General features: G+C 48.9%; 1 protein-coding gene and 1 non-coding gene across 2 annotated transcripts; one reads left to right on the top strand and one right to left on the bottom strand.

Moving 5' to 3' along the window:
- Window positions 1-6,086: 6,086 nt before the first annotated feature.
- On the bottom strand, window positions 6,087-6,194 carry LOC142430010 (U6 spliceosomal RNA). The gene has a single exon (XR_012780503.1). It is a non-coding gene; the product is annotated as a U6 spliceosomal RNA (small nuclear RNA).
- Window positions 6,195-21,513: 15,319 nt separating this feature from the next.
- On the top strand, window positions 21,514-60,650 carry LOC142429645 (solute carrier family 5 member 4-like). Its single transcript, XM_075534671.1, has 15 exons — window positions 21,514-21,663; window positions 25,814-25,885; window positions 27,547-27,651; window positions 29,746-29,805; window positions 35,092-35,196; window positions 36,995-37,100; window positions 41,081-41,161; window positions 44,486-44,706; window positions 46,780-46,915; window positions 48,139-48,246; window positions 49,509-49,659; window positions 53,177-53,345; window positions 56,378-56,593; window positions 58,870-58,972; window positions 60,358-60,650. The coding sequence occupies exons 1-15, from the start codon at window positions 21,514-21,516 to the stop codon at window positions 60,648-60,650; spliced, it is 2,076 nt and encodes a 691-aa protein (XP_075390786.1).
- Window positions 60,651-60,948: the final 298 nt, after the last annotated feature.

A 60,948-nucleotide genomic window follows, 5' to 3' on the forward strand; every position in this document is an offset into this window, starting at 1 on the left:
GTCTAACCCACCATTCTACCTGGACCTCTGAGAGCCCAGGATAAAGAGGAGGCAGAAGGGAAGCCCCTGGAAGCTCCTGATTTTCTGTTCATCAAGTCCAGGGGTGCCAAGCAGACTGCCTTGCCCCTTATCATTAGACCTTTCAGAATCTTCTTATATCTTCCTTGCATAGTTGATCCGTTTCAGACGACTGAAGAAGTTGGAAAAATTCTTTGCTTTCTTCATCGCTGGCATTAGTGGCTGATGCATAAATTTGAACGATATTGGTATTAACTGGTCTTCCGGGTGGACAAATGGATATTATCCAATCACCGACAGGGCTGTACCTCAGGGTAGATTTGGAAATGTTCTTTTTTGTCGTCCCCGGCATAGTAAACCGTAAGATTATCCTTTTCAAAATGGCCGGCACCAGGTCATTTCAGCTCACTTCCTGCTTGGGATATCAATCTTCACGTGCTCCATTTCATTCCTGTTTCATTTCATTTTGGATGAGTTCCATTCTTCCCAGGTTCAGATGTGGTGCATTCCACCTTCTGATCACTGACCAACACACACACGTTGGTGCCTCAAATGCTAGACGTGTTCCTGGGTATATTTGACCCGTGGAGTCCAAAAATGGCATCTGTTTCCCACCCCACCCCCCAGCAAGAATTTTTGAGATACAGAACATATCCCATTCTTCACTCTGCTCGGCCATAAAAAAAAAAAATCAGGACATTTTGATGTAGTGTTAGCTAGCCTGTGATCGAGGAGGCGCACACTGGATTGATTTAGAGTTGGTTGCGCTGTACTAAGTATTTTGGGCAAGTTATATTTCATACGGAATCCTTGGATCCAAAGATAGATTTGAACAGTGAAAATCACACGATGGGAGTCCTGGTGGCGTAGTGGTTTGTGTTGGGCTGCTCACCTCAAGGTCAGCAGTTCAAAATCACCACAGGAGAAAGATGAGGCTCTCTACTCCCAAAAGATTCACAGTCACAGGCACCCACGGGGATGGGTCTACCCTGCTCTCTAGGGTCTTGATACATTGGAATTGGCTCTGTGACAGTGAGGTGGTTTTGATTTTTGGAAGGTGGTGGCTGGACCGGCTTCTCTTGGGTGAGGCATGTGACGTTAGGAGGTATTAATGAGTTCTTGGGCCTTATACAGCGCACGGGCCAGACATTCCCCACCCTGGTCTATCTAGTGTGGGATGATGAGCCCCCTAGGGTAGGCAGCACTCTAAATCCACAGTGATTGCGATGATGGAGGTGAACACATGGATGACGCTCTAGATGCCTGCCCAGGCAATGGCCCTGGCTTTACGTTACACTGTGCGTGGAATGCCATGAGCCCAAGCAGGCTTCTGGGGAAATTAACAACCGCAAGGAACCACAGGCTCTCCTTTCGGTAAAAAATACTTTCAGTGAGTGCGGACGGAGGATGGCTTCTGCCACCTGCTTCATCCAATGGCTGCGAAACTGGGCATCCAGGGACCCAGCCGCCTCCCCGGCTCCCTGTGGGCCCCAGACACAAGCTCTCTAACAATTATTACTGCACTCGCGATGGCCGCTTGGAAGCTGGGTCCCACTCCATCGTCATGCCCTCCCAGAAGGCGCTGGTGGCAGGCAAGCCAGCAGAGAGTGCGGTGGCAGCCACTGAGAAGCTGGTGGTGACACCAGCTCCTCCCATAAAGCTCTGGGAGTTGTCCCAGGACCAGCCCTACCTGTGACCTTGCACCCGGAGGTCAGGGTCGCCGGAGCCCCTGCTGTGCTGTTTCCTTTCCTGGGGGACCACAACCTCTTGGATGGTGAACATGCCGAGCTTCCTGGTTAAAAAACAAAAACCTTCAGCTTTCTATACAATGAAAGGTGACCCAAGAATAGGTGGAGATTATTGAACAATATCATTAATGAATAGCAGTTGTGGATCTGACCATCCCGACCGGTAGGATATTCATTGGATGATTTTCAGCAGCGGATCATCAAACCTTTCTTCCCCACCAATATTCATTGTCAATTTTTTTTCAATCACCATAAATAGGAACGCATGACGCCTCTTGTTCCCATCACTCCCGACCCTGAACACTGGGCTGCCCACCAAAAACAAACGCACTGCCATTGAGCCCATCTGACTCATGGCGACACTACAGGACAGGGTAGAATTGCCCCCGTGAGTTTCCAAGATGCTTCATGGGAGTACAAAGCCTTGTCTTTCTCCCATGGAGCGGTTGGTGGTTTCAAACTGCTGACCTTGCCCATTAGAGCATGCTCCTTAGCACTTATGGCTATAAGGACGGGCTCACACACAGGAGCGATTGTGCAGCTGGCGCTTGTTCTGTTGTCCATTGGGTGGCTATGGGTCAGAACCGACTCGATGGCACCTGACAGCGACAACAGGATCGTACGGTATTTGTGCTTTTAGGAATTAAAAATTCGCTTTTAACCTCCCTTTTTGACAAGTCAGAGATGGGTAAAATAGTTACATTTGATTGATTTTTAACGTTCTTGGCTGAACCTCCCCACTGTCCCCAAATCCCCAAAAGCCAAACTCACTGCCTTTGATTCAGCACCGACTCATAGTGATAGATCACTACAGACTCACAGGATAGATCTTCCTTGTGAAATTCTGTGACTGTCACTGCTTATGGGAGTAGAAAGCCCCATCTTTCTCCCTCCAAGTGGTGGATGGTTTTGAACTGCTAACCTTTCAGATTGCAACCCAATGTGTAACCACTATGCTACCTGGGCTCTTTACAACGTTCTGGAAGGGTGTGTTGTTGTTGTTTTTCCTTGGTGTGATCAACTAATACCTTTCTGGAATCACCCATTGCCCTTTGGTTATTGTTGTTGTTATTTTGTTGTTGTTTATAAGTGCCATGGAGTTGATTCTGACCCGTAGCGACCCTGGGCACAACACAGTGGAACACTGCCAGCCCTGCTTCTTGAGCCCATTGTTGCAGCCACTGGATCAATCCATACTGTCAAGGGCCTGGCCTTCCTCTTTTTGCTGCCCTTCCACCATGATGTCCTCCTCCAGGGACTGGTCTCTCCCGACGACATCTCATTGCCCTTTGATTATAGCGATCAAAAATGGGCCAGACAAGAATATCATCCGTGGGTCTAGAAGACGGTGGGGATGTCCTCCAGGTGTGGAGCTGTCCTGTGCTTTTGTGCCCCCTCTGGAGTGAAGGTGCATTGCCAGCAGGAGCCCAGAGACTCCTGGCCTGCAGCTGAGGACAGGACGGACCTGGACTCTGAGCCAGTGTCCAGCTGCAGACAGATCCCTTCGCCAGGAGCCTTAGGGCTATTTGTCATTTTAACTTTAAAACATGCCCGCATAGACTGCATCGGAAAGTGGATTGTTGCAGATGCCGTGAGGTTAAAAATTAGCACCCTGTCATTTGAACTCCCTTATGATCCACTTAAATTTTTCTAGTTTTAAATATTTTCTGCTTTCTTTTCAATTGGGGTTTTTTATTAATTTTAAAAATCAGTTTTGCTTTGTTATTGTTCTTAGATTTTATATTTTTTAATGTATATGAAACCCAGGGTAGGTAAACCAATAGAAACAGTTAATGGTTTCTTGAGGGTGTGGCCTGGGGAAATTGGGGGGAAGTGGAAAGTTAATAACAATGAGGACATGCTCTAAGACTGATTGTAAACCTTTTTTTGATGTGATTGAACTACTGAATTGTACGATAAGTGAATTATACACCAATAGAATTGCTTTTAAAGAATAAATTAAATGAAATATGTTTGCATATGCATAGATGCAATCTAGCATATATTTCATATAATACTAAGATAAATAATAATTTAATGCAAACAAAGCAAACCTCAGAAAACTGGATATATTAATATTTAACATGAAAAGTTCTAATTTATGTATCAAGCAAGGTTTGTTTTTTATTGTCTATTGTGCAGGACATGGTGCACAAATTATCTCACAAATGAGTATTAGCTCACAAATAATACTCATTTGTTCATTTATAATTATAGCACTTATTCAGAAACAAACATTATAATTGAAGTCTGCACAGTTTAAAGCAAAATTAGTGAAAGTTTTCCATTGTGGGAGATCAACAGAATTTCGCATTGATTGCTGAAGCAACTAAGTGTACTGACTCTTCTGTTGTTGCTATTGCTGTAGAATGTATGAGATGATCTTTGTGTAGAAAACGTGATACAGAGTAAGATTCTCATCATCCTGCACTTAAAAAAATTCACGATCTATTCATTCAATCTTGGATGCCTCTTCATTGATAGGAAAGAGCTGTGGTGGTGGAGGGGTAATGAATTGGGCTGCGAGATCGGTAGGTTAAAGCCACCAGCAGCTATGGGGGAGGAAGGCGAGGTTTCGACACAAGTACAGAGTGACAGTCTCGAAACCCACAGGGGGAGTTCCACCCTGTCCTACAGCCTTGCCTGTGGCACTGCAATGGGACATGAGTCAGTATTGACCAGAAGGCAGTGAGTTTTGTTCGGGTCATATGTAAGGAGCCCTGGAGACGTAGTGGTTACGTATTGGGCTGCTTGCTGCAAGGTTAGCAGTTTGGAACCACCAGCTGCCCTGCGGGAGAAAAAACGAGGCTTTCTACTCTCATAAAGAGTTACAGTCTCAGAAACCCATCCAGGCACTTCTGCCCATCCCATAGGGCCACTCTCAGAATTGACTCAAGGGCAGTGAGTTTGATTTTTGGGGTTGTGTGCATGAATAGCTATCTCACATATTCAATTTGGATGTCTGAGTAAGAAGAGGGGCGGAGGGGACACAACAGATTGTCTGAATTTAGGTTCTAAACATACCTTCATCCAGCATTGACAGTTGTAGGAAACAACTTAAATGCCCAATGACACTCACTCACACTCACTGTCATCGAGGCAATGCCAACTCATAGCGACCCTCCAGGACAGGGTAGAATTAAACCCGTAGCGTTTCCGAGGCTGTAACTCTTCATGGGAGTACCTCTTCTCCCTCGGAGCCACGGGTGGTTTCAAACTGCTGACCTTGAGGTTAGCAGTCCAACACACAGCCACTACGGCACCAGGACTGAGACGTTCAATTCAAATATAATCTCTGAAAGCACAGTATTCAATCTCAAACAAGTCAATTCAAATAATCCAGACGAGAGAGACCATCAGGACAAGGGCGCAATGGGGTCCAAGGAGGCTCTGTCCCTGAGCCACTTCAGAGGGACGTGCAGTAGGGAGTGTGGCATTTCATGGCCACGGAGCCTTTAGATTACCAGTGGCCATCTTTGATGAACATTTTCAGCCATTTTAAAATGGCTTACCTTAGATGAAACTACTTGAAAATCATGTTAACATGGCAAGCATTGCATGTTTGTTCTGTGTTGAAAATGAGGTCCAGTTGTTGAGCTTCATCACATAAAAGATAAAGCAGGCAACCTTGTTGTGGTTAGGTGCCACCCAGTTGGTTCAGACCCATAGAGACCATGTGCACAACAGAACGAACCCCCCCGCATCACCCCACCCCCGGATCTAGGGTCAGCCTCACAATTGAGCCTGTGCATGGCTTGTAGCCAGGGTGAGAATCCATCCTAATCAAGGGCCTTCTCCTTCGATGCCCCTCTGCTTTACCAAGCATGATGTCCTTCTCCAGGGACGGGTCTCTCTGACCACATGCTTAAAGTATACAAGACATACAAGCAACACATGACCTTGTACCCTGTTTGAAAGTGTTTGACCTTCACCCCAAATAGTGCCCACTTGGAGGAGCTGAAAAATGGTGGACGAAGGCCCATCGGGGACTTCTCTTTCAATCTTTTATATATATATATTAGTTTATGGGGTGGGGGCTCTTACAGCTCATACAACAATCCATACATCAACTGTATCAGGCACCTTTGTACATATGTTGCCATCATCATTTTCAAGTCATTTTCTTTCTACTTGGATTTCTCTTTCAATCTTAGTACTGTATGTTGATTTTCATTCCCCTCCCTTCTATTAATAAACTGTCTCTTTGGTGCTCTTTAGACAGTCCTTTTTTAAAAAAAAATAATTTTATTGGGAGTTCTTGCAACTTTTGTTACAATCCATACATCAATTGTATCTGGCATATTCATACACAGATTCCAACATTTTTTTTAACGCTTCACGAAGTTTGTGCGTCATCCTTGCGCAGGGGCCGTGCTAATCTTCTCTGCATCGTTCCAATCTTAGTCTATGTGCTGCCGAAGCGCGCACCCATCATTCTTTTCTAGACATTTACTTTCCATTGAGTCCTTGGGATCAGCTCTTTTTTTCCCTCTCTCCTCCCTGCCCCCACCCCTCGTGGTCCCTGGATAGATTGTAGATTGTTAATTATTTTCAAATCTCCCATCTACCGCTGTCTCCTTTCCCCTCTGGTTTCTGTTGTTCTTCCCCCTGGATGGGGGGTGGGGGTGGCTGTGTGCAATAACCACATATTGCGATTGGTGCCCCCCTCCCTCCCCACCTCTCCCCTTCTTCCCCCTACCCTTTTGGTATCTCTATTCCCATTCCTGTTCCTGGGTTCCATGTGTTGTGAGTTTTATCACGTGCCTATACCTATGAACATGCTCCCAGCTAGTCTAGATCGGGAGGTGGCACTGGGGTCGTGATAGCAGTGGGGGTAGGGCTCAAGGGATCAGAGGTATATTGCGTGACCTATTAGTGCTCTACTGCACCCTGATTGACTCACCCCTCCCTGCGACCCCTCTGTGGGGGGATGTCCCATTGTCCACAGGTGGGCTTTGGGTTTCTGCTCCAACAACCCTCCATTCTCACCAGTGCATTTCTGTTTGTTTGTTTACTGTTTGTTGTGAATTTCTGATGCCTGTTGACCAGTCTCGATGACGACACCTCATGATTGCACCGGCTGGTGTGCTTCTTCCATGTGGGCTTGTTGCTTCACTGTTGGATGGCCACTTGTTTAACTTTAAGCCTCTAAGACCCCAGACACTATATCTTTTAATAGCTGGGCACCATCCTCTGTCATCACCGCATCTGCTTATGCTCCCATTTTGTCTTCAGTGAGCATGTGGGGTTGGGGGTGGGGGGTGAGCATCACAGAATGCCAATATGTTAGAACAAAGTATTGAGACAAGGTATGAACCGAGGTCCAAGGCCTGTCTGCAGCTTCAGTGTATTGCCTTATATATGTACATAAGCAATACCACCATTGTTATGGATTAATGTATTTTCATAAGTGCACACCTCTCTTAATCTCCCTAACTATGCCTTTGCTTCCTAGAACTTGCCTCTGTTTCCTTTGCCTCCTCCTGGCCCGCCATCACTTTCCCCCTTCTTCCACCTCTTAGTGCTTCCTCTCCACTAGCTTGGTGTTGCTCTGATACTCACAGGATCGCTACCCTCTCCTAGATGCTGGTTCTGCTTCCCTGGTTGTTCCCCTGTCCACCCTTCTCCCAACTCCTTCCTCCTCTACCTTCAGAGGTCATTCATTGGCCCCATTGCCTTCTCCCTGAGCTTCTCTCCCATGTCCAACCCATATAATTAGGCAAACCAGTCTAGTCTGAACAATACAAAAACATACGGTTGAAGAAACAAAAGGAAAGAGAAAAAGAAAAATTAAAAAAGAAAAAATTTAAAAACCCTACATAGGTTCAGGTCTGTTTGCTGGTCCCCATGAGACCCTCACTCCTGGTCTTGCGGGAGATCTGAGGGCTGCCCCACCTAGCCTGAAGTCCATTCTTGGGGCTCCTCAGGGGCTCTGTGGCTCGACTTTACTCCAATTGTTGATCTGTTATGCTCCATTCCCACACTGTATCCGCGCTTATTGTCCCATTATTGTCATCTGTATCCGTAGGCTCCAGTTAGGGGACATGTCTTGAGTTGTTGGTAGGCCCACAGTCCTCTCTGTGTCCCAGCAGCTCCACGCAGGGACCTCATCCTCTAGGCTTGGTGTGCCCAGGCTGACTGCCCCTTTCTCTTTGTCCTTCGTGGTTTGCTTCTGTCTGGCTATGGTAGGTCAATTCCTTCCCCCCAACAGAAGGTCTAGTATCATTCTCTGCGGCAACACTTCCAGGGTGGGGGTCAGGCTGGTTCTGGTTGGAGCCGGCCCTGTAGTCCAGTCTTTTAATGAATTCCTCCACGTGTTACATTGCCCTCCTGGTTTGGCACGCCATGGTGGGGTCTGTATGCACGCTCCAGTTCTGTGTAGACACAACCAATACTCTCCCCCTGGGTGGGTTAGTGCCCTGTTCCCCCCATGTCATCATCATCTCAGTCTCTCCCCACCCCCGTTCTCCTTCCTCCTTACCCCTTTTCCCGTCTTTATGTTGGATTCACATGTACCTCCCTGGGTTTGGTCTGACGTCCCTCAACTGCCTATATACCCATATATTGTGAGATAACTGATTAGACAGTCCTTTTGAAAAAGTACATTATAGTACCTGACCTGATCCCACCACACCGAGGCAAAGCACTGGGGGAGTGCAGCGGAACAGCAAGGGAATGGAGTGGCAAGGTCCCCAGGGAACGCTTAAAGTGGACTTTGGGGCCAGGGCGTGGTGCCCCAACAGACTGGACTGGAAAACGCTCCTAAGGGCCAGCAAACGATCCCTGAACTAACTACAAGCTTTTCTCTTGTGAACTGTTTTGTTCTGTTCTTTGTCAGTGGTTTGTTTTTGTTGTTTTGTTGCCTGGTTGTATACTGTTGCTTTGTTTTCCTCTGTCTTGTTTTCGGGCATGTTAGTGTCTCCACAGGTCTGTCTGAATAGGACAGGCTGGATGAACTATCTGGAGGAAAAACAACGGGACCGACAGTTCCAGGGGGACTTGGGGTGGGGGGGTAGGGGGGGTAAGGAAGTGGTGTTAACAAACCCAGGGACAAGGGAAAAACATGGGACCCCAAATGGTAGAGAAGGGGGAGTGGCAGGCCTGATGGGAAACAATCAAGGGTAAGGTTGCTTAGAGAAGAGGTATACTCTAGCCCAGGTGGCGACGAAGCATGGTAGTAGGGCAGGAGGAAAGTCAAGGGAGATGGAGGAAAGAGCTAGGAGTCAAAGGGCATTCATGGAGGTCTAGATAAAGACATGTACATGCAAATATATATAGGAGGATGGGGAAATAGATCTATGTGTCTATATTTATAGGTCAAGTATTAAGGTGGCGGAAGGACCTTGGGCCTCTTCTCAAACACTCCCTCAATGCATGAATACCTTCTTTTATTAAATTGGAACTCTATGATGCTCACTCTCCCGACACAACGGCTGGAGCCAAAGTGGGTGAACAAGTAAATGTGGTGAAGAAAGCTAGCTGATGGTGCCAGGCTATCAAAAGAGATAGTGACTAGGGTCTTAAAGGCTTGAAGGTGAACAAGCGGCCATCTAGCTCAGAAGCAAAAAAGCCCACATGGAAGAAGCACACCGGCCAGTGTGATCACGAGGTGCCAAGGGACCAGGTATAAGGCATCATGCAAAAAAAAAGATATAAGTGTATGTATGTGTATATGTATATGTATATATATACCATATTAACTGAAGGGGGAAGTGCAGAGTGGAGACCCAAGGCCCAAGTGTCAGCCAATGGAGATCCCCTCTTAGAGGGGTTTAGGCGAGGAGATGGGTTAATTAGGGTGTGAGGTAGTACCGATGAACAACACAGCTTTCCCCCAGATCCTGGATGCTTCCTCCCCCCAACTACCATGATCCGAATTCTACCTTGCAGGGCTGGATAGGACAGAGGCTGTACACTGGTACATATGAGGGCTGGAGGTACAGGGAATCCAGGGTGGACGATACCTTCAGGACCAAGGATGTGAGGGACGATGCTGGGAGAGTGGAGGGTGAGTGGGTTGGAAAGGGGGAACTGATTACAAGGATCCACAGGTGACCTCTTCCCTGGGAGAGGGACAGCAGAGAAGTGGGGAAGGGAGACTCCGGATAGGGCAAGATATGACAAAATAACGATGTATAAATTACCAAGGGCACATGAGGGAGGGGGGAAAGGGGAGGGAGGGGGAAAAAAGAGGACCTGATGCAAGGGGCTTAAGTGGAGAGCAAATGCCTTGAGAATGATTGGGGCAGGGAATGTATGGATGTGCTTTATACAATTGATGTATGTATATGTATGGATGGTGATAAGAGTTGTATGAGTCCCTAATAAAATGTAAAAAAAGAAAAGAGGAGAAAAAAATGATTAGGGCAAAGACTGTACAGATGTGCTTTATACAATTGATGTATGTATATGTATGAACTGTGATAAGAATTGTATGAGCCCCAATAAATTGTTTAAAAAAAAGGAAGAATAGGAGCTGATATCAAGGGCTCAATTAGAAAGCAAATGTTTTGAGAACAATGAGGACAATGAATGTACAAATGTGCTTTACACAATTGATGTATGTATGGATTGTGATAAGAGTTGTATGAGCCCCTAATAACACAATTTATTTAAAAAAAAGTACATTATAAAAAGTGGATTGGTATAACAAGGGCTTTCTAAAGCAAACCATTTATTAAAAATGTAATTTTTACCTCCAGATGGTATGACTAATTTGATAAAATATATGAATATATTTTCTTTCTCAAATATATCAGTTTTCATTTATCACGGGTTATGCTTATGAATTAAACTGTTTTTAAAACTATGAAGAATTAATGAAATGATTCATTTTGACAGATATATATATACATCAACCTGAGAAACTAGACCATTACAAATAATTAGAGTGAAATCTTACAAAATGGGTTTCAAAATGAAAGACGTGGTGGGTTTAAAGGTAAAAACGGGATTTTCCAGTTTTTGTTTTATTTTTCTGTTTTTCCAGGTAGAACCAGGTTTAAAGCTAGCAGCCCCGGGGAAAAGAGGCACAGTCTGAGTTTCATATGGCCCTCGCAGAAGCTTTTTGGAAGGAAAACCCAAAACCCAAATGTCCTGCTGCTGAACCAGTGTTGACTCATCACGACCCTGTAGGCCATGGTGGAACTGGCTCTGTTAGACTGTAACTGCTTACGAGGACAGACACGCTCGTCTTTCTCGTGAGGAGCGGCTGGTGGCCATGCAGCCCCACATGTGATGCTAGGCCACCGGGAAAAAGGACCCTGCCAAATTCAACGTCGAAAAAGCCTGAGAGGCTGGATGGCCCAGTGGCTGCTCACTGTGTATGAGACGTACAAGCAACAAGTGACTTTATAACCCATCAGAAAGCTTGAGCCAAACGGCCACTGGCGAGAGTATCAACCAGACTGCCCCCATTGCCTTGGACAAGCTCAGAGACTCTGAAACCAGCTCCTACGCTGGGTGAGGTTGCTAGGAGTCAGAATTGAGTCCGTGACCTGTGTGTGTGTGTGTGTGTGTGTGTGTGTTTTAATCAAAATGAATGCATTTTTAAAGAATCTACAAAAAATCTCACTGCCATTGAGTCAATGTTGACTCACAGTGACCCTAGATGACAGGGTAGAACTGTCCCTGTGAGTTGTCTAGACTGTTACTCTTTATGGGAGTAGAAAGCCCTGTTTTTCTCCCACAGAGCGGCTGGTGGTTTTGAACCACTCACCTTGTAGTAGCAGGTGTGTCAGTCTGGGTACTTTACAGAAACAAATCCACAGAAACCCATGTATAAGAGACAATTTTACATAAAGGGTAAGTGCACATCAAGAAAACATCCCAACCCAGTGCTGCCCAAGTCCACAAGTCCAATATTAACCCATATGTCTGTCACCAATCCACAAAGTCCTCCTGCATCTCAAAAAACACAGACTATGATGCCGACTTCAGGAGGAAAGCCGAATCAGTGAGCATGTAAACATCTCAGCGCTGGCAGGGGTCTCCACGCGGCTGCTCCAGCACCCAGGGCTGTATCCGGATAGGTCCATGTTGCTTCTCCTCAGGGATGTCTTGTCTTGCAGGAAGTGAGCCTTGCCAGCTGAAGCAGGAAACTGCCTAAGGCAGCTACACGCTGGTCCTACCATCACAAAGCAAGAGACCTGAGAACTCGAAAGGCGAGTCCACCAAGCCATTTATCTCTCTGCCCTTCAATTAACCCCACATGTGTTTATCCGCCAGGTTTGCACAATAAACTAACTACCTCAGCAGGTCAACACATAACCACTGCACCACCAGGGCACCCTTTGTAAAGAATGTAGGAGAGTTATATTTAGATAAGTAGAGGAAAAACAAAAAAAAACCTTAAAAATAATTAAACTCTATTCTAACAGTGTGGTGTGGCACATAATTTTTTTCTTTTCTTTTCCTCCCCCCACACACTTCACACATAAATAATTTTAAGATCATTAAATCATTTGATGATATTAAATTGAGTTAAGAAATATTTGCTATAATTTGCAGCTCATGTGCTCTTTAAAAGAGAAATATCTATAATCCTCTTTGCTAAATAGTGTGATGATTTTTTTTCTTTATTTTAAAGGACTAGATTAAGAAATATGCAACAAGAACTATCTTTAAAGGGATAATTGATCATCAATTGATTTAGTATAGTCAAAACCTTACTCATCTGACTATCAGGGTGTTTCTATCTATCTATCTATCTATCTATCTATCTATCTATCTATCTATCTATTTATCTGTGTTGGACAGGGTTCTCTAGAGAGACAAACCAGATTGCTAGTAATTATAAATAAATATATTTATAAAGATAGATATATAATACAAGAAATGAACCATTAAATTATGTACAGATAGATAATATAAGAAATTAACAGTTAAATTATAAAGCAGTGAGACACTAGCAGTCCTTTAAGGCTTGAGAGCTGCCAGTTGCCAGTTCCCTTCTGTTGAGAGAGCTGGGCTATATATCTGCAGGCAGCAAACAGTAAGGCAGGTCCCCAACTGTCATCAACTGTCGGTCCCCAGCTCCAGAGATGAACATTCCAATTGCGTGGGCTTAAAGGGACCTCAACTTATAGCGACACAGTCCACAGGCTAGGTACCCCTTTAAACTGAGGCACAGAACAAGCAAGGCGAGGCTCACTGAGCCATTTATCCCTCTGTCCGTCAGTTAATCCTACTTGTGTTAATCGGCCAGGCTGGCACAATAAACTATCGCTCTATCTATCTATCTATCTATCTATCTATCTATCTATCTATCTATCTACCTATCTATCTATCTAGCGAGAGCAAATACAATCTCCAATTATCACAAATTTTACAGTCCAGTTACCCATGTTAGAAAAATCAGTCGAGTTTGATGAGGTGCCACATTCTGTTTTCAAAGTCTATTTTTGGTATTCCCCAGGAATTTCATCACTCTGCTCCCCCTGCTGCTCTGCTATGGCCCTTCGGTCCTCCATGTGTGGTTTGCTCTGAGCAGGAACATCATTCTCAGGGTTTGGTGGGCCAGGATGTCCTCTCCTCTCTCTCCATCCCTTTTTGTTTCTCCAGTATGCTCTAATCTGACTTGCCCCTCTACCCAAGCTATAGCCCGAGTGCTGTCCTCTGACACGATCACTGAAGACAAAAAGGGTGCATAAGCAAATGTGGTGAAGAAAGCTGATGGTGCATGGCTATCAAAAGATATAACATCTTGGTTCTTAAAGGCTTAAAGATAAACAAGCGGCCATCTAGCTGAGAAGCAACAAAACCCACATGGAAGAAGCACACCAGCCTGTGTGATCATGAAGTGTTGACGGGATCAGATATCAGGCATCTAAGACCCAGAACAAAATCATACCCAATGTGAAATGGTGGCAGGGGGACATGAAGTGGAAACCCAATGCCCATCTCTAGACAATTGGGCATCTCCTCACAGAGGGGTCACAGGGAAGAGATGCGCCAGTCAGGGTGCAGTATAACGCCAATGAAACACACAACTCTTCTCTAGTTCTTGGTGCTTCCTTCACCCCACTATCATGACCTCAGTTCTACCTTACAAATCAGATTAGACCTGAGTATGCACACTGCTACAGTTAAGAGCCCAAAACACAGGGAATCCAGGATAGATAAACCCCTCAGGGCCAACAATGAGAGTAGAGATTCCAGGAGGATTAGGGGAGGGTGGGGGAAAAAGGAGGAATGAATCACAAGGATCAACCTATAGCCCCCTCCCAGGGAGACGAATAATGGAAAAGTGGGTGAGGGTGCTGGAAGACAATGTAAGATATGAAATAATAATCTATAACTTATCAAGGGTTTGTGAGGGAGGGTGGATGGGGGATGGAAAGAGAAGAAATGGAGAGTTGATATCAGGGGCTCAAGTTGGAAGAGAATGTTTTGAAAATGATGATGACAGCATATGTGCAAAGGTGCTTGACACACTGGATCGATGTATGGATTGTGATAAGAGATGTAAGAGCCCCCAATGCAAGTATTTTTTTAAAAATTAAAAAGAAAAATCAAAAGAGCTCAACTCATCTAGACGCATGGTATCTGCCCTGTCAGATAAGTAAAGAGATCTCAAATTCCAATAAAATTGATTGAGACACATTTATTAAATCGTAAACAGGACAAAGAAAAGACAAAACCAAATCATCCAGATAAGGGAGCCCACCACTACAAGGCCATTACAGGGTACAAGGATTCTCAGCCCTTTGGCCACTTAAAGGGGACATGGAGCACAAAGGAAGTTGTCACAAAATCATGAACGAGAAAGGGAAGGTGGCTGAGAGACATCCACTCTTACAGACAGAAACGCTTCCAAGATTGCTTCAGGGCCCTCTGACCAAGGCAGTCAGATTAGGACTCATGAGGTACCCATGTACCTCAATTTCCTTCCACCCATGAGGTACCCATGTCCCTCAATTTCCTTCCACCCATGAGGTACCCATATATCTCAATTTCCTACCCTGAGGCTGAGGCTGGCCCACCTGGGCTGGCTAGGGGTGTAGTAGTGATCTGATCCATGTTCAAATATAATTCAAGGAGACCATTTATTCAGTCATAAAAGGGAGTGGACAAGACAAAGACAGGTCGTCCAGACAAGGGAGTCAAATAGCACAAAGTCATAATGGCACCCAAGGGTTCGAAAGTAAATGGGAGGACAAAGGAAACTGTCACAAGCATGATTGGTGGCAGCTCAGTATATCATAGTTGCAGATGAGACTACAGAAATGGTAATGGGACAATGATTGGAAAAAGTCCATTATGGTAGACAGAGAGCTTACATGATTGATGCAAGGCAGGGGTCCTCAAACTTTTCAAACAGGGGGCCAGTTCACTGTCCCTCAGACCCATTGGAGGGCCGGACTATAGTTAAAAAAAAACTATGAACAAATTCCTATGCACACTGCACATATCTTATTTTGAAGTAAAAAACAAACGGGACAAAAACACCCGGCGGGCCAGATAAATGTCCTTGGCGGGCCACATGTGGCCCGCAGGACGTAGTTTGAGATGCCTGCTCCAAGGCCTTTCAACCAGGGGAGGGGAGCATGCCTCATAACCATGTCACCCCAGTATTGTTAGGTTCCTTGGGTGGGAAATACCTCAATTCTTGTCTTCACATGAGAAGGAATTGACACCAAAGCCTGGTTGGTGATCCAAGTGGAGTTTTATAAAGGACAGGAGAAGTTTCAGGTTTTACAGTCACTGGACACTGGCAACCTCATAGGACCGCACTCTCTACAATTGGTGGCCTGAGGCCAGAGAGAAAGATATCACAGCACTGCCGAACTGAAGGACGAAAAAGGACAGTAGTCTACAGGTTCTGGCCTTTAGGGTCTTCAGCTGGGAGGTGTGGTTGACGGTAGTGGTTGACCCCATGGGATGAATTATGCCCACCTGGCCCAGTTTGGGCCAACCCAGGTGTACTGCCAACCTAGGTGTACCACCTACCTGGCTCAGGGGCCTGAATTTGGACCGTGCCCCTTTGACATCCCTGCTTCTCGCTACCTAAGAGTATGTCAGTCTGCAACAATGACAAAGCCCTAAGGGAGACTGCCTTTCCCTGGACTGGTTAGGGGAATAGGGGGTCCTCCACTTTCCAATGTACTCTCCCAAGAGTAAGACCATTCACATTCCTGGTTCATGTTCAGAGGAATTCACTGGAGACTTAATCCACATGGGGACCCTGCAAAGGGATTTTGGACTTATCTGTAGCCTCTTGCAAACCTAGAGTTCAGAATTTAAGCTCTACTATGGTCAGAAAAAGTAAAAAAATAAATAAAAAGAAAACCATAACTGAGCTTCACAGGAGCACATAGTCTCATTTCTCTCTTGTGAATCAACTAGTATGTTTGAATTGAACCACTAGTCTTTTTGTTTTAAATCATTTTATTGGAGGCCCATCCATCGTGTCAAGCACATTTGTACATATGTTGCCATCATCATTTCCCAAACATTTTCTTTCTACTTGAGCCCTTGGTATCAGCGTCTCATCTTTCCCCTCCTTCTCCCACCCTCCCCCATGAACTCTTTATAAGTTATAAATTATTGTTATTTTTTCATCTCTTACATCGACTGATATCTTCATTCACCCACTTTTCTGTTGCCCATGTTTCTGGGAGGGGGTTACATGCATATCATTGTGATTGACCCGCTAGTCTAGCACCTCATCCACAGCACTATTAGGGCTCTCTCTCTCTCTCTCTCTCTCTCTCTCTCTGACACACACACACACACACACACACACACACACACACACACACAGTCTCTCTTTATATAGATAGATGATGAGGTCGTTAGTTTATTGTGGCAACCTGGCGGATAAACACATGTGGGGTTAATTGAAAGGCAGAGGGATAAATGGATCGGTGGACTTGCCTTTCAAGCTCTTAGGTCTCTTGCTTTGTGATGGTCGGACCAGGGTGCAGCTGTCTTAGCCAGTTCCCTGCTTCAGCTGTCAAGGCTCACTTCCTGCATGACATCCCTGAGGAGAAGCCTCATGGACCTACCCCGTTGCAGCCCTGGGGGCTGGAGCAGCTGTGCGGAGACCCCTGCCAGCGCTGAGAAGCTGACACATTCATGGATTCGGCTTTCCTCCTGCAGCCGGCATCATAGTGTGTGTTTTGTGAGATGGAGGGGGACTTTGTGGACTGGTGTTGGACATATGGGTTGATGTTGGACTTGTGGGTTTGGGCAGCACTGAGTTGGGATGTTTTCTTGATGTGCACTTACCCTTTGTATAAAACTCTCTCTTATACATAAGTTTCTGTGGATTTGTTTCTCTAAAGTACACAGACTAGCACAGACAGTGTGCACAAACCAGAAACTTTTAATCCAGTTTGTTCCTTTTAACCGTAGATTTTATGAAATCTAAATGAAGATCAAAGATGTATGATGAAAATTTAGCATGTGAATTGAGATGACAGGAGAAAGATGAGGCTTTCTGCTCCTGTAAAGATTTATAGCTTCAGAAATTCAAAATTCAAAGAAATTCAAAGCCTCTGTCCTTTATGGTCATTATAAGTTGTACTTGACTAAATGGCAGTGAGTTGTGTGTGAGTTAAGTATAAGAGATAAACTGAATTTTAGTGACTTGGTATGAATATATATATATATATCACATTAGCAATATATCGTCTTTTAAACTATTTTTTAATCAACTCTTTGTAGTCCCTTCATATATTATATTAATTACATGTTAAAACTGTATTAGAACCTCTTGACTCAACCTGAATTTCTTCTACGCTTAAATATTTCTCACTTGTTCCATGACAGATATTTTTCTCTGGCTTTCTAATTATTGCTGGTGGTCTTTTCTTTCTTTCTTGTTATTTTTCAGTTTTAGCTTTATATTATTATTATTTCTTCTATTTAATTTTTTACATTGTTTCTGTTAGGTTTCCTGGTTTATGAAGTGTAGATACATAGAGACAATACCTGATGCGATGGTTTTATTTGGGGTGGGGGCAGGGTTTGGGGAGGGTGAGGGAGATTGGGGAGCAAATAATGACTGTGGGAGGGGTAAGGAAGCACTAGAACTGATTGTGATATTGTGTACACAATTCTTTTTTTTTTAATCATTTTATTGGGGGAATCGTACAATTCTTATCACAATCCATCCATCCATCCATCCATTGTGTCAAGAACAGATGTGCATTTGTTGCCATCATCATTCTCAACACATTTGCCTTCTACTTGAGCCCTTAATATCTTCTGCTCCACAATTCTTTTTAAAGGTCACTTAACCATAGAAGTGTATGATGTGTGAATTTTAAATCAAGAAAGCTACTAAAAATAAGATAAAGAAAGAAACCAAAGTTGACCGATGGCTATCGTGGGAGGGGGAGGAAGAGTTTGGGCTTAGGAGGCACTAAATAAATGGTGGCAAAATGATTTGGAAAAGGTTATCAATCATGGTTGCACCACACGAAGAGTATAATCAATGGCATGGAATTGTACATGTCGAAGTTGTTGAATTTGAAAGTTTTGTTGTGTAGATTTTTGCCATAATTTTAAAAAGTAATCACACTAATAACAATGAGTGCAAAGAAGAAAAGGTTCTAAAATTGATTGTGATCATGATTTTACCACTCTTCTTGATATGCTTGAACTACGGAATTATGTGATATGTGGATGAAGTGCCAATAAGATCGTTAAAAAACTATAGTAGATATATTGGGTTAAATATACAAGGGGTATATATTGGGCATTTTATTTTTATTTTTTTATATGGGGTATGTTAGATAGATTAAATAAAATATACAAGGGGGCTTCAAAAGTTCAAGGATAATTCCATTTTCTATTAACTCAATTTTTCATGAACTATTTGAAGCCCCCCTTGTATTATTTAAATCAATTTGACTTGTTTCTTTCTTTCTTTTTTTTTTTTTTCACAAGAGAAAAGCTTGTAGTTAGTTCAGGGATCCTTTGCTGGCCCTTAGGTGCGTTTTCCAGTTCAGTCTGTTGGGGCACCACGCCCTGGCCCCAAAGTCCACTTTCAGCATTCCCTAGGGACCTTGCCACTCCATTCCCTGGCTGTTCCGCTGCACTCCCCCAGTGATTTGCCTCGGTGTGGTGGGATCAGGTCAGGTGCAATTCCCACACTGTGTCTCCGGTGCAGTCCCCTGTATCGCCCTCAGTCACTGATTGGCATCATTTCTCATAGTGGGGCCAGCCATGTTGTTCTCTCTGTGGACTGGCTGCTCTACTCAGCAACATCATCCTCATGGCCTGGTGGGCCAGGCTGTGCTCCACTCTCTTCTCCTGCCCCTTCATCTGCTCCCGTGTGCTCTGATCAGATATGTTCATCTCCTGGAGCTGCAGAGTCAATGTCGTCCTTTGGAACAAATTCTTTTCTGGGGACTTGTTTCTTTTCACTGTTTAAATGCAAACACTGAATTTTTAAAATTACATAAGTTGTCCACATTATATTTCTCCTGGACAGGTCTGAAGCAAACTAAATAGAATTCTGCTCAGGACAATGAAACCATCGGTTCTCAGCCCTGTGGTCATGAACCCTTGGTGGCATAATGGTTACCTGCTGGGCTGTTCATCGCAAGCTAGGAACTACCAGCTGCTTCCTGGGAGAAAAATGGGGTTTTCTACTCCAGTCTCTGAAACTGACAGGGGAAGTTCTACCCTATCCTAAAGGGTCACTATGAATTGGAATGGACTTGAGGGCATTGGGTTTGTTTTTTTGGTTATTGTGAAGATTATATCAGTTAATATGTGGAGCACACATAGAAACACAGGAATCAGCAAGAGCTATGTAAGAATGACTTGTTGTGGCTTGAGACTGTGACTTTATTTGAAATTAGGGTCCCTGCAGACTTCACTATCTCTCAATGCCATTTTTCCACAAACTTTTTGAAGCTTTCTCACATAATAGTTGAGTTCATAAGGTATCAAAAATGCAAAACAAAACAAAACATCCAAATCCACAGCCATCAGGTATATTCCATTCACACCAGGATTATAGGAGAGAATAAAACTTGCTAATAGTTTCCCAAATATTTACAGGAACAGACTGCTTGTCAATTTGACAAAATAAATTATGTACCAGCCTGTGTGACCATGAGGTGTGGAAGGGATCAGGTATCAGGCATCATCGGAACCAAAAATCTTACCATAGTGAATTAGGGGGTAGTGCGGGGTGGAGACCCAAAGCCCATTTGTAGGCCACAGGATATCCCCTTACAGAAGGGTCTCAGGGAGAAGACGAGTCAATCAGGGTGCAAAGTAGCAAAGATGAAAAATACAACTTTCCTCTAGTTCCTAAATGCTTCCTCCTCCATTCCCCCTCCCCCCCACTATCATGATCCCAATTCTACCTTGCAAGTCTGGCTAGACCAGAGGATGTACACTAGTACAGACAGAAACTAGAAACACAGGGAATCCAGGGCGGATGATCCCTTCAGGACCAGTAGTGTGAGTGCGATACCGGAAGCATAGAGGGAGGGTGGGTTGGAAAGGGGGGACCGATTACAAGGATCTACATGTGACCTCCTCCCTGGGGGACGGACAACAGAAGAGGGGGTGAAGGGAGATGTCGGACAGGGCAAGATATGACAAAATAATAATTTATAAATTATCAAGGGCTCTTGAGGGAGTGGGGAACAGGGAGGGAAGGGGAAAATGAGGACCTGATGCCAGGGGCTAAGTGGAGAGCAAATGTTTGAGAATGATGAGTGCAATGAATGTACAAATGTGCTTTACACGATGGATGTATGGATTGTGATGAGTTGTATGAACCCCTAATAAAACGATTTTTAAAAAGAAAGAAAAGAAAGAACAGCACACACAGCAGGGAAGGGCTGTGTGAGAATGTAGGGAGGGGCTAGAGTTCTGCAGATGGCCATTCACATGGTTTAGAAAGACGTTCCTTTTGAGCTGTGTCAGTGACTACATGAGCCTGGCACTGCGTGCAGTTCTTACCGTGTCAGGTGCCACTGAGTTGGTTCCACACCACAGCAACCGTAGGCAAAACAGTGGGTTACACTGACCGATGCTGCCATCCTTGCCATTGTTCTTCTGTCTGAGCCCACTGTGGCAACCAGTGTGTCAATCCATCTCGCCGGGGCCTTATTCTCTGCTGCCCCTCTGCTTTAGCAAGCATGATGCCCTTCTTCAGGGACTGGTCTCCCCTGATCACAAGTCCTGATTTCGTAAGATGGAAGTCTCATAAATCCTTGCCTGTGAGGTGCACTCTGGCCGTATGTCTTCCAAGATTTTTCAGCCTTTTGGCAGTCCATGGTACTTTTCAGTATTTCTCTCCGGCACCACAATTCAAATACATGGGATTTTCTTCCATCTTCTTAATTCAACGTCCACCTTCCACATGCCGATGAGGCTGTTGAAAATACCAGGGCTTGGGTCAGGCGCCCTTTCCTCCGCAAAGTAACACGTTTTATTTTTCAACACTTGAAAGAGATCTAGATTACACGGTACATCATTAGATTACCGAATGCAATGTATCTGCTTCTTGGTTTAGGATAAAGGGATTGTAGTCAACAAAGGAAGAACATTATGTCTGGACGAGCGGACAAGACTTGATTTTACTTCATTGCTCAATCAGTGAATCACGAAGAAATGGCTGGTAACCAACAGCGGACAGATCCTGCCAGGAAAGCCCAGAAGGCACTGCGTCCCTACCCATAATTCTCCGTGGCGGCTGCGCAGTCCTCAGGTGCTCCCCCACTTCCGGCCTCGCACCAGCAAAGCGGAAGCCGTTCTCTCCCGCAGGGCCGCCATGCTGCTTGTACCTTCTGGGCGCGTTGCTTTGGACAGCCCCTGGCATGGCATCATCGGCAACTGGAGCTTGGAGGGATACCACCCAAAGGCCTTCGACCTCGTGCTCTTGATTTTCTACTTTCTGGGCGTCCTGGTCTTGGGGCTGTGGGTGAGTCCCAGCCCACAGGGGTGGGTGGGCCAGGTCACCCACCTGGACAACCAGCCCTTTTCTTCCCAACTTTCAGCACCTTGGATACCTTTCCACTGCCTAGACCCAGCTGCGTTTTACGTCCTCCTTCTATACAAGGGCATATACAGTGGGGACATGAGGACTGGTGTCACCTTGTCCCCCAACGAACCCCCCCCAGCCCACTTGGTTCCTATTCATAGCAAAATATGGTGCCGTTTGAGCCCATTGTTATGACCACTGCATCATTCCATCTTCTCTTGTTCCTTGACCTCCCACTTCTCCCAGCATGATGCCTTTCTCCAGGGACTGGTCTCACATGGCAACATGCCTAAAGTGGGTGAGAAGAAGCCTCACGCTCCTCCTTTATAAAGAGCATTCTGGCACGCATCCAAGACATTTGTTCTTCTGGTAGTCCACAGTACTTTCAATATTTGCCAACACTGTAATTCAAATGCATCAGGTCTTCTCCAGTCTTCCGTGTTCCTTGTGCCATTGTCACCTGCATAGGAGGTGATTGAAAATACCATGGCTTAGTCACTCGGGCACGCCTTAGTTCTCAAAGTGCTCTTGCTCTTCAACACTTTGATGAGGAGTTGTGTGACAAGTTTGTCCACTGCGATATGTCTTTGGTTTCTTGACTACTGGTTTTGTATATATGCTTTTAATTGTGTGGAGGAATGTCCTTCCTATTTCCATGTTGTTGAGTGTTTTTATGTTTTCACAGTCACCTTTTCTGCATCAGTCGTTATGGTCGTTTGATTCTTTTCCTTTGTTTTATTTATGTGGTGGATTATCTAGATTGTTTTCCTACGTTGAACTTTCCTGTATGAATCCCAGCTCGTCATGATGTACTATTTTATTTACTTATTTTTGATAGTTTGTTGTATTCTGTTGGCTAGCATTTTGTTGGGAATTTTTGTGTCTATGTTCATGAAGGATATTGGCCTATTTTCTTTTTTAGTAGTATCTCTACCTGGTGTTGGTATCAGGGCCGGGTTTGTTCCTTAGGGTGAATTTGAAAGTAATCATTTTCGATGTTCTTGAATAGTTTGAGTAGAACGGATGTCAGCTTTTCTCTGAATGTTTGGTAGAAATCACTGGTGATGTCATTTGGGCCAGAACTTTTTCTTCTTGTTGGGAATTTTTCAATGACTTGTTCAATTTCTTCTTTGATGCTCAAAACCGAAAGCAAACTCACTTCCACTGAGTTGATTCCAACTCATATCGACCCTACAGGACTGAGTAGAATGCCCCCCCCCTTGGATTTCAAGGTTTAAAATCTTTACAAGAGTAGACAACCTCATCTTTCTCCCATAGAGCAGCTAGTGGCTTTGAATCACTTGCCTGGTCGCTAGCAGCTCACTTTCTTTTTGTGATGGGGCTGTTCAAAATCTCAACTCCAGTCTGTATTAGTATAGGTACGTAGTGTGTTTACAGACATTTGCCCATTTCATCCAGGTTCTCAAATTAGTTGGAGTATAGTTCTTCATGCTATTGTTATTATCCTTATTTCCTTGGTTTTCTGCTGTTATGTCATTCATTTCATTTCTTATTTTTTCTGTTTGCATCATCATCTTTATTTGATTTCCCAGCGGCCTGTTGATTTTATTAATCTTTTAAAAGAACCAATTACTAGTCTTGTGGCTTCTTTCTATTAGTTTTCTCTCCCCCTTCCTGTTTCATTTATTTCCACTGGTTCTGGAAGAAGCCCTTGCCTTTCTAGGTGTGGCTGGGGAAGGCACCCATCTGTTCTGGTTTTGAGACAGTGAAAAGCATGTGCCTGCAGACTCGGGGGTGGTGTGCACCAATCCAGAAAGACCTACTCTGGCTCTAGGTGAAGTGGGGACTGTGAAATGGAGGTGTCAAAAATGACTGAGTGGGTGAGGGTGAGAGCTGCTTATGCCTCTGTTCACTCAGAGGTTGTAGTGACCAAGGAGAGGCTCAAAGAGGATTGTATCATTCTGGTCGCCTGCCACTGGTCTTTACACTTGTGCTGGTTCTCCTGGGTGAGCGGAGCTGACCGTCAGTCCATGAACCCACCAGGATACTGCCTGCCAAAGTTCAGAATAGCTGGGCTGTGTCGGGGACAGCTAACAATTCACCCATCTGCCTCCCCTGTTCTGTCTTCTCTCCCGTCACTTTTGCCCAGCTTATGCTCCTAGTCAGTATTCAATCTAGTTCTTGATCCTTACCTCTGATGCTCAGGGTTCCAGGATTTCTATCCATATTTGTTTTATTTGGTTTCTTGTGTCATTGCAGTGGAGGAGGGTCTGGGTAGCACGTGTGCCTAATTTGTCCTGTTGCTGGTTCTTTCTTAAGAGAAAGTGGGTTACTCTGAGTGAATTGTTCTTAGACTGTTTTGTAAATTTTTTTAAATGTTTGTCTTCAGAGCAATGAAACTATTCTGTATGATACTAGAATGATGGGCACATGACATGAAGCATGTGTCGAAATCCACAGGATTGCCCAACCCAAAGAGTGACCCCAATGTAAACAATGGACTTAAGTTAGTAATAGCCTGTTGGTACTACAGGCTCATCAGCTATAACCAACATACTCCAGGGAGGCAAGGAATTAATCATTGGAAACACAATATGCAGGGCAGATGGGATGCGTGGGAAGTCTCTGTATTTTGTGCACATTTCCCCCCCATAAACCTAAAAATTCTTTTTTTTTAATTAAGTCTACTGAAAAACTCATTCCCACACTCACCCTCCAATATTGTTGATGTCTTCCATAGGAAAGGTCGGCTGTGCACATAGTATGCCCTCAAGATATATTTCCTCAACTGGATTTGGAAAGTTACTTCTTTGGTTTAAGACTTTATGATGTAAACAGCCCCACCGTAAAAATGCTGATAGCCGAGGCAGTGGTAGTAAGTTAGCTCTTATCTGGGAAATCATTTCTGTCAAGCTGTGCTCATCCTGGGGTCCTGTCGCAGGTGGTGGTGTTGGTTGGCTCTGACTCATGGCCACTTGACACATAGCAGAGGGACACTGCCTGCTCAGCACCATCTTCTAGCACTGAAGTGGTCCATGCTCTGTTGTGACCCATGGGTTTCCACTGGCTGGTTCTCAGGAATCGATTTTCCAGGCTTTCTATCCTAATCTGGAAGTTTCATTGGAAGTGGCCCTGCTGCTATATGAAACACCATTAGCATAGCTTCTAGCATTGAAGTACCTCACACACAAGTCCCTGCAGTATGACCAACTAATCCATGGGTGGCGGCAGTGGGTGGGTGTGTTGTCAGGTGCCGTTGAGCCCGCTTCAACTCACGATGACTTTACTTAAAACAGAACAAAACAACACCCAGCCCTGCTCCATCCTCACAATTGTTGCTGTGTTTGAGCCCACTACTGCAGCCATGGTGTCAATGCATCTCAGTAAGAGTCTTCCTCTTCTTCGCTGACCCTCTACTTTGCCAAGCTTGATGTCCTTCTACATGGATGAGGTCATGCTAATCTGACACAATCCAGAAAAATCCCCAAGGTCTTGACTTTGGCCACTGGAGGGTCTGGGAATCAGAGTTAGGAACTTGGAGTCAAGGGGACATGAATGCATTGGCGGGCGCCATCATAATGGACTGTGACTGCTTTCCTGGAAGAAGAGATTGAGCCATCCCTGACTGATCCGTCCCTGACCCACTTCTCCCCCAGACTTTCCCAGAGAGCAGGTCACTGGTTAACTCTCTGGGAAAATAAAATAACATTATTTAACAAGAATACATTGACCTCATGAGTTCTTCTAACTGGAAGAGGTACCGTCTCGAGCCATGCAGGCTTGGAGCTTGTAACTCAGGATGTACGGACTTTTCTTACTACAAAGAAGGGAGGAGCGTTGGCTTGGGGTATCTGATAAGGAGTCCTCGTGGTGTTCAGCATTGAACAGCTAATGAGAAGATTGGCGACTTGAATCCACCAGCCTCCACCGGACCAAGATGAAGGGGTCTGCTTCTGTAAAGATTTACAGCATGGAAACCCTCTTGAGACAGTTGTGTTCTGTGCTAGAGTGTCACTAGGCGTCAGAATCACCCCCACGGTGGAGGATTTGTGTGGCTTATGATGACGTCCCCACAAATGACAGCCTGGTGTCTCTGGAGCACTTGGTGGTATCTTCTCTTCTCTTTCAGATACTGCTGAAAAGCAATCGTTCGACAGTCCAAGACTTCTTCCTGGCCGGCCGGAAGCTCTCATGGTGGTCGGTGAGTGTTATGCTCTGCATGTTCATGAACTTAGCTGTCTGAGATGCAAAAGGACCCAGAGTTACGAAGTTGGCAATGTTGCATCATGAGAGTTCTCTCTTAACTCTTAAGTCGTGTCTTATCATAGAAAGTCTCTATTGAACACATTTTAATTTACTACTTGCCAGGTACCCAGTGTGTACAAGCCACTGCTCTAGGGTCCAGGGTGAGAGGTGAAATTGGTCGCCCTGCCCTCCGGAAGTGCACGTTTAGCATGGTAGTCAGACATAAGTTGTGTTAAATAGTGCCCTGGCCGGTCAGCAGGGAACACAGGGTTGCTTCAAGGTGGGCGTAGTGCAAGGCCGGGAAGAGCTTACAGAGGTGGACTGCTTGAGCAGGGGTCGAGAGACTGAGGGTTTGACAGGTAGGTGAGGTGAGAGAGTCTTTCAACATGGATATTCGGCCCAGCATCGTGGAGGATTGTGGGCAGCAAGGGCATTTGAATACCGATTTGGCCTCTTCACTTGTTATGTCTGTTAAGACTATCTTGGGCCAGTTTCGGTACATTTGTGTCCATTTAAGAAACTGTCCAGTTCATCTAGTTATCCCGTTTGTTGCCTTAAGAGTTGTTTATAATAGTCTGTCATCATTATGTTTATTTCTACTCGGCCAACTATAATTTCCTCTTGTTTTGTAATTTGTAGTTATTTGCATAGCTTCTCTCTTTTTGGTCAGTCTCACTAAAGCTTTGTCTATTTTCTAAGTGATCTTTTCAAAGAACTACCTTCTGGTTTGTTTTTTTTTTCTCTCTATTTTTCTGTTTCTGGTTTGGATCTATTTCGGCTCTTCCCTTTCTGCTGGTACGTGTAGGCTGACGTAACACTTCTAGTATTACCAAGTTAGCTTGTGGATCTGAGAACTACCTTCTTTTTTCACTGAGGCATTGGTGGCTGTAAGCTTCCCTCTGGCTACCACCTCGGCTGTTTTCCAGAAGTTTTGATGTGGCCTGCTTTTGTTTCCATTTGACTCTAGGAATTTTGTGAATCTCTTCATTTTTTTCCGGACCCATTCTTCGTTTTCAATAGCATTGTTTAATTTCCACAGGTTGATGTGTCTTACGGTTATTTTTGTTGTTCTTGTTTCTAGTTTCGCTCTATTGTGGTCAATTCTATCTTTTGTGATTTCAAGTTTTTAGAACCTAAAGAGGCCTGTTTTGTAACAGTAACCTATCCTGGAGAATGACCCACAGGCACTAGGTTGGAATGTATTTTGTGCTGTGTTGGTCTGTTTTTGTCTGGTGGGTCTATAGGTCTGGTTTTCAGTGTCATTTAGTTTCTTTGTCTTCTTGTTTATCTTCTAGCTGTTTTGTCTAATGAATGTGGCATCTCAACGGGACAGATGAGAAACACACACAAACATGGATGGGTAGGAACACATGAGACAAATACATTAAAAACCCCAAGAATGCCAAGGATTTCCAGCAGCTTCTAGAAAACTAAAAAGGATGAAGGAGGACTCCACCCGAAATTAACTGTGAGAAAATAAATTTCTGTTCCTCACAGTCACCCCCATGTTGGTATCTTCTTATACCAGCACTAGCAAACTAAGACACTTAGTATGAATGTGCATTAAAAAGAAAAAAAACAGATAAGAACTCAGATATGTATTCTTTGATTTTTCAGATGGGTGCTTCTCTTTATGCTTCAAATGTTAGCAGCAACTACATTTTGGGCCTGGCTGGGGTGGGAGCATCGTCAGGGATTGCTGTTGTGTCCTTTGAGTGGAATGTAAGTAATATCTTTTCGCAGAAACTAACCTCAAGTTTAGGAGCCCTGGTGGGGTAGTGGGCTGCTAACCATAAGATCAGTAGTTCGAAACTACCAACTCTCCAATAAAGAAAGATGGGGATTTTTATTCCCATAAAGAGTGACCGGCTCTGAAACACACAGGGGCAGTTCTCCCTGTCCTATGGGTCGCTCCGAGTCAGTGTTGACTTAAAGGCAGTGAGTTTGGATTTTGCTTTTAACCTCCAGCTTTAATATGGTCTAAATAAAACTCACAAGCATAAAACTTTGTTTTGGCTTTGGGTAAATAGTAAAGATTTCTTGAGAAATGATTGGAGAAAGGGGAAAATCGTTGATTTCTCAGCATTGTGCTGGTCTTATCTCCTTAGTAAATTGATGAGGAGACGAGGCCATTTTCATTCCAAGGGTCAAGGGAAGAGAGTGTACAAAGAACTTGTCAGCAAGGGAAGAGATGGTGTTGACCTTAAATTACATGTATGTGCATATACAGTTGGCCTCTTGCAATAGATGAGGGGGCACGCAAATAGGGCATTTGGAGTTCGTTCCACCAGGTCAAGTTTTCTATTTAGAGCAGTGGTTCTCAACCTTCCTCAAGCCGCGGCCCTTTAATACAGTTCCTCATGTGGTGGTGACCCCCCCAACCATAAAATTATTTTTGTTGCTACTTCAACACTGTCCTTTTCCTACTGCTATGAATCGGACGACCCTGTGAAAGGGTCACTCAGCCCCAAAGGGGTTGTGACCCACAGGTTGAGAACCACTGATTTAGAGGTTCTGAAAAAATTGCCTAACAAAAAAAGCCCTGCCCTGATTTGTGGCTGACAGGGGACTGGTTTTGCCACCACGACAATACACCTGCTCACGCAGCCATCTCAGTGCGCTATTTTGGGGTAAAAAACAGCGTGCCTCCCACACACCTTACTCACCTGACCTTGCTCTGTGCAACTTCTTTTTGCTTCTGTGAATGAAAAAGAATGAGAAAGGACAGCGATTTGATGTGTAGAAAAGGTAAAGAAAAAATTAGGGAGGTGATTTCAGTCATCCAAACATGAGTTTGAAAAATATTTCCAAGAATGGAATAGCAGGTTTGACCAATGTATTAAGTATCATGGAACATACTTTGAAGGTGATAAGGTTGTCTTATTTAAGAAAGAGCAAGAGAAAAAAATTAAAATTAAATACATAGCTTTGAAAACAAAAACAACCTTTTTGGGGGTACTCCCTCTTATACACCTGACACATCTTAAGAATGTTTATAAAAAATGGAGTTAGAAGATAATGGAATTCTTCCACAGTTTTTGAAATTCCTTCATCTGTGTGGTCTTGTATGAGAAGACTCCATGCTTATTGAGTTTCATCTTTCTTCTTGCCTTCACAAAGTGAAGAATACTTAGAACAGAGACAATTCCAGACTTCCTACACTGCCCGCCCCAATATTTCATTCCCTTGCATCTTTTCTTCTTCACGTATACAACCCCCACCCCATTTCTTTGTAAGCAAGACCCGCACTATCTTTAGTTATTTATTGAATACGGTAAAGTTATTGAATTTTAGTTACGGTGAAATTTTGATATTATTTATTCTCCCTTTTCCCTGAAAGACTTTTGATCCCTCCTCCCCTTTTTTAAGTGTTTGATCTGTCTTTTAAGTTTTATTATAAATCACCTTCATTTATATCTAAAAACAAGCAAACAATAGATACAAAAATGAATGGTGTCATGAGATGCCATTGAGTTGATGTCAACCTTGGTGTAACAGGTGAAACCTTGCCTGGTCCTATGTCACTGGCAGAGTTGTTGCTGTATTTGAGTTCATTGTTGAAGCCATGGTGCTAATCCATTGTGTTCAATATCTTGGTTTTAAAAAATGACTCAAGTAACCCCCTCAAATGAAGAATGCCTCCTCTTTTAGATAAGGTTCGTGTGCCCATTATGGCTAAGTTTGTTAAAATGCTTGGGACTTTTATTTGTAGTGATGTTTATTGAGCTCAAAACGGAAGGTACCTTAGTTTATATCTCATGTAATGTATTGACCTAGACGAGACACTGATTTCATTGTTGTTGTTCTTGGTTTCAGGCTGTACTTCTGCTCTTTGTTGTCGGTTGGGTATTTGTTCCCATTTACGTTAAGGCTGGGGTGAGTATTCTCTAGTCTCTGCACTATATTGTCTTACAGACCCAACACGTGTCCTAAAAACCAGCCTGCATGACAAGTTAAACTTCTCAGACTTTGGGCCCTTTAGACCCTTTCTGAATCCTGAGAAATTCCTGAAGTACATTTGCTTGCCTTGACTAAGCACATGTAGTAATTATGTATTTGGTTTTTTTCTGTCCCTTCCTCAACATTCTACCTCTTAAGCCTGTTAGGGAAAAGAGTTAAAATTTGTATTGAAAAATAAGTTGCAATTGACTCCATGGTAGTAAATTTGGTTTGGAAATAAATGTTAACGATGAGAAAATTCAATATCCTGACGATGTTAATTCTTCAACAATTGGTGCGTACGTGGGACTCAATGCCAAACAAAATCCAAGCAGGGCCTTTGAGAAACATGCCAAGCCATTTCTAAGATGTGCATAGGGGAGCAAAAAGCTGACTTTTTTGAGAGAGTCCGGAATGTCTTTGTGTTCTTGAGGTAGGGAGGATTTTAAAACAAGATATGTAAAATCCAAATATGTGCATGATCCCTCATGTACACATATGTGCATGAGACTTCAGGGAGTCTGGGCGAAAGCGAGCCCAAACCAGAGGTTTCTGCACTGGAAAGAAAGAACTGCCCCTGGTGAGATTTGTGAAGTTACCATACCCTTCACTGAGTGCATTGACAGCCCATGCTAAGTGGTGGAAACCAGAAGCCTTGCCTTTGTGAGGTTCCTGTGTTCAAAACTGAGGTTTGGGAGAACTACTGGCAATTTAGTTGGGGAATCCTAGACACAAGAGAGCCAACAGAGAGCTATTCACCAACTCTGCGCTCAAAGTGTGGGCATGTCTTTGGTTGATTGCCAAACTACACAGGTGCAGAGAAACCACCAGAGGGCCATGTTAAACAGCAGCACCTGGAAGCTGAAACTACAAACAGAAACACTAGCTGATGTACATATGCCTTTGGGTAGGAGAGGGACAGAAGGAGAAAAAAATGTGTGTTTATATATGTATATACACACACACACATATTTTAATACAATATTTTCCCTTGCTGACAAGTTCTTTGTACGCACTCTTCCCATGGCCCTTGGAATGAAAGGGTTCATTTTCATTCTGTTGTACATAGGCTCACTGTGAGTTGGAACTTAGTCAATGGCATCTAATGCCAACAACAGATAGACAGACCATGCTTAAGTAGAAGTCACATCAAGGAAGCTGGTGGGAGATAGGGAGCTAACCCCAAATACAAGGAAAAAGAAATGTCTTGGAACTGATTGTGGGGATGGTCCCACAACTCTTATGAGTGTTGTTGGACTATTGAAACATATGACACGTGGATTGTAGGTCAGTGAGATTGTTAAAAATAACCAGGCTAATTAAAAAAAACAACAACTATCAGATGAATGCAACAAATTTGCCAAATACAAGATGGCACAAGGATTGTGAATAACAAAATCCAAATCCAGAGGCGGGAACGGTATTAAAGCTTAAATTCTGAATAGCCCAGTTTATAGACTGCTCTGGATGACGGTGAAAGCCCACAACCCATTTGCAGGGTCTTCGATGTGGAGTAAGCCTCCAGGGAATCCTCTCTGAATATGGACCAGGCTTTGGAGTGACCTTGTTACCAGACAGAGTGCACTGTGGGGTGGGTTACTGCAGTTGTGATTAGGCTAAAATGTGACACCTTATCATTTGAGCTCGCTTTTGATACCATGTATATTTGTTCCAGTTTTTAATATTCTCTGCTTTACTTTCAGTTGAGGTTTTTTCCCCTTTGTTTTATGCTGTCGTTGTTAGGGTGTTTATTAATTTATTTATTTTGGCTATAATTTTGTATATTTTCCTGTATATGAATTCCAGGATTGGTAAATCAAATAGAGACAGCAACTGGATCGATAGTTTCCCAGGGGCATGGTGAGGGAGATTGGTGGGATATCGGGAGCTAACTAACAGCAACAAGTACAAGGAAAATGAAACATCCTAAAGTTGACGGTAGTGACTCTTTCCAATAGGTTGGAATTATGTGTCAATAAAACTGTTTTTGCAAAATCAGTGGTATCTCAGGATACTAGCTGTGAACCATGAAAGCAAATTAAGAAATCGTTTGATCTACAATGGCATCAGAAATTGTAAAATAAGTTTAGCCAAGTGGGTTTGAGACTTGTACATGGAAAATTACAAAACAGTGCTGAAAGAAATTTTAAATGGTTCAGATAAATGGAAAAACATCCGACACTCTTGGGCTTAAAGCTTTAATATTAAGATGACAGTACTCACCATGAAAATGATCTGCAGATGCAATGAAATCCCTGTTGAAATCCCAACTGCCTTTTTAGCAGTGGTGGGAAAACTGAGCCTAGTATGGAATTTCAAGAGAACTCCCCCACCAAATAGCTAAAACAATCTTGAAAATGAAGATATACCAACAACCACCTGAAAAGATGTTCAGTTATTCACTAGATATGTTAGGCAGGGTTGACTAGAGAAACAAATTTAGTGACACTCATATGTGTGGAAGAGAGAACTGTATATCAAGAAGTAATTCTATATCAAGCAAATCTCCCAGCCTAGTCCGGATCAAGTCTATAAGTCTGATACTACTCCATAAATCCCTCTTCAGACTCACAGAGACGCATGCAAGGATGCATTCAGGATGTAGGAAGATCACAGGTTGGTGGGTTCAAAGTCCTGTGAATCCAGTGGCAGTGGAAACATCACAGGGCTCTGGCAGGTCTCTCAGCATGGCTCATCAGCAGGAAGGTGAAGTCGGGGAGTGGGTGTGTGTGGTTTCCCAGGACTCTTGTTACAAGAAAGCCATGCCCACAAGGAGGCACCCTCAGGTTGTGACATGATTGACAGATTGAACACCACCCCTACACTATTATATATCTTCAAGTTGACATGAAATTATGTAACTACCACATGAGGTAATTGAAAGTCAGAAGCACTGGAGGAAAGTTGTCTTTTCATCAGTGCTACGTCGCTTTCTTCCAGTTCCTAAATGCTTCCTTCCCCCCCCCACCCACTACCATGATCCGAATTCTACCTTGCAAGTCTGGATAGAGCAGAGGATGTACACTGGTGCAGATAGGAGCTGGAGGCACAGGGAATCCAGGGTGGATGATACCTTCAGGACCAGGGTTGTGAGGGGCAATACTGGGAGGGTAGAGGGTGAGTGGGTTGGAAAGAGGGAACAGATTACAAGGATCTACATGTGACCTCCTCCCTGGGGGGTGGACAACAGAAAAGGGGGTGAAGGGAGGTGCTGGATAGGACAAGATATAACAAAATAATAATTTATAAATTATCAAGGGCTCATGAGGGAGGGGGAGGAGGGGGGAAGGGAAAAAGTAGGACTTGATACAAAGGGCTTAAGTGGAGAGCAAATGCTTTGAAAATGATGAGGGCAAAGAATGTACAGATGTGCTTTATACAATTGATATATGTATATGTATGGATTGTGATAAGAGTTGTATGAGTCCCTAATAAAATGCTAAAAAAATGAAAGAAGCACAATGAGAAACCACCTCATACCCATTAGGATGGGGAGAAAGCAATCTGAGAATGTGGGGTTGGCAAGAATATGCAGAAGTTGGAACCTTCATGCATTGCTGGTGGCAATGTAAAGTGGAGCCACTTTAGTGGACAGTTAGCAACTCCTCAGCAATTGCAACATGACCTAGCAGTTCCATTCCTAGGTATATATATATATACCTGAAAGTAAATGTTGATGTAAAATGTGTATACAGGGGTTCACAGCAGCACTACTCCCAATGGCTAAGATGGAAACAAATCCAAATATCCATCAGCCAATGAATGGATCAAAGTAAGTGGTGTCCAACCAACCCACTACCTGGGAATCTGTTCTGACTCATATTGACCCTGTGGGGACAGAGTAGCACCTGTCCTTGGAATTTCTGGCACTACAAATTTCTATGAAAGGAGAGAGCCCCTTCTATCTCCTGTGGAGCTGCAGATGGGTTGGAACCACCAACCTTGTGTTAGCAGCTCTGTGCTTAATTCACTATACCATCAGGGCCATAAAAAAGGACCATGGTACTGAGATATACTGCAACATAGATAAATCTTGGAAACCTAGCCCAAAACAAAGGGCTACACAATGTAGGATTCTGATGAAATGAATTCGCCAGAATAGTTGAACCTAGATTATTGAGTTCAATGGCCTCTACAGGAAAGAAGCCCAAACCATAAAGGAAGCAATTGGATTTCATCAACTGGTGTGTGTGTGTGTGTGTGTGTGTGTGTGTGTGTGTGTCCCTGCTCAGTCTCAGGATACCTTGGAGAAATGCATTGCCCGGTGTTTGAGCACTCATGTCTCCTTAGCACCTGCTCGGACACTGGTCTGGCAGGGTTGGTTGTGCAGGAGGGGGTGACCGCATGTGCCTACCTTGCTCTCACTACTTTCCAGGTCCTCGCCAGGGCACATTTTACTCATTATTTAAATTAATTAGTAAGTGTAAGGCAGCCTGTGAAGCTGAGAACCTAACTGAGAAAGTGAACCCTACACGGTCTTCTGGAATTAAGAACGACACTAAAAGATATGTGGGGGGGAGGAGGGTTAGAAGACAGAAGAGGGCTTCTAGGCAGCCCCCCACGCCAGGTGAGTCTTCATGGAGCAGATAGAGTTTGAGTTAGAAGTGAAAATTGGGCAAGTGAGCAAGAGCAAACGAGCATATTCAGGTCAGAAGGCCACACACTATCCATTCAACCACTAAGCATTCACCAGCTGTGGGCCACTGTACTGTACTGGGGCCAGGACTGTAGTGACCCAAGAGGGCTTGTTCCCTGTGCAGCCTGACATGACAGTAACAGAAATGAACAGCAGTGGGGTACTAGGACCCCCTGGGGGGACTGTGAAGTCAAGTCTTATCTATCTTGAGCATTTCCTGTGTTTGTAGAAAGTGATTTTGCCCTGTTTCACGAAAGTGATTTGTCATCATTAAGCTTGATTTTCGAAGAGCTTGGGGGGGGGGGGGTTGTCCCAAAGATTGCACAAGAAGCTAGACTCCATACTTCCTGGAGCCAGTGGTATTCTTTCTGCTTTTTGATATCTCCCACCTTAGCACATGCCATGCAGTTAGGATCGGTGGCCCTGTCCCTGGTATTCCTGGGCCTTGCCTGCTCACCTTCAAGGGACTGTTGACCCCAACAACTGAGTCTGTGACAATCAGCACTTTGTCAGCCTGGCTTATCCCTGTGGGCCTGCCCCTCCTGGTGGTCATTGAGTGACAGTTACTTCTCTCGTTGCTTCTACAGGTAGTGACGGTGTCAGAATATTTGAAGAAGAGGTTTGGTAGCTGCAGGATCCAGATTTTCTTCTCGATTCTAACTCTATGCCTCTATGCTTTCAATAGGATCTCAGTGAGTTATGTCAAACCCAGCCCAAGTAGGGGGTGGGGGTTGGGGGGAAAGAGAAAGAAAGAAAACACTCAGTAGATAGAACTAGGCTAAATTTACACCAGCCGTTCAACCCTGGGACCCAGGAGTGACTAGTTGGCCTCTGCTATCTATGCAGAAGAGAAAACAATTAGCTGAAGCATCCTTTTCAAAGAATGAAAGACAGTTTCTTCTCTCCTTCTTGAGGCTAGATGGCAGGTACCTTCCTTGACCCCTGAGGTCATCCACATCGTATCACCCTCACTTCCAGGCTTAAAACAAGCCAAGAGTTCCCACCACCTTTACATGAAAACCCAAACTTCCTCTCTATGACTTTAAAGGTTAGCCTGCTCTAATTGGCCACCTCTCTGGCTTTATCACTTCATTCCCTGCCCATCAATCCCTAGCACCTAGCTGCACTGCCTTTCCTACTGCCTCTCAAACACAGCATACTCAGCCCTGTACATTAGCTTTGTCCTCTCCGTCCATTATTCTCTCACGTGGGCCTGCCTGACTCAAATACCACCTCTCAGGGAAGCCATTGCCAACTGGTCCTATCAGTCTCTATACCATTAATCCATTCTGTTGTCTTTGTAGTTTATCCGTTATGTGCTTACTGCCTGAGAATTTGCTATCTCCATTTCACTGTGAACTTGACATGTAGAGCCTATCCTGGCCTATTCACTGCAGTACCCTGTGCAAAAATCACACTTGTCAGTAGGTGTCAGCTTAGATGCTTAGTCGTCCATGTCCTTTGATGGCTGATTCAGTGTCACCTATCACACTGCGTGGAAATTGCCTGTGTAGTGGTCTCTTTCTTTAAATGGAAGAGTCTGGAGGACAGCGACTGGGGTTTGGTAGCTATCTTCTGGCCCTGTCCAGTTTCGACTAAATGGTTGGTCCTCCATATAGAGCCAAAAGGTGGATGGATGATGTTGAGACAACTTTTCGTCAGCTTTGGAGGCCAGAAAAGCAATTACTAGACGAGTCAATTAGCTGCTGCAAAACCTGTGTCTGCTAAGTCTGGAGGTCATGCAAGCTTCGTGTGGCCAATGGCCTGCTTGGTACACAGCCTCTGAGCTCAAAGTGGGCTGTAGAGTTTTGCTAGCAACTGCAACAGCCAGAAAAGAGAGAAAAATCTGCAACAGAAATGATATGTAATCCACAAACCCCTCTACTGTGAATTTGATTCCCGTGTACAGTAACCCTGTAGTAGAGAGTAGAAATGTCCCACAGGGCTTCTGAGGCTGTGGATTTTTAGGGAAGCAGATAGACTCCTCTTTCCCAAGGAGCAGCCGGCCAACCTTTTGTTGGGCAGCCCAAAGCCTAACCCTCTGTGCCACTAGAGTGCTCGTAACCCACAAAGCGTACCCTAACTCCCTTGAGTCTTCTTCAGTAAAAGCTTGCTGATCTCTGATTCATAAGCCTCTGCCTCTTACCACTGGCAAGAACGCAGGGGGGCAGTTCCTTGAGCATGCTCCCCACTTGAGCTCCCTGCCTCTCCCGCCCCTAGGGGAGGAAGAGGCTGAAGTGAGTTAACAAGGTTCATTGCATCAACTCACATCCTACTGGTTTCGACCTTGACTGAACTCTGGCCGTGGGTTACAAGCCTCATTGCCCAACACAAAATAGACCTAACCTTGGGTCCTCTAGTGCTGGGATTGTCTTGCTGACCCCAGAGTGCCTCTTGCAGATGGCTTCTGGGGTCAGTTTCTTCATGGGGTTGTTGCTGATGCTGTTGGAAATTGACAGGCAGCATGGTGACTTGATATCATCATTGTAGGTGAATATCGTTTCTTGTGCTTTGTTCATGAGACTGATTATGGGGTTGGATGTCTACTTCGCTACTCTCATCTTGCTGACAGTCTCTGGCATTTATACCATCACAGGTGAGGTGCCTCTGACCACACAGGTATGTCTGTTGACACCAAAGCCTTGCCACTAGCTATTGCAGGATCTACAGTATTGACATTTCTGGTTGCCAAGGCCTGAGGGGGCTGAACCAACAGTGAGAGTAAAGGAGGCAAGGGGGGGGGGGCTGCTAAGTGGTATCTCACCAGTGTGTACATGGAGCAGGGCCTGTAGTTGTGAGCTGACATAGTGTGTTAGTCCAGGTTGACTAGAGAAACAAATCCAGAGACACACATGTGTGTAAGAGAGAACTTTAAATCAAAGAGCAACTGTATATTAAGAAGACATCCCAGCGCAGTTCAGATCAAGTCCATAAATTCAGCCCATATGTCCAATAAATTCCTCTTCAGACTAAGGCAGCATATGCCATGACGCTGAGTGCAGGAAGGTCACAGGCCAGTGGGTGGAGAGTCTGTGGCTCATCAGTGCAGCTCCATGTGTCTTCTCAGGAGAACGACAAAGTAGGGAGGGAGTGTGTCTGGCCTCCACGGAGCTATTTATCTTCATTGCACCTCCCAATGAGGTCATCAAGCAGCAACCTGATTGACAGGCTAACCTCCACCCCTTCACTTATAATATTCTCAAGTTGACACCAGATTTTGGAGCTACCACACACAGAAAGGAAATGGGGTGGAAGCAAGACCCTTAGGTCAGTTGCTCAGACCAGCAAGTGGGCTCTCTCTTGGGGGCTATTTTGCCTTAGCTGTCCTTGCCTGGGTTTTGAGAGGAGGAGTCCACGTTGCTCCCTTCCACAGCCACACAGCCACTCTTGGAGGCTGGCACAGGCTTCTGGCCGCTCATCTGCATGGGAAGGACCTAATATAAACCTTTCTTCACACGCAAAACTCCCCCCAGCAGACCTGCCCTGACCCCTTCAGTTCACCACCACAGTGCATTGAGGGGGATATTCAGCCAGGTCTGGAGACTTTGGGGTTGTCACAGGTGGGGGGTTGCTACTGGCATCTTTTTGGGAGAAGGTCAGGGGTGCTGCTTAACATCCACAGCGCCCAGGACAACCCCTGCCCCCCCCCAGCAGAATTACTCAGTCCACCATGACCTAATAGTGTCGAGGTTGGGAATTCTTATATCAGGAGAACAAATCAGAGGACAGCCACGATGGGCTGTAAAGAGCCAGGTGGGAGGTTGCCCTGTCTTTGCGACTCAGCCCCGCCACTGTCGTCTGGAGCAGCCACGGTTGGTAGGTAAATGGTGTGGCTGTGTCCCAATAAAACTTGACCTTCAGAACAGTCAGCGGGCCCTTCTCTGGCTACTCCCGAGCTACGTCTTTGTAGCACGAAAACCTGTAAAGGTCAGCTTTACCCAGAAGACAAACTTGAGAAGGCAGTGCAAGGGTGTTTATCTTGAAGTGAGTGGAGAGGGCGAACCCAGATCCAGCCATCGGAGCCACAGGGACACGCCGAGGAGCATCCTTGTCTGCCATCTGCAGGGGGCACATTGTGGAGGCACAGAGAGGGATTACCCAGCTAAGCCGGTGACTGACTAGATTTATAGGGCTTAGAACTATTCGGGGGAGGCACCTGTAATGAGTCATGGGGAAAATGGGATTTCCTACCAATTGCCAGATGGCCACTTTAATTGGTGACAAACTCCTGGACTTTGTGAACCAGGAGCTGGATTAGTTGGGGCCTTTTGGCACTGGGAGGATAAGTGACCATCCTCCTGGAATTAAAGGGATCAAGCTTCCATCGTGGCAAAGAGTTTCCATCTGAAAAAGTGGTACACAGAGGGGAAGAACAAAATCCCCCGGCAGCCTGCTGACACCCACAAACCCAAGAGGGCTTCAGAAAGCTCATGGAAAAATCCCATTTTCTGTTCATTCATTTTTTCCCATGAACTTTTTGGAGCCACCCCCCCCCCCCCCGGCGCCAGTCTGTGAGTTCTTTCCAGGTGGGGTCTGGAGCTCCTGCCCTGGCTGCAGTTAGAGGACATGTGCACCCTTTGGTTGGCAAAAGAGTTGCAGGAGCCTCTCTCAGAATAGCGGAGGTGGGTGCCAGGAAGGCTGTCCTCAAGGCTTTGCAAGGTGGTCCTAGAGACGAGGAGTCCGCCAGCTGGATTCTGACTGAAGCCTGAGGGCCCATCGGCCTGAGGGCGTCTTAGGGTGGTTGGGAGGACCTTCCCAGCCCAAGAGCCCTTCCCAAAGACACCTGCTACGGTGCTGGGGGCTGGGGGGTCTTCTCTCTTAAGAACACAGAGAGCCGGTGTAGGGATTTTGCCTGAAAAGAAAGTGAGGTAGGGGTGGGAAAGCGGAACTCAATGGACTCTACAGACACTTCCAAGCTGGGCTTTTGTGATTTAATATGTCAGTCTTTGCTGAGGGAAACTTGCAGACTGGCATGTCATCCAAGACAGAGGGGGCGGGCATTGAGATAGGGCCCTAGGAAGATAGCATGTTGCCAGGTCCTGTCGAGTCAGTGCCAACTCATAACAACCGTACAAACACAGAAGAAGAGACTGCCCGGTCCCGAGCTGTCTTCACCATCGTTAGGTTTGAGCCCATTGGGCTGAGAGTCTTCCACCTTCTGCTGATCTGCTGCTTTACCAAGCATGATGGTGTTGGCAAAGGCTATTAAGTATACTTTGGATGCTGCCCAAGAGCTCCATAAAGTGTTGACAAGCAAGGATGTCACTTTGAGGAAGGAGATGCACCTGACCCAAGCCATGGTCTTTGCCATCGCCTCCTATGCATATAAAAATTGGACATTGAATAAAGGGAAACCAAAGGAAAACAGCGATGCTTTTGAACCATGGCACTGGCAAAGAATTTTGAAAGTACCGGGGACTGCAAATGGAACAAACAGAGGTGTCTTGGAAGACGTGCAGCCAGCATGCTCCTTGAAGACAAGGAGGGGGAGACTTGGTCTCACGTACTTTGGACGTGTTGTCAGGAGAGACCGGTCCCTGGAGAAGGGCATCCTGCTCAGTCCAGTGGAGGGGCCGCAAAAAAAAAAAAAAAAAAGAGGCAGGTCCTCGATGAGATGGAGTACACGGTGGTTCAGCAATGGGCTCAGACGTAAAAACCACTGTGGGGACGGTGTGGTATTTGGTTCTGGTGTGCATGGGGCTCATGAGTCAGCACCGACTACAAGGCACCTACGAACCACCACCACAACAACGACCACAATAGCAACGGGTGGCAGAAGAATGACAAATATCTGTCTTGGAAGAAGTCCAACCAGAGTGCTCCTTAGAAGCAAGATTTCATGTACTTTGGACATGTTATCAGAAGAGGCTGGTCTCTGGAAATGGGCATCCTGCTGGGTCAAGTAAAAGATCATAGAGAAGGTTAAAGAGAGAAAACAGGCTGTATCAAGCCCTTTTTGTTTTTGTTTGTTTCTTTTTGTTTCAACTCACTGCCATTGAGTCAGTTCCAACTCATGGCAACCCTATAGGATAGGGTAGAACCACCCCAATGGGTTTCTGAGGCTAGCTCTTTACGGGAGTACAGAAAGCTTCATCTTTCCCCCTCGGGGTGGCTGGTGGTTTCAAACTGCTGACCTCATGGTTAGCAGCCCAACATGTAACCACTAAACCATTAGGGCTCCCAGAGGCTAGGCATGAGCAGTTGCAACACCTGTAACTGGACGCCTTGGAGCTAGCTGTGGTTCACTGTGTGATCAGAAGAGAATCACGTTTCTCAAGAATTCCCAGTGGCTGATTTCTCAAAAGTAGCTCAATCACCAGACCTTTTACCCAAGGTGCCTCTGGGCAGAGTCTAACCTTTAAGTTAGCAGCTCAGCATGCTGACCTTCCTCACTCTCCACAGGGCCTCCCAAATGAAAGTTACTCATCTCACTGTAGAGATCTGGGATTTAGGAAAAAAAGAAAAGAAAAGGTGGTACTAGAGTGACTTTCAACAGAGAGGGCCAAAGATGCTTTTTCTTTCTTTTTTTTTTTTTTCAAAGATGCTTTTTCTTCCTCTCTGTTCTTCCCCATTCAGGTGGTTTCATAACTATGATTTATACCAATATCTTACATGGGCTTGTTATGTTTGGGGGATCCATCCTGTTAATGATATTTGGTAAGTAGAACTTGAGAATCCTGGAAACATGGGTGAAACTTTTGAATCTGGGAGCTGCCTGAGGCCACTCTGGCCTCCCTGTCTCACAGCTGACGAGAATAAGGTCCCCAGGTCCCTGAGTGCCCTCCAAGGCTGCATGGGACGGGGAGGGGCAAAGCCCCACTCCTTTGAGAAGGGGGAGCTGGGTGATAGGAAGAGAGAAGCGAACGCTGTGCTCTGGAGTCACCAAGCACTGGGGTGCTTCACACGCAGGCCCACCTCTGTGCCTTTTCACGTAGACCCCCTGCCCCCACATCTCCTTTGATCCACTCCATGAAACTTACCGTCCAAGGTCAGAGTCACCCCATGTGTTAGTCTGGGTAGACTAGAGGAACAAATTCATAGACACTCATGAGTATAAGAAAGAACTTTCCATATAAGAGCAGTTGAATATTGAAAAGACCGCCCAGTCTAGATCAAGCCCATACGTCCAATATTAATTAGCCCATATGGTCCAATATTAGCCCATATGTCTGATACCAATCTATAAAGTCCTCTTCAGACTCACAGCACACATGCAATGATTCCCGAGTGCAGGACGATCACAGGCCAGTGGTAGAAAGTCCTTGGTTCCAGTGGCATTGTAAGCATCTCAGCTCTGGCAGGGGTCTCCACGTGGCTCCTCCATTTCCCAGGGCATGGGATCTATCAGCGAAGGGCCATGTGTCTTGTCAGTAGAGTGTCTCCAAGGGAGTGAGCAGAGAGAGAAAGTGTCTCCTGTGTCCAAGGAAGGAAATACAGGAGCTCCCAGAATCCTCAGGAGGAGGCCACGCCCACACAGAGGCCTCATGGGCTGACCCGATTGACAGACCAGACCCCCCCCTTCCCTCTTAATCCTCTCAAGTCCCAAATTGACACCAGACGATGTAACTAAGGGATGCACAGCGGTTCCCTCAGCAGATGTTCATCTCAGCTCCTGTCACTGCCACACAGCTTAACATTTTGTGGGCACATCCCTTGACCCTTCGACTGTCACATAAGCAAATCTTGTCACCCCAAGTCTCAGACTTTTAAAGAGCCAGAACCATTGTTTCCCCGACACAGAGTTCACAGGAAGATACGTAGTAAGTTCTTTCAACACCACAAGGGCGAACACAGTCGCTTGTCAGGATTGTGTGGCTGTTATCTTGTGTGTGTCACACCCTCCCTGTGTGTCAGATACCTGTGTATACCTGCGTGTTCTCATCACAGTCACCCTAGGGACAGTTACGGTCCCCTCTGTTGGACGGAGGAGGAGATTGAGTCTCAAGTGCACTGCCCATGGGACTGACCCAGAGCAGGACTCAGAGCTGCCTCTGAGAAACAGCCAAGCCCATGATGTGACCTGGCTCAGACCTCAGTGCGGCTCGGGGCAGGTTGGTGGTGGACACCAACTCACTGTGGCCCCACGCGCTGCTGCATGCAATTGTTCCACAGCGTTTTCTTGCCCGTGAGCATCACTGGAGCCGATTCCCAGGTCTCGGATTCCTGGTACATCTGGTTGTCTTGGAACCCCCAACCTTTAGGTTAGCAGTTGAGCTCGAGCCATTTGTCTCCCCGAGATCGTGAGTGGGCAGGCAGCCTGGTTCACAATGGGCATCCCCATGCAACCTTAAAGAGGCTGGTGCCCCGGCTGCTTCAAAGGTGAAACCCTAGTCATGCAGAAAGCTATCAGAAAAAGCCCACGGCTTGGAAGTGCAGGACCTCCTGGGTCGGTAGGAGAATACCATCCACGGGCCTAGTTCCATAGCGGGATGTGCTATGGAGCTCCCATGGGAAGAGAATGGAGAGAGTCGGAGGCCCACGGCCTGCAGGCCTTCTTCCTCCAGGACACATACCCAGTGCGGTGTTGCGTGACATCACGTCCACGTCCCGCAGGGTCCAGGGAGCTTCCAAAAGGCCTGAGAACTAACACGATCAGACAGGACAGGTTTCCTTGCCAGTGGAAGTGTTAAACGGCGCCATTTAAAGCCTGGCAGGTATACCTCGGCATGGGGGGGGGGGGGGTGGCGGTGGAGGTGGAGGTGTGTTTGTGAAATCCAAATAGAAGACCTTTGAGAAGCAGGTGCAGTGTTCCATTTCATGCAAACTATGTAGCTCCTAAATCATGGCATGTCAATCATTTTTCCTTGAGACATTCGACGGGGGCTCTTTCTTGAGGGGGGGGTGTTCATTCTTTTGATAAGGAAGGAGGCGGTTGTCTTATTTTCAGAACAGACCAGAGCTTGTCGATCCAGACACCGGTTGTCCTGAGAGACCCGTCCTGCGGGACGCCACGCTTGCATTTGGTTTCCGGCGAGGCATGACAAAGGCCAGCCGCAGCGCCACGCTCTTCTCCCCTAGAGTCTTCATTTTGGACACAGGAAGCTGTGTTCCTTTAAAATAGACTTGATGGTTGAAATGGGCCCAAAGTCCTTTGAAGGATAGCCTAGTCAGGGAGTGCCGGAGGAAGAAACAAAGTTACTGGAAAAATAAGACACCGGTGGCATCCCCACCTCCACTTCCCAAACAAGACAAAAACCCCACGACCCCCAAGTCGATTGGGACTCACAGCCACCCCATGGGACAGGGCAGACATGGATGACCAAGCTAACACTCTTCCCAGGAGCAGACAGCCTTGTGTTTCTCCTTCGGAGTGGCTAGAGGGTTTGAACCACCAACCTTTGACTAGTAGTGCAACACTTAGCCCACTGGGCCACTGGGGATCCTTTTGCTTCCTGTCAGTGGTGGAGAAAGCAAGCAGCCCAGCTGAATGATTTGGCTCTGTTAAAATATACACGGACGCCCCAGCTGGTTCTTGGAAAACTGGAACGAAAGAAATAAGGAAAACTTTCCAGGATCTTTTAAAGTTCCCTCCAAAATCTTGTAGGCGCCTTGGTGGATGAGTGGTTTCTGAGGGAGAGGGTGGGGCTTTCTACTCCCGTAAAGAGTCACGGTCTCGGGAATCCGCGGGAGCCGTTGTCACCTGCCCTCTGGGGGTCGCTGTGAGTCCATTCTCAGGTCTATCCGTGGTACATAAACTGTTGTCCAGGGGCCACCATGACAGCCCACCTCCACAGAGGGGGGGAGGCTCTCGTGTGGGTGGGGGAGGACGCTGGGTCCACAGCCCCCACGGCGTCCCTGGACGTGCCCTGTCCTTTAGCAGAGGCTGTCATCCCTTGCTCACATGAGATTTAGGCTTGGTCTCCCGTCAGTCACCACTTCCCACAGCAGTCATGATGGGTCACGTCAGACCTTCCGGCACAGGTCCTTCACACTCGTGCCATTGTGCCCGTCCACCTTCTGATCCGTGTCGTGCTCTGTAAGCCTTTAAGGAAGTGGGAGGATACCAGGGCCTCCGGAGGAGCTACCCCAACGCCATCCCAAGCATCATCAGCGAGGGGAACTGGACGGCCAAGCCCGAGTGCTACACTCCGCGCCCGGACTCCTTCCACATCTTCCGACACGCCATCCATGGAGACCTTCCCTGGCCAGGAATTATCTTTGGCCTCTCCACTCTGACCCTGTATTCCTGGTGCATTGATCAGGTACGTGGGGACTCTTGGGTCCACCAGGTGTCCCTGTGGCCAGCGCTGCCATGGCAACAACACGCCTGGCTCTGCTCCTGTGCAGATGTAGTTGATGTTCTCTGTGCTCTGAGATCCCCTCGCAATGGCTGCACAGAACTTATGAACAACATTCGTAATGCTCAGGGTAGTGTTTTTTTTACCGAGACATGTTCCAAGTAGGCTAATACATGTGCCAGGGGGCATGCCACTCCACTGTAAGCTTCAACCCCAAAGCATTAAGCTCAAGTTCGGTGTGTCTGCAAATCCAACTTCCCCAATTAAGTGCCCAGAGGAACCCTACTCCGCAAGCCAGCCTCCTGCCCCCAAACACCTGGCTTTTCTTGCTCCGTGGGTTGGGGAGTCCGTTACTCTGCTCCATGCTCTGGCTCTGGTTCTACTGATGCGCCTCTCATGTTGTAGCTGTCCTCTGGATCCAGGAGGTTCCCTTCATAAGGATCTCAGGTCCAGAGGACATGCTCCACTCCTGGCTCTTGCTGCTAATGGAATTCCCCCCTCCTGCTTCTCAGAGGGGGCTCATTTTATACCTGGCAGGATGGCACTCCAGGGAATCCTGTGTGCACTTATTCAGAGGTGGATCCTATCAGCATCTTCTCCCACCTTCCCAGACCCATGCAGGGAAAGACGGTTGAGTGGGAGTTAAGACTTTGGCTAGAAACCCCTTCAGCGAGTGGTCCATCTTCCTCCTGAGATGGGTTTACTTAAGGCATCCATCATTTTTAGCTTTGTTCTCTCTGGTGACCATGGAGCAGGTGGTTTGGAATCACTGGCCTTTTGACTAGCAGACCCATGCCGAACCTACTGTGCCACCAGGGAGCCTACCCAAACAATAAACCCCCAAACTCAAGTCCATGGAGGCGGTTCTGACTCGCAGTGACCTGCTCAGACAGAGCAGAACTGCCCTAGAGGGATCTCTAACGGTGCAGACAACCTCGCCCGTCTCCCATGGAGTGCCTTTGAACAGCTAACGTTGCACTGCTTAACCCTCTGCGCCCGCGAGGGCGCCTCATCAAACAGTGCAGTTGTTGTGATTGTCAGGGTCTTGTTATGGTGGCTATCGAGTCGGTTCTGAACCACAGTGACCGTACAGACAGGAGGACACACCTGCCCGGTCGGTCATGCACCTCCCTCGCCGTGGTCCATGTGCTTGAGCCCATTGTTGCAGCCATTATGTCCGTCCATCTCTTTGAGGGCCCTCCACTTTACCAAGCATGATGTCCTTCTCCAGGGACAGGCCTACACCTGCAAGGAAGAGCGTGAAGCCCCTGCTGTGCTTCCCCTCCGCACCTGCATCCTTGGTCTTACCCACTCCACCGGTGGGGCAATTATTTAGATGTACTTCCCAGAACACGGGAGCCCTGGTAGTGGCATGATTACATGTTGGGTTGCTAACTGCAAGTTCAGAGGTTCAAAACCACCAGCCTCTCTGAGGGAGACAGATGAGGCTTTCTATGGCTGCAAAAGGTTACAGTCTCAGAAACCCACGGGAAATTCTGCCCTGCCCTGTAGGGTCCCTGTGAGTTGGCATGGACTCGATGGCAGTGAGTTTGGGTTAATTTTGGTTCCAAGAACCCAGTTTTTCATAAGCCTGCAGACCTCACTGTTCAAAGGTACGGCCGAAACCCCCCTTCCAGCTCCCCTGCCCCACCCCAATCCAGGCTGCTGTTCCGGGGTAGCCTGAGTCTGGGCCCCTGCCAGGAAAGCTTGGCCTGAATGAGGCTTTTGCTTAGCCCCTGCCACATGGATGAACAAAGCCAGTCCCCGTGCCAGGCGCTCCCTTGTTGCCAGGAGCCGCCTCTGCTCTGACTGGTGTCCTATGAGCCCTCTTATTTCTGACAACAGGGGCCATCTGTGGCCTCCAGGAGGGAGTGTCCTTCCTGCTGGGAACAGCGTGTCACCTGCTGGGTATGCAGGGCCAGCAACAAGGGCAAGGGCACCCCAGGAGAGCCTCCTGAGGGAGCCCTGCCTTTACCTATGTCTCCCCGCCCCACCACCGGTGATCGATCGCCCAGTCCTCCCCTGTGTCTCCCACAGGTGGTGGTCCAGCAGTGCCTGGCAGGGAAGAACTTGAAGCACGTGAGGGCCAGCTGCATCCTGTGTGGGTATCTGAAGCTGCTGGCCATGTTCACTGTCGTCATGCTTGGGATGATCAGCCGCGTCCTGTTCACTGGTGAGGGCGGCACACTGCCAGAGGGGGCGCTGGCTGGCAAGCATGCAGCACAGCAGAGGCCCATCGGTTCCACGAGGCCAGTTCTGGCCAGCAGGGCAGACCAGGGTGCCTCCCTTGGGGCACACTCATCTGCTGGTATACTCAGGGCCCTGCCCTGCCACCCAGCATCAGCAGGTGGCCCCTCACAGCCCCATGAGCAGATGATGTTCATCAGAGGGGGTGCCCACTCAGCCCAGAGGTTCACCCTCTTCCCACTGAATGTGTCAAGACCTTCCTGGTCCCCTGCAGAAGCACTGGCCCACCGAGGGGGCTCAGCAAAGCCTGGAAGTACTAGCTGGTAAAGGAGCCATGCAGGTGTGGTAGGTTGAGCACTAGGCTGCTGATCTCATAGTTGGCAGTTCGAGCCCATAAGCCGCTCCAAGGGACACAGATAGGTCTGGCTGCTTAGTAAAGATTCACAGCCTAGGCTCCTGCCCTAGAGGGACTGTGAGCTGGAAACAACTCGGTGGCAGTGGGTTGGTCGTCTGCTCAAGGTAGCAGTTGGTGGGGGCGCCCTGAGGACAGAGCAGGCCCTGCCCATGGGGCCTGAGCTTGACACTCCTGACCAGGCCAGGCAAAATGGGTAAGGCTTTTCCTTGCTAAGTGGCAGGTTGTGGACCACACCTAAACCTGCTGCCTCCTCTCCCTCCAGAGGGACCAGACACTCAGAACATCTGACCCAGAGGTGGCCTGAGGTTCCTGGACCAACGTTTGAGGAGACGGGTTGGGAAGCGCTTTCGAGTCCTGAGAGGCGGCCAGGCCCACAGACGGGCACCACTGCTCCTGGAGCATCAGGGTGTAGGCAGTGTGGGGGAAACCAAAAGGGCACCTGTCAGTCGGCCCTGGCACCTCCCAGGCTCATGATGGAGGGCCTCCTCAGAGTCACCCACTCTAGCCCTGCTCCACCGTTCCCCTTCCCCAGCAGACGGAGCTGGGGTCCTCTCTTGGCTCCTCGTTCTGAGCCCACCAGCTGGACAGCCCCACCGAGTGGCTCCTATGCCCGCCAGTCTGCCCCAGGGAGTGTCCCAGCAAGACCCAGAGGAGACACACACTTGAGTCCCATGGCCCCTGACTTTGTTGTCCAAGAGATGGGAGGAGGGGTGGGGGAGGCCAGCTCCATGGGCCACTAACCTCATCCACACGCCCACACCCTGCTCGCGCTCTCTCTCTCTCTCTCTCTCTAGATAAAGTGGCTTGTGTTGTGCCTTCAGAATGCCTGAGGCACTGCGGCACCAGCACTGGCTGTAGCCCCATAGCCTACCCAATCCTGATGGTAAAGCTGTTACCCTCCTGTAAGTAAGGGGCGGCCCTGCCCAGTCCCCCACCCCCACCCCCACCCCTGTGCTCCCTTGGCCCCTGGGCCCTCAGTGGGCAGTTGGGCATGAGGGACTGGGATTGACCCGTGGTTCTGGGTGGGCATGTAGACTGGCGGGGGGAATGGAGAGGGGCTTTGCCCACCCCAAAGGAAGGCAGTGGGCCTTGTCCTCAAGGCCTGCCTCTTGTACCGCTGAATCACTGCTCTGCCTCCACCACGAGGGTCTCGCCTGACCTTCAAAGAGTATACCAGTCAGTGGGGGAGGTGCGTGGGGGAGCAGCCACCCTAAAGAGAGCCGGCTTCCTGGTGAGCAGACAGAGGCAAGGATGTGAGTGTGCAGGGGCACGGGGGAGGGGGGCGTCCACTCCAATCCTGATGGCCGCCTCACCCCCCTGAGGGGCCCGGAGCAAGAGTCCGGATTCCAGACTGGGACTCAGATAAAAGGCTACATGGTAAGTAAGGAGGCCTGGTGGCCTAGTGGTTATGTGTTGGGCTGCTAACTGCAAGGTCAGCAGTTCAAAACCACCAGCTGCTCCTCGGGAGAAAGACAAGATTTTCTCTACCCGTAAAGGATTACAGTCTTGGAAACTCCCCAGGGAAGTTCTACCCTGTCCTGTAGGGTTTCTATGGTGGTAATAAGCTTTTTTGGGGGTGGGGGAGGGCTGTCGGGGGTGGTAAGCAGGACATCAGAGGGCCCCAAATGGCCACTGAACACAGGGAGGGCATGAGAGCCATGGGCGCCTCAGAGTCCCTTGTGCCCTTCAGCCTCTCCCCACCACTGTCTGTGGCTGGCGCCCCCCCCCCACCCCCCGGTGTCAACCTTAGATGGCTGCCCAGCACTGACAGCGGCTGCGTTGGCTCCTTAATTTATCTCAGTCTCAGCAACAGCTCACCAGGGTTGGTGCCTTGCTCACCTGTAAAGCGGCAGCGGTGGTCTCCTGTCTCCCAACAAGCTCCCACCCCCAAGGCCACCATCACCCCCTCACAGGGCTGCAAGGAGCTGAAGCCATCGCTGGAAGCCCACAGTGGCCGAGGGACAAGCCCCTGCTCTCTGACAGTCACAGCAGGAAGCAGCCAAGTCTTGTCACAAAGCAAGGATCGACGGATGGACGCAATGCACTGTCCTTCCAGCGAGTCAGCCTCATGGGACCCTTCAGCCTGCGCAGACCGCCTCCAGGGGGCTCTCCCCACCCGGTGCAGCCAGGAAGCCGAGGCCCAGGGACTGTCCTTCTCTTGCAGACGTGCGTGGCTTGATGCTGTCCGCCCTGTGGGCCTCCCTCTTGGCCTCCCTGACTTCTATTTTCAACAGTGCCAGCACCCTCTTCACGCTGGACATCTACACTTATCTACGGCCTGAGGCCTCCGAGAAGGAGCTCATGGTCACAGGAAGGTGAGGGGCACCCCTGTGAGTGCTCGTGACCGCTGTGGACACGAGGATGGCCGCGGGCTGTGGCCACGCATGGAAATTAGGCGTAGAATTGAACGTGGGTGGGGCCTTCAGAAAGTTCAGGAGATGATTCCACGCTCTCCACTTTGTGAAGTGTTCCGCCCCTCATACATGACATTGAACTGCACACGTATATGATTGGGTTTTTGTTTTGGGGGATTTTGGGGGGGTGGGTGGGGACTAGCTGGAGTATCCGGGGCTGCTGTTTTCAGTGAACATGTTTCGCGTTGTTTTGTGTGATCATAAAATCGTTTCCACCTGGGGAAAAGATCGAGCAATCATCCCAGTGATCCAGTGAAACATCAGGTGATCGATGCTGCGTGAGGCCAGGTGGCAGCTTCAGGGACACTCATCTGTGTACAAGAAAGGGCAGTGTGCCAAGAAGCAGCTGCCCAGCAAGGAGGCATCCCAGCCCAGGCCAACTCAAGTCCACAGGCCTACAACCAGGGCCCTCTCCAGATTCAAGTAGCTGCCACGCCAGGAGCGCCCAGGCTGTGCGCGCAGAGTGGCATGGGTCCAAGGCCAGTGGGAATATGGTGGCATGCTGACAGCTGTCAGGGTTGGCCGTCCCTGGCAGCAGAGTCCCAGTGAAGTCCCATCAATGAGGAAGACGAAGTTGCAGAGGGAGCGAGGGGGAGGCAGTTCCTAGAGTCCTCACGGGCATATAAAAGGCCACACCCCCCAAAGAGGTGCCATCAAGCCACCACTTGGTTGACAGGTTTGACTCTGCCCCTAGCCAGGAGTCCAGTTGTCATAAAATCATCCAACCCCTCCCCCACCCACCCACACAGACACAATAGTCCTGGTGAGGCCAGTTTTACGCATTCTTGTGTAGTCCTCGGGGCAACTCAATTGAGTAAAACTTTGTGCCTAGATTGACATCTTTGCTCTTAAACTCTAAAAAGAGGTGCCCCGAGCCACGGCTCCCCTGTCAATCCCGGAAGAAGCGCAGCCAGCATGCGCCTCGGCAGCAAGGGTGGCAAGATTTCATCTCAAAGATGTTGAACGTGTGGTCAAGAAGGACCCCTCCCTGGAGAAGGACATCAGGCTTGGCAGAGGGAGGGTTGGCGAGATGGCTTCAACAACGGACTCACACAGAGCAACGATGGTGCGGACGGCACAGGACTGGGCAGTGTTTCCTTCTGCTGTGCCCGAGTGTCTGTGAGCCGGAGCCGACTCGTTGGCACCCCAACGGCGGCAGCAGCAGTGCTCCTTGTACAGATGGCTCCGGAGGAGGACATGGCCTCTCTGAGGCCACGCTGTAAGCAAAGCGACCTGTCATCTCCAGCCTCAGGGCTCCATGCCAGGCCTGGCATGGGCGAACACACAGACCTGTCACGCGTGGTCCCCAGCTTTCAATTGCTGATGGATGGGGGTCCCATATGGACCGACCGTGGCCACCTCCAGCCCTCTACTGTGCTGACTGTGCTGTCTACAACCGCTTCTTGCTATTTGGGGCTCAGTGCCTGCCATTTGTTGACCTCTCCTGCCTTGCCCCTGCCGGCCCTGAGTTTGATCTCATGTTTCGCTTCGTCTTCGGTGGTTGACAGGGTAGGCAGCTTGCAGTTCACTGCTGCCTGGAAGCCTGGCAGTTTAGACTCAGGCAGCCGCTCTACAGAAAGGTGACCTTGAAATCTCCCAGAAAGCCCCGTGGCACAGCCCCCGCTGGGACACGCAGGGTCCTCAGGAGCGGTGGGCAGGGGGAGGGGGGGCTTAGGGGCGTTGACAGCAACTGCCACAGTAAGGTCTGCATTTAACTTGACGTTGTGGTTCCTGTTTCCAGTTTAGCGAGCGCTCCTCCAAGAAATGAATGGATTTCAGCCTCCTTCCAAAGCGGTGTGGTCCTTGCTGTTGTGATGCACCGTCAAGTCAGCTCTGACTCAGAGCGACCCCGTGTAAAACAGAGGGGGACACTGCCTGGCGGTGCCGCCCCATCCCCACATTCCTCCTTATGTGCAAGCCCATTGTTGCAGCCATGTGTCCGCCCAGCTGGTGGCGGGACTGCCTCTTTTTCCACCGTCTCTCCACTTTCACCAAACACGGTGTCATGTACCAGGGACCAGTCTGTCCTAAGACTTTGAGATGAAGTCTCCCCATCCTTGCTTTCAAGGGGCACGCTGACTACTTCCATCAAGACAGCTCTGTTCTCGTTGGCAGCCCTTATGCTAATTTTCAGTATGACTGAGACCCATTTCACAGAATTCAAGGCCCCAGGCCAAGACCTAGAGTCAAACTCACTGCCATCGAGTCAATTCTGACTCCTCGCAACCTTATGGGACAAGGCAGGACTGCCCTAGGGGGCTTCTGAGACTTAACTCTGCACTAGAAAGTCAGTCTGTCTCCCACGGAGCAGCCAGTTTTGACTAGTGGACCTTGTGGTTAGCAGCTCAGCATCGAACCCTCCCACCGTGCCACCAGGACTGCTTTAAACCAGAAATACAAATAGAAAAAGGAATGAAATTGAAGGCCCGACCTCACATGTAAGCATCAATGCAAACATAAAGAAGATATTAAAGAATCAAACTGCCACTGAGCCGGTGGCGCTGTAGGCTGGGTAGAACCGCCCCTATGGGTTTCCAAGACTGGGACTCTATGGGAGTAGAGAGCCCCGTCTTTCTTCCTTGGAGCGGCTGGTGGTCTCGAGCTGTCGATCTTGCTGATCGCAGCCCAACTTGTAACTACTGCACCATCAGGGCTTCAAAAAATAGGAGACAAAAATCCAACTATCCATTAACCACACTGAATTCTAAGTGTAAGGATGGTTTGGTGTTACGAAGTATAGGAATATCCCAAGTGGATAGATCAGCACCGAGGAAATTTATTGTATGAAGAGGCTTGGCAAACTGCATTTCCCACCTGGTACAACATGCCTGTGTCGTCGTGCCTGGACCACCTGTCAGTCTGTCGTTTTGTGGTGGCTTGCATATTGCTGATGCTGGAAGCCAGGCCACCAATATTTCAAATACCACATGGCCACCCATGTATGGATTACAACTCAAAGAGGACCCACATCCTCACAACTGGACCAGGAGGTCACATCATGATCCACAGAGAAAAGATGGAAGTTCCTAAGGATTTCGTCTGGCTTGGGCCCACAACCCATGCTCATGGAAGCAGCAGTCAGGAGATCAACAGACAGCTGCATTGGGCTTATCTGGTGCACGTGACCTCTTTAGAGTGTTGAGAATCAGGGTGAGTGGTTCAAACCCACCAGCCACTCTGCAGGCAAAACATGAGGCCACCTGCTTCCACAAGCTCAGAAACACTAGGGAACAGTTCTTACCTGGTTCAAAGCTGGGTTATACGCAGGGCCACCACTGTGCCCCTGAATTCATCAACGGGCCCCCAGAATTTTATTCTGAGGGATAACTGAGTGGATAGCCTGTGGCCTGCAGCTATCCGACTGGCAGGGAGAACATCAGCTGTCAGGTTTTCACCAACTGTTGGTTTCTTTCGACAGGTTTTTCATTATTTTGTTGCTTGCTGTCAGTCTCGTCTGGGTCCCTGCTGAGGTCAAGACTCAGGACAGCCCACTAGTGGATTACATGCAGTCACTGACCATCTACCTGGCACCGCCCATTGCTGCCGTCTTCCTGCTGGCCATCTTTTGCAAGAGAGTCAATGAGAAGGTGGCTGTTGGCAGGGCCACTCCAGATGTAGGGCGAGGGCCGGTGGGAAGGCTGGGGTTCACCACTTGGAATGCATGTTGGGGCCCGACCGGCACTGCAACTGCCTTGGCCAGCGCTGCCTTTCCAGCAGCCAGGTGGTCGGCCAGGTGGGCTAGAGAAACAAATCCAGGGACACTCATCTGTGGGTAGCAAAGAGCTGGCTATCAAGAAGGAATTCCATATCTAAAAGGCATCCCAGTCCGGTCCAGCTCAAGACCTTAAGCCTAACGCTGGTCCCTAAGTCCCTGTTGAGACTCTTCGTAGCTACAGGCTGGTGACCCAGAATGGCGAGGCAAGAAGCAGGAAGATGGGAGGCTGGTGGGTGCAGAGTCAAGGTCAGAGGAAACGTACCAGGGCATTGACCGTTCTCAAGGTCCAGCGGCCCACATCGGGCCACCCCTGGAGACCGTCAGAGTTCCAGCAGGCAGGAGGGCAGAGGGGCAGAGAGAGAGAGAAGTTTCCAGTCCCACGCCTCCTTAAGAAGGCCCACTGGGTTCAGCAGTCCCAACCCACCAGCTGCTGCACAGGAGAAAGAGCAGGCATTCCAGTGACATCTCCGAACCCCACAGGGACATATCTGTCCCATCCTATGGGGCCGCTATGAGTGGGTCTGGACTCGATGGCAGTGAGTGAGCCACGCTCGTCCTAGACTACATCCTGTCCCAAGATCTCCCCCACTTGCAAAGGGGGCAGAGTGGGGGTTGGGGGGGGCTCCTTGCAGTGAAGAGGCCATCATTTCTTCCTGTCCCACTGAAGACCGGAGACAAAGACCCCGCTGAAAGGCTCTGCCTTTGCATCCATGAGACAGTGAAAATGTGGGGTCCTCCCAAATACGTTTTCCCTGTGTGTCAGTCCTTCACTCCTAAGCACTCCACCCCACCCCACTGTCCCAATACCACCTTACTTAGCAGGGGGTGGGAGTGGGATGGGGGGCTGCAGCAGTCCTGAACCATGACAACTGAGGCGGTATGCAGTTGGGCCCCAGCCTACCTCTGCTGCTTTCCCTCATCTCGCCCAGTGCCCTGCTCCCAAGGACTCCCCCAGGCACTGAGAAGTTATGGGTGCAAGCACTGCTCCCTGGGGCTCCCGGGAAGGACGTGGCCGGAGCTCCGAAGCACTAGTCGGGGCTGTCGGGCGGGGCCTGTCACTAAGGAAGACAGGCATCTGGTCAGTACCTCTCGCACAGTTCTGGCCCCAGGCCACCTGTGTTCAGCAGCTACCATCTCTGAGCCAGGGAATATCTCCAGCCACCTCTGTCCCTGAGGTCCCCGAGGGTGAGCCCCTCTGCCCTGCTTCCTCAGCGAAGGCTTCCCATGGGTCATTGGTCTAGCTTTAGGGTTCTGAACTTTCTCCAAGATGTTTGGTTGGTGGGCGACCTCACAATGTCCCCAAGACACAGCCTGTCAGGTTGTCCCTTCCTGTGTCCTTGGGCACCTACCCACTTGAGTCAGGCTCCAGCTCTCAGCCAAGGGCCAGTCCGTACCCAGCTCACAGGGGCCTTGGTCAGCATTGGCCTCCCTCTGCCTCTACCGCCCACCTGCCGTGGGAGATGCACTTGGCATGGTGAACTCTGTCCCTGATCATGCCCACCCCGGCCCAGGAGCTCCAAGAAGTCATGTCTTAGTCAAGGCTCCTGAACAGTCTTTTCAAAACAGTGTCCGCTTTTCTAGCTCCCACAGATACTTCTCAGACATCAAGCGCCCTCCATGCGCCAGCCTGTCCTCGGCTCTGGGTGACATGGCAGACAATGTCCTGACCCTGCTGGGTCTGGTGGCGCCTAGCCACAGAGACAGGTGGCACGCAGCAAGCAGGCGGAGAAAGCTGCCTTAGTGACACGGTGGCCCGGTCCTGGAGTCGGCTCCGACTCACAGCCACCCAGGGTCCACAGCAGGCCCCAGCTTGGCCCTGCACCACCCTCACAAGTACTGCAGCCTGTGGCTGCGGCCACAGTGCCAGTTCATCTCACCAGGGCCTCCCCTTAGTGGCTGTCAAGCAGCGGAGGGAGGCAAGGCAGACACATGAGGCAGGAACAAGAGCCAAGGGGCGGGATAAGGGCCCTGCTGCCGCCCAGGCGATGTGGACACATCTCGACCACACAGGACAGAGGGGAACCGCTCCATGGGGTTCAGAGAAGCCCACAGCCCCATCTTCTTCCCAAGGAGCCCGCTGCTAACACTTAACCCCCTGCACCACGAGGGCTCATTTGCAAACAGAAATGACCTTGAAATTGAACCTGGAGGGCGAATTAGGGAAAGACCCACGCCAAAAAAGGGCAGGCCTGAGGTGTAGGAAGGCCGCCAGGCGACCGGAAGGGATGGGCCCAGGGAGAGGGATGATGGGGCCAGGTGCGGCCGGCCGGCCAGCTAAGTGCAAAGAGCCATCCTCTCCTGTGCGCCTTCAAAGGCCACGGTCACGCTGACTTCTGTGGGGAGGGTGGGATTCATCAGGCCAGCAGATGGGAAGGGTGGAGCACCCCAGCGTGGGGAGGAGCTGCCTCCCAGGTCCCTCTTGGAAAGAGAGCCTGCAGAATTGGTGGTGGGGTGTGGTAAGCAGCAGGACCTAATCTGTAGTAGCTGCCGGGTTGAACCACCAACCTCAAGGAGAGCAACCAAAGCCAAGTGCTTGACCTAGCAGACAGGGTGGGACTGCCCTGTGGGTTTCAGAGATTGTAGTTCTTGAGGGGTGTAGAAAGCCTCTATTTTCTCCCTCGGAGCTCTGGTGCTTTTAAACTGTGAACTTTATGCTTAGCTGCCCAACTCGTAACCACTATGCCACCACGGTCCCTTAGAGGCACCCCAGGTGCTCAGATTTAGAATTGTGTTTCTGGTGTCCGGTAAACCCCGAGCCAGTTTGGACTCACCAGATGTCCCTCACAGAGGACTCCATGCTCACTGCCTCCACGTGCTTCCCTGCTGTCGGACCTGGTGAGCATACCCCCCCCTTTCCGCAGGCACCTCCGGGCCTCAGGAGTGACTCTGGGCACTCTCTGGCAGGGTGCCTTCTGGGGGATGGTCAGCGGACTCCTGATCGGCATCTCTCGCTTGGTGGCCGACTTTGTCTACGGCCCCCAGACCTGCAACAAGGACACCAACTGCCCGGCGGTCCTCTGCAGCGTCCACTTCCTCTACTTTGACCTCATCCTCTTCACCCTGAGCCTGCTCATCACCCTGGGGATCTCCTTGCTGACAGAGCCCATTCCCGACAAACACGTGAGTGTTTGAAGCCCTGGGCTTTGCCTGCCCGCGCCATGCTATTTGGAGAGTCAGAGGAGGGGTTGAGGGCCCCCCCTGGAGCTCGCCTCCAAACCCAGACCCCTGCTGGGACCAGGAAGAGGAGGGTCCCTGAAGGGAGGTCTGGCCTCCCCCAGGGCCAGCAGCCCAGGGCCAGCCTTGGGCCACTCCAGGACTAAGTCTGGCTTGACCTGACAGCGGTGGGGTGAGTGTGGATTTAGGCCTCACAAGGGCAGTGAAGTTTGTTTGATTTTGAGCCTTGAACATGTGGAGCCCTGTTACTCATTGGACTGTGATCCCTAAGACCAGCAGTTCGAAGCCACCAGTGGCCCTGCAGGAGAAAGAGGAGACTATCAAGGGGGAGGCTTTCTATTTCTGTAAAGAGATGGATGGGGGGGGGGGGAGTGCTCAGAAACCCAGAGGGGCCGTTCTGCCCTGTCCTGTTGGGTCACTATATGTCGGCATCGACTCCGTGGCAGTGAGTTTGGATTTCTGAATTGGAATTGCAATAGGCAAGGCGGGGAGGAAGAGAAAACTTGACAGGTGTGGTCGGCTGTAGGCTCAGGGCTGGTCCCTGAATTCCCCCATCCCATATCTGTCTCTGCCAAGCTGGAAGGCCAGGATGGGAAACCCAGCCCTCCCAACTGGTCAAGTCCCAGGGCTTCATCCAGGAAGCTTCTCAGAGAGCTGGGGCTCAGGTGGGGGCTGGAAGCAGGGCTGACCCTCCAGGAGGGGAGCGCAGCACAGAGGCGAGAGTCAGACTCGGAGGGCCCGAAGCTGTCAAGGTCCGGTCAGATACACTGGCTTCCACCTGGGTAAATGCTCACTGGACTGTCATTCTGCATGTCCCCACCTTTAAAACAAACACCACACTCAGCTGGGCTTTGTCCTTCCGGAAGCAGCCATCTGTGTTCATTGGAAGAGGAGAAAACAGCCCCACAAGTTCTGGGCGCTCCCCTCTCCGCCTCCCCCCACTTCTATTGTCAGTTAGGTGGGGACTTCCACTTTAAATCATCAACTTTAAATTGTTCATTAACCAACCCCCCTGCATACCCATAGATTCCCCTTCATCCGAACCTTGATCTTCCCCTCCCTCTGGGGACTCCTGTCTCCCACTCCAACCAAGTGAAGGCGCATCCACAATCCAGCCCATTGACTCCTCTTCCCTCCCCTCTCCCACTTGGCAGTCCCCCCAGTTCCCTTTGGTGTGAATGTCTTTCTCTTGATCTTTTATGTATCCCCCGGATACCCATGGTTCCTTTGTGACTGACCAGTTCCCCACAACACGATGTTCTCCCAGTTCGTCCACCCCAGGTGGTGGTTCGTGGCCTCACCCTGTTATCTACGGGTGCGTGGTGGGGCTGCCAACCCTACGGCCAGCAGTTCGACACCACCTGCCTCTTCCTGGGAGAAAGACGGGACTTTCTGCTCCCGGGCAGAGGCACGGTCTCAGACACCCACGGGGGCAGTCTACCCTGTCCTGGAGGCTCGCTAAGTGACAGCACTGATTCGAGGGCAGTTGAGTTGGGTTTGGGTTGGATTATTCCAGGGTGTGTATGGGTTCTTACTCCGTGCTTCTGCGGATTTGGCTTGTTTCCAGCGGCTTGCCATTATCATGGGCAGCGCTGTAGTGGACGCAGCTGTGCCCACGTCTGTTGGTGTTAGGACTCTTCCCTCTTTAGGGGATGCACCCAGCAGGATCGCTGGATCGTATGGAATTTCTATTCCCCACTGTTTGGGTGGCGGCGTAGCGCTTTCCCTGATGGTTGTCCATACTGACAGCCCCACCAGCTGTGGAGGAGGGTCCAGTCTGTCCGCAGCCGGTCCAGCATGGGCTGCCCTTCGCTGGAGTTGGCCTGGCTGTCAGCAGTGGTGTAGGGACCTAGCTCCTCACTGTTCCCTGTTGCAATGTGCATCTCCCATTTGGCATTTCTTCGCATGCCTATTGGCCAGTTGGGTATCCTCTGTGGTCAAGGTCTCCTCATGTCCTTTGCCCAACCGGGCCTGCCCACTGTGGCCAGCCAGGGGTGACTTCCTTTTGGAATTGGAAGGAGCCCTGAGTAGCTGCTACCAAGCGCCCCCTTCCTATAGCCAGGGACATGAGACACAGAGGCCCAGATGGCCATCACCATTGCAGAGGTCACACAGCCACTGCTGCCAGTCCTGGCAGAGGCCTCACCTGGTCCTTGTCCCCACATCGGGGAGGCCAGTGGCAGCAGCTGGGCCTGCCTGGTGATCAGCCTGCTTTCCCCCAGCTGCACGGGCTCTGCTGGAGTTTACGGAACAGCCCAGAGGAGAGGGTGGACCTGGACATTTGGACTCCGAAGAAGGGCACCCCCAAGTTCAGACCACTGCTGGGTGAGCTGACTCCGGAGTCCCGGCCAGGCCTTGTTCTTGGCTCCGCCCCCCTCCCCACATCCTGGCGGGATAATCGGAACTGGGCCTATAGGTTGGGGTTTGAGCGGGGACCACATCTGTCCAGCTGGGGTGGGGAGGGGTGGGAATCATGCTAAGGTAGCCACTTGAGCCCAAGGACAGGCCTGCTGTGTCCCCGGGAGTGCATTAGGGCGTCCAGGGGCACTCTGGGAATTCTCCAGAGCAGCACTGCCACTGTTGGAAGCAGCAGCTTCAAGAAGGGTGGGCTTTAAGCTGCTCAGCAAGGCCAAGAGGGAGCTGCAGGGGTGCAGGTCCGGTGAGGGGTGCAGGTCCCCTGGGGCGGGGCCAGGTCTGTGTGGCCAGCTCGAGGGAGACGCTGCGGTAGGGGAAGGGAACAGAATTGTCAGTGCGTGTTGGGGAGCCCGTTGGCTCCAGGAGCTGAGACCCTCAAAGAAGGAAGGCGAGGGGTCTGAGGAAGCAGAGGGGTCACTTGGTGCTCCAGTGCTCCGGGGGTGGTCAGTGAGGGTCTGTGGGGAGTGGGCAGGCATGGCCGAGGAGGGCTAGCAGCTGGAGGGGGCAGAGAGCACTGAGCCTTTGTGAAGGCAGCCTGAGCTGCTGGCAGACCTGACACAGGCAGGGATAAAGGCTAATGGGCTTAACCTGGAAGCAGAGTCTGGGGAAGAGGGGGAAGGGTAGGAGCAGGGTGAAGGGAGCTCTGTTGGGGTGAGGCAGGGGGTGGTGTCTGCTTCCCCGAGGGGGTGACTGGACCTTGGTGCCCTCTCAGTTCCCCCTCATGCCACAGTGGGCTGGTGGGACAAGTGGCACACCCATGCCAAGCGCTGCTGGCTGGACTCTAGTGTGCTGGTCCCAGAGTGGCCAAAGGTCGGGTTACTGTCCCTGTCATAGAGACCCTAGGGGCCCCTGGGGCCCCTTGACTTCCACATCCTGACCCTAGACCAGCTCCCAGCAGCCTCTCCAGGCCTGGAAGCCAGGTGAGAATGTGGTCACTCTGAGCCCAAGGCTGGTTGCTTTGGATGTCCTTGGCTTGCAGTCCCTGCAGAGGACACACTCATCTCTGGGCAGTATGGTCACGTCTGACCCAGAGAGCCCGGGAGCAGGACCAGCCCCAGGGGCCAGGTGGTGCTAGGGAGCTGAGCTCCTGGGAGCCCTCCAGCTGTCTAGGCTTGTCTTCTGAGGAGCAGCCACTGGTCCAGAGCAGGACCAGGCTGCATGGCCCCAGCCTGGCGTGAGCCTGATGCTGCCCTGCCCAGTCTGGTGTGTCCGCAGCCCTGGATCTGCTGTCTGGTGAGGCGACCCTTCAGGTCCAGAGCTGGGGCCCTGACTATGGCCCGTCCCTTCGATTGCAGGCATTAACAGGGAGAAGTCTGGCTGCCTCTGGAAGATCTGGGAACTATTCTGTGGGCTGGAGCCAAGGCTTGGCTCCAAGCTAGCCCCCAAGGAGCCCACCCCCAAGGAGCTGAGCCCTGGGGAACTGAGCCCCGGGGAGCTGATCCCCAAGGAGCTGATCCTCGGGGAGCTGGTCCCCAAGAAGGCTGAACGAAGAGACCTGCTGGAGACCCCTTGGGGGAGGAAGCTGCTCCAGGCCAGCGAGATCCTGCTGATGGTCCTTCTGGTCCTGGGCCACATCATCTTCTTCTGAGGTCTCAGCTGGCTTCCAGGATGGAGGGGGCTGCCTCCAGGGTTACTGGGTGACCAGGGCGGGGGGTGGAGGGGGTTTGCTGTACCCTGCAGAGCCAGCCACAGGACACCTGCTGGAGGGAGGGGCGTGGTGCCAGCTGTGGCCAGCCCAGGCTGTGCAGACAGACCAGATGTATGTTCCTGTGTGCAATAAGTTTTTTTGTCCCAACGGCTTGGCCATATAATTTGGGCCTCTTCTCTCCAGGTGTGTTTGGGGCATGCCTTGTACTTTCCCGCCGTGCCTGTATTTGGTTCCAGGG

Source organism: Tenrec ecaudatus, chromosome 16 (genome assembly GCF_050624435.1).
Source record: "Tenrec ecaudatus isolate mTenEca1 chromosome 16, mTenEca1.hap1, whole genome shotgun sequence".
NCBI classification, from domain to species: Eukaryota; Metazoa; Chordata; class Mammalia; order Afrosoricida; family Tenrecidae; genus Tenrec; species Tenrec ecaudatus.

Coding starts and splice junctions, on each gene's coding strand:
- LOC142429645 (XM_075534671.1), top strand. CDS start 21,514: ATGCTGCTTGTACCTTCTGGGCGCGTTGCTTTGGACAGCCCCTGGCAT. Junction 21,664..25,813: donor TCCTGGTCTTGGGGCTGTGG/GTGAGTCCCAGC, acceptor CTTCTCTTTCAG/ATACTGCTGAAAAGCAATCG. Junction 53,346..56,377: donor GCAAGAGAGTCAATGAGAAG/GTGGCTGTTGGC, acceptor ACTCTCTGGCAG/GGTGCCTTCTGGGGGATGGT.